This window comes from Macrosteles quadrilineatus, unplaced genomic scaffold (assembly GCF_028750875.1).
Source record: "Macrosteles quadrilineatus isolate MER2022 unplaced genomic scaffold, UCM_ALF_1.0 Scaffold_1__1_contigs__length_201487025, whole genome shotgun sequence".
In the NCBI taxonomy this organism is placed as follows: Eukaryota; Metazoa; Arthropoda; class Insecta; order Hemiptera; family Cicadellidae; genus Macrosteles; species Macrosteles quadrilineatus.
In genome coordinates this window covers 64,009,155-64,081,243 of record NW_026542594.1, presented here as the reverse complement: position 1 = coordinate 64,081,243, position 72,089 = coordinate 64,009,155, and the positions used below count along the sequence as shown (strand labels likewise).

At 32.3% G+C, this 72,089-nt stretch overlaps 1 protein-coding gene across 1 annotated transcript; it reads right to left on the bottom strand.

Moving 5' to 3' along the window:
- Positions 1-17,115: 17,115 nt before the first annotated feature.
- Positions 17,116-56,158, bottom strand: LOC128983379 (tachykinin-like peptides receptor 99D). The gene is made up of 9 exons (XM_054402638.1): positions 56,102-56,158; positions 35,729-35,931; positions 33,722-33,811; positions 25,229-25,342; positions 22,708-22,854; positions 20,756-20,960; positions 18,704-18,925; positions 18,434-18,551; positions 17,116-17,861 (listed from the first exon to the last, which is right to left on the bottom strand). Exons 2-9 carry the CDS (start codon positions 35,920-35,922, stop codon positions 17,752-17,754), a joined length of 1,200 nt encoding a protein of 399 aa, XP_054258613.1. The 5' UTR covers positions 35,923-35,931; positions 56,102-56,158; the 3' UTR covers positions 17,116-17,751.
- Between the last annotated feature and the right edge of the window lie 15,931 nt (positions 56,159-72,089).

Below are 72,089 nucleotides of genomic sequence, written 5' to 3'. Positions count from 1 at the left end.
AACCTGTTTTTGTTTGCTGATGACACTTTACTTTTAATAAAGGGCCGTTCATGCAAGGATGTCAGGTGCAAGGCACTTGGTGACCTCTCACTTATAAACATTATTGTTGGATCAAAATGTTCTCTTACTTAATGTGAGCAAGACTAAATTTCTTCCCATATAATTCGTTATCGATAATCGCCTAGACAATTTGAAGATTCATTGTTGCGGCGACCATAACAGTTTATCTTGTAATTGTGAATACAAAAAACATTATATTTATATATATATTTATTTGGGTGTATGATTACTAATATACTTATCAAACATTAGTCTACCGAATGAAGTGAACAGTGCATGTGGTGATTTCCTAATGAAAAATATTTGTAAAAGTGACATTTTAGACTAAGATGAAGTAAAACTAGCTTATTTCGCTTATGTGCAACCATTTGTTTCATTTTGAATGATTCGCTGGGAAGCATAATATCGCAATACTGTAACTTGGAACCCTTGAATGTAATCCAAAGATCTAACCATCGTGCGTCAACAAACACCAGGGTTATGTCGGCGTCGACGCTTTACTTTTAGTTGTGTACAATTCTATTAATCTTGTCAATGTGCAGATCAATATGCACATACATTTTAAGACCTTGGTGCCTGGTATTTTTTAAATCATGGTACGTTTTTAACCCCCTTAAAATTTGGTACCTTACACATCAAACTACATATCTATATATTAATAGGCAAGAATGTTTCTTTAAAACCTTTTTTTCTCAGCTCGTGTGCATCGCAGGAAAAATTTACGCATACTGATAGGAAGATATTTGCCTGTAGATGTGCAAAATCCCTTTATAAAATAAAATAGGCTCAAAAATAAGCACAAAAATAAATTTGAAAACTTACAAAAATTAACATGAGCCTTAACATGATGGTGACGAGATAACAACGAAATATAATCAGAAAATCAAAACGAATTCCAATCATATGTTTTATTTACAGCGTGGGGTGTAAATAGATAAATCTGTATATTAGTTAATTTTGGTCGAGTTTTTGTCTACTGTAAAGCCTATAGTTTTATAAAATACGTCTTTTGTAACTCAAGTGGTTTCGTAAGAGCAAAGGTAATGAACTGTTTTATTGTTGGCATTAAGGGCAGACAGTAAGAAGGACATAAAACCGAGATAAAAATGTGGATAGAAGATCTTATGGTGTAAAACATTTGTTGGCTTTTACTAAATTTGAGGTTAACCAATATTATTTTTGAACAAATATATTTCATTAAAAAGAATTAATTGTTATCATAAGTTTTAAAAACCCAATGTTGTACTTTGTTAGCGTACTTGCAAATTGTTCTAAGTCACTGGTTTGATAGCGTATTCGTTGAAAGGACTAAACCTTGTAATCACTCTAAATCAAAATGTAAAGCTAGTACAAATTGTCTTTACTGTACCTACTGGACTTGAGTAGAAATATTTGGCTTTTATAACGCTCTTGGCCCAAAGTAGACTACACTTCACAGAGGAACCACTATAATACTTATTCAATTAATTTTCAATTATTCTAAAGACTTTCTTAAATTTTCTTAAAAACACATCCACACGCTTGGGTTGGCATTAACAAGCTTAGTTGTGATTAAATTTATGTCAAATAATTTAGTACAAATTTGTCAATAATTATATCGGATAAATATCATTGTCTATTAATGAAAATGGTCGTTATACATCTTTATTCATATTGGATGCTTAAAGAGATGTTTTACCCCTCTCAGCGTCAACTTTTTACTCTAACTCCTCGTACACATCGTTCTCTAGAATCAGCTTAGGTAAGTTTGAGTCATTCTGATTTAAGTTAACATTTTGATTAACATACCGTACATTTGATCTAATTAAATGAAAATTTTCATAAACCAATTTAGTATTTTGGTTTACTGAACATTTTTCTCTTTAATGAGCTTATAGTAAAGAGCCCATTACGAGATAAGTTCTTTATGCACCTTAGAAGCTAGGGTAGTAACTCCATTGAATTGCATAAATTAAGCTTAATCTTCATACCCCATACACTTCTGTCTTTATTGGAACTTTATAAAAATAAAAATAGACTATGCATTTAAGGAAAACTATTTCTAATCTATGACATCCACTGATTTGAATAATGAAATAATTTAAATTTTCCTCTTCTCCGTAGGAGAACTAAAGAAAACTAAGAAGAAGAAAGAAGTATTTTTATGATAAAGTGAAGTGATGCAAGAAATTAAACGTAAGGCTTAGGACAGCTTCATTATTAATTCGCAGATATGACAGACTTAAACTCTTGATTCTCGCTAAGAAACATTTAAGAGAAGGTTTAACGTATATTTTATTTTAAAAGGCAAAAGTAATTTGCATTAGTTAAAAATGTTCTTAAAGCATGTTTTAATGGTTCTGTTACAATCTGGTATACCATCAATTGATGCTCTTTATGAATACTCATGTTAGGAAAACATTTATTTTCATTATTTTACGGAACATTAAATTACTGAAGTAATTGAGGATTTGTGATATGCATCCTATTATATCCTTATGAATGATATTTTAAATGTAGTCTAAAATTTGAGAATTTGGTTCAAACCATCATTCATGGAACTCATATGTTGTAGACAAGTCGGGAGGAAACGTAACCATTTACAAAGAACTAACTCATCTTCATCACAATGGCTAGCGAATCCTGTTCGGTGACGTGGTAAGGGGACACCAACATTCCATGAGAAAACATCTTCTTTTTTACTATACATACTATACTATGCATTTCAAGTGTTTTAAATAATTTCAATGGTTTTAATTACTGTTTTGAGATCATAGAAATTAACCTGACTATATAATACATTTTGAAACTGACATTTTCAAACAGGCATATTTTTTAACTATATTTCAAGGTAGATGTAACAAATGCTCAAAATTCGTCTACTTCAAAGTTTTAATGTTACATGAAAAATTATGATAAAAAGTGCCGGACACATAAAAAATATATATAAAAAAATAATATTCTTATTCAAACTATAAAAAATAATGTTTATATAAATGAAGTCTTGACAAAAGTAATTTAATTATTCCTCTAGTGAATATTGATAAAAAAATATAAGAAGGTGTTTTTGTATATACAAGTATAAAAATATATATATCCAAATCTATATATTTAATACACAGTTGTAACACTGTTTTCTCAGTAATTACTGGACTTATCTACAAGATTTATGTCTCAAATTAAAGGGGATAGTGTGTAGATTTGCCGAACTTCCTTAGAATTTACGTTTTTTCTAAGGGCTACGACCTACAGCCCTTTAAAGGTCGAGTCAATACAATTCTTATTGAAGAATATAATTACACAGTTTACAAATTATTCGTCAGCTGTTTAATGTTTGACAGACATTTGTTATTATTTTTATAACCTCACTTTCAGTATGCAATTATTAAACTTGGAGTTTCTGTTTATAAACACACGATTTTGATCAAGGAAAGTGTATTTGTTAACTTATTTTTGAAATGTTTTAGTTTTCCTGCAAAGTGATCTGAAGGAAAGTGGTAATTGAGTTTAAGTTTGAGTATGGAATGTTAAATGATACCCATAGTAGGGAACGGAAACTTATTGTTTTGATCAATATAATTTATTCCCTACGGCCACCAGAATAATCATGGGGAAATCCGCTTGCAAGTTGTACATATAATTGCTAATGAGTGGGAAACTAACAAACATTTTATAGTAGGTGACGAATCTTACTCAAGATCAGTGTTAGACGTTGAGTGGTACCAAATTTTACCTTCTCGAGATGGCGAGTACGCTGGGATACGTGGAACTACAATATATCAGTGAATTTTTTTTCAAGTACACAGGGAAGTTGCTTGAGAAACTGTGACTTACCATTTGGTTCTAGCGAAGAGGTATGTGACTTGATGTTTAATGGCAATATTGACTCCAGGGTCATTATAGCGTTATAAAACTTTATCATTAACCCCAGGGTGTGAAAAGTACAAAAAGAAAAAGAAAAGGTAATCATTAACCGGGCGTAAAGAGACATACCGAACGAAAGAAAATGTAGAGAACCATCGAACTAAAAAGGTAAAGAGCAATGTTGATGTTAAATGTGCTCTGGAAGTCCCTACAAAAAAATACTAACTCTTTTGAATGGGGGTCGTTAGATTGGATTTGTCACTACTTCAAATCTTTGAATTTCGGGTCAGAACAGACTAACTGGGACACAAAAATGTTTTAGTTTTCCTGCAAAGTGATCTGAAGGAAAGTGGTAATTGAGTTTAAGTTTGAGTATGGAATGTGAAATAATACCCATAGTAGGGGACGGAAACTTATTGTTTTGATCAATATAATTTATTCTCTATAGCCACCAGAACAATCATAGGGAAATCCGCTTGCAAGTTGTACAGATAATTGCTAATGATTGGTAAACATACAAACATTTGATCGTAAGTGATTAATCTTACTCAAGATCAGTGTTCGACGTCCAAATTTTACCTTCTCGAGATGGCGAGTACGCTGGGATATTTGGAACTACAATTTATCAGTGAACTATACCCTAACAAATTTGTTCGAGTAGGCCTACACAGGGAAGTTGCTTGAGAAACTGTGACTTACGATTTCGGTTCTGGCGAGAAGTATCTCACTTGATGTTTAATGGCAATGTTGACTCGGGTCATTATAGCGTTATAAAACTTTACCCCATGATGTGAAAAGTACAAAAAGAAAAAGAAAAGGTAATCACTAACCGGGCGTAAAGAGACATACAGAACGAAAAAAAACATGTAGAGAACCATCGAACTAAAAGGTAAAGAGCAGTGTTGGTGTTAAATGTGCTCTGGAAGTCCCTACTAAAAAATACCAATTTTTTTTTAATTGGGGTCGTTAGATTGGATTTGTCAGTACTGCAAATCTATGAATTTTGAGTCAGAACAGACTAACTGGGACACAAATAGTTTTTCCTTATGTTGTCACAAGGGGAAGGTAAAATGAACTCCTTATCAATATTTTGAGTTTATGGAAAATCTTATCAACAGCGACTATAAAAAAAGTATTAAGGGTCAAAAGAGACAAAAAACTATTTGAGTAAAATATAATACAAATCTGCATTTGAAATGGCCAGTTCTAAGTCTCCCTTGAATCAATATCTTTATGGTAGTGGTAGTCTACATAGTTTTAAAATCCACGACTCCCTTTTCCATCAAATTGGACCGTTAATACCCTCTAACATTGAACAAAGTATGCCCAACTTTATATATACGACGTAAACACAGCTTTTACTCACAGTATGGGTCAAAGATTCGTGAAATACCATCAACTGCTGATGCGTGATTTACATGTAGGCTAAGTGACTATCTTTATTCCATACAACAAATATAATAAAAAAAAAAACGACGAATATAGTAATATACTTGAGCAAATTATCTAAATATCATAAATAGCTGCTTATTAGGTTATCAGCATTGCCCAGGTCGTATACTATTTATTTTTCAAATGAAACTCGAATTAATATAAAACATTCATTTGGTTAAAATAATATATCGGTTTGATTAACATAAAATAGTTTATACAGGCAAACTACCAGTTCTATTTCAAGTAAAATAAACGGTATCAGCATTCTGACACATACTTTCTCCCATAAGTTTGTCAACAACCTAATATACAATATACGGAAATGGGATTTGTAAGATTTTCTTCAGAATTTAAAGGACTATAACATGCTAAATTTTTATCAAAATCGTTCGAGCCAATATTGGGAAAATATGATTTTCCGTTATTTTATGGGGTTTTTATGGGGAAATAACATAATTTACAATAACTTTTGAACCGTAATTTTTACAGAGATGGGATTTGTACCATTTTGTTCAGAATATAAAGGACTATAACATACTAAGTTTTTATCGAAATCGTTCAGGCCATTTTTGGGAAAATCTTTTTTTTCCGTCATTTTATGGGGTTTTATGGGAAAATACCCATTAAAAATAAAAATTTCTAAGAAATGAGAAAAACTATCAAAATTGTAAGGATCATAACATACTATGTTAAATAAAAACGGATTTTTTTGTCTAAAATCCTATTTTTCGTTATTTTATGGGATTTTTATGGGAAAATAACATAGTTTACCATAACTTTTGATCCGTAATTTTTACAGAAATGGGATTTGTACCATTTTGTTCAGAATTTAAAGGGCTACAACATACTAAATCTTTATCAAAATCGTTCGGGCCATTTTTGAGATTATCCGATTTTTCCGGTTTTTTATGGGTTTTTATGGGAAAATCCCCATTAAAAATCAAAATTTCAAAAAAATGAAAAAAACGCCTGGAGATACCATGGATTAGAACCTACATACCAAATTTCATCGAAATCGGACCACAGGTGTAGTCTCTAGCTCTGTACACATCCAGACACACAGACACACAGACACACAGACACACACACACACACACACACACACAGACATCACTTCGAAAACCACTTTTTTGGGTCCAGGGGGACCCAAAACGAATATATCCACTCAAAACTCAAACTCGAAAATTTTGACGAAAACAATACTTTCTCCATATACTATGGGTATAGGGGGAGAAAGTAAAATTAAACAACTCCTAAATAAAATACAAAGATAAACAGTATTTGTTAATTATTATTTCTTTTATTGCTGACAATATTCCCGTGGCGGAGCACGGGCGGTTAACTAGTATATATAAAAGGCAAAGCCCTCACTGACTGACTGACTGACTCACTCACTCACTCACTCATCACTAATTCTCCCACTTCCCATTTACCTAGGAGGCTGAAATTTGGTACACTGATTCTTTAGGCATTAAATAGGAAAACTAAGTTGTTTTTATTCTGATCTGACTCTCGGTATCCGCCCCAGTGGCTCTGGAGTTTCCCATGTTAATCTTATGAGTACTCATATTTAAATGGAATTAATAAATCTTAACAGCTGTTTCAATTAAACAAGTTGGTCCTGTTTTATGATGAGCAATAGCATTAAAGTTACAAGGATTACCAACAGGGTGCAGCACTATTATTTTTTTTTATTTATGACAACAGCTAATTTGCAACCAAAAGGTGAGTGAGCGTAGCGAACGAACTTCAACCTGAAGGCGAGTTAGCGTAGCGAACGAGCTAACCTGAAGGCAAGTGAGCGCAGCGAACGAGCTCCAACCTAAAAGTGAGTGAGCGTAGCCAACGAACTTCAACCAGGACGTGATTGAGCCATGCGAACGAGCTCATCTTGAAAATTAAGAAGTTAAACGGGGCAAAGCCCGCGGGTACAGCTAGTCCAATATAAATGTAACAAGAGATTATATTAAGTTCACCCAAAGTAAATATCAATACAATAAAAAAATTCAAAAGTATTTTCTAATGAATATCAGTTATATTTAACTGTTGAACTCAAAAATAGGTATCTACCAATCAATGTATTACAAGTCTATTGGTGTTTAGACGAGGGGTTTACAATGGCTTCAGAAAACTTTTGTTCTCAAATACCAGACATCGAAGACTACTCTTAGCCATCTTTTGTACAAACTGACGAGCAGACTTCCCTGAGGATTGTTTTGTGCTACTCTGAGTTACTTGTAACTGATTTTCCCTCTCGGGAAATCGGTAAATTGATTTTATGATATTAGTGGAAACAGGATAACTTTCTGATATAATTTAACCCATGTTTCATTTTATACTATAAATTCATTCAAATTAAGGCTTTGATCAATGTTACATTTAGCATAGGATAACTTACATCGTTGAATATTTGATATTTTAGTATAATAGTACCCAAGCTTTTTATTTAACTAAGGTAAATGCTAATATTCAATGTAATATCGCCATTAATTTTAAACGTATAAGTACAAAATTAATAAAACGGCATATCGGAAAACTCTTTGTTTTTAAGTTAAAAAAGGGTTGTTGGAAGATAAGCTGTAAGCATTTGTAGTGATTGTAGTTGTTCACAAAGTTAAATTCCCTAAGTAATAATCTTATAAACTAACAGATTGTTTCGAAGCTGAAACCGCAGCAAACTACAGTTCAGATTCTGAATCTTTGTACTTATGATTGTGTTGAAATCACTATCTTCCAATTAATTATAAAATAATAATTGCAAGTAGTATTGCGTGAGGTAGGGGTTTCTCCAAATCGATTGTAATAAACGGTACCTATCAGCAATTTGACACATACTCTCTCCCATTAACTTGTCAACAACCTTAATCATGGGTAGGCGTTACCTAGTCACTAACAAAACTACAAGATCACGCCACTCATCCTACACTCGTCTCCATTCATACTTGGCTTAAAATACCTACTTTGTATGGTTACCATTTAATAATAAAGTATTGAAAGCATTAAACGGTTATAGTTTAAAGGAACAATCACAAAAGTCGCAATAACTTTTAAACCGTAAATTTTACAGCAATGGTGGGTTGCACTATACTGTTTAGAACTAAAATGACCATAACATACTAATTTTAATCAAAACAGGCCCTTTAAAAAAATTGATTTTCCATAGCTTATGAGGTTTTAATTGGAAAATAACATATGTTACAATAAATAGATAGTTAGAGATATAGATGGACTTTGAGCTAATAGTGGGGAAACCCCAAGAGACTCCAAAACAATGTCCATCTCAGTGTACAGTGATCAAGTTAAGGTAATCAAGTTTACTTCACAACTTATTATTTATAGGTTTTATTAACAAATTTATTAGACAATTGTGCAATAAAAAAACATACAAGATTGCAATGTTTTTGTTTAAATATCTTGTTAAGCTTTGAAAATGATTGCATGCTGAAAAATCATGGATTGTATAAATACGCTGTCTCCAGCAGAGAAATTTATTTTTAAAGAAGGATTTGAGGGGTATGAAAATGTTATCTTCAAAGGGTATCTCTACCAAGAATGGCCTCCAAGATATAATATCCTACTTCCAAGATTCGGCTAATCATAATTTATTCATTACCTTATTCAGGTATTTTTAAAAGTATGAAATGCTTTAAACGTGCATAAAGTATAACAATTAGTCTTCTAGAAATGTTTTCTAAATTACTATGTTAATGTTTTGGGGATTGCTCGGTTGACTAGCTTCTTCAAAAACAGTCGAAGAAAATAGTAAAGCGTTTAAATATTTTTGTTTATATTTTTAATGTTTTTTTATTACACTGTTAAATAATTAATTTTAAATATTTCAAATCGTATGTTCTTTTTTTAAACCGGACGAGTTTTCATTTATTATTTATTTTGTAAGGTTATCGTTTACGAGAAGTAAATCTTTTTCAATTAATATCCTGTCAATTTTCAAGTATATAAAAATGCTGAGGAATTACCGGCACATCTGTCAGTAATTTATAACTAATAATAGAACAAACACTAACAATTAGTATATAATCCTTACGGCCAGTTAAGCTATCAACTGTCAGTTTCAAGTGATCAACATCAGTGTAACGAGACAACTCTATTTCTTCAGCAGTCGTTTTGAACGTAAGCCCCGCAGTGACGACCGACGACAGCTAAATCTCTTTCATCCCTTGTTAAGGCAGGTAACACTGAACATGGATAGTTCTTTGTGGCTTAGGAGACAGATGATCAAAAACATAAGGTTGAAAAGTGTAGGTCAGTTGAAGCCTAACGTAATATTCTCCATAATCACGTTAATATTAACCAAAAGACAAAAGCACATTCAATATTGTTTCATCCTTTGAAGCACATTATTGAATGTAATTTTCATGGGCTATTAAATCATTAGTACATCTTAATATTTGCAATTTTAATAGGTTATTTTACCCCTCATATAAAAGGAATAACAGCGAATCAAACAAAAAAATAATTTGATTTAATTTATAACTTTTTAATAGCTTTTTAAGTTTTATGATTACAGCAAAATATATTTTCCTTTCTTCATTTTATTTAATAGAATAGAATCATTCGATAACAATTTCCTTTTTTCCAAAAAATTAGGGTTGAAACGAAAATCGTGCATGCTATTTGTTAAATTGCATGGCTTTTTTATTCCAGTAAATATATTTTCTCTGATTCATCTTTTTTTAAATATCTTATAATGATTAGCCCATTTAAATATTGCTCTATTCTTCAAAGTTTCGTTCGATATTGTTTTTTTTTACTAACAATCCCTTACTTTTTCCTGTTTCTTGGACGGGGTTCCGAATACTTCAAATTAAGAAGTTACAACTATTTTTGAACCAATCTCAACAAATATTACTAAACTACTGGGAATATCTAACGTAAAAGCACCACACTGCATTCCCTTTGATGTTCTTCCTTTACATAATCAAAGACAAGTTGAGAATTCTGCATCGTGGTCTACAGGAACTGCTTCAAACTTAATATCTTAACAGTAAGTGCACAGGAAATATTGCTGGAACCAATATTACATTAATACGTCTAAATCTGATGTGTAGGCCTACACTTATTGTTTAATCATTCTAATCATAAAGAACGAAAACACACAATTTTTTACTAATTGAAATTTTTACCACGCCAAAAGTCCTTTTGTGAATGTTTCGTGAATTAATCCAAATTCTCATACAACAGGAGCCTTTAAACATATATGAATAAGTAATTTATATTCTACATTTATAAAATAATAGTGCTGCACCCTGTTGGTAAGCCTATTAACTTTTTAATGCTATTGAACATCACAGAATCAAATTGTTTATTGATGGTATAGTATAACTCATTGATTGTTAGGACAGTGACAAATGGCATTTGGGTTTGGTAATAATCTCGCTTTTTACAGAACCTTACGATTTCAATTCAAGCACGATAACCACTTAGCTACCTAGACCCGCTCAAGATCAGATCGTTTGTGAGCTACAGACAATCTTGGCCTACTAGGTGGCCAACTATTGGTCTACCTTGTTGTACTGATTTTAATACAGTTTTTACGATTGAAGTAGCTTCTCTTCTTGGCACTCTGCTTGCCCATATTACCCTAACTTTTGAAAATTGCAGCTATACAGAACCTTGATGTTTGTAAATCCTTTCTTAGCTCTCTGTTCTGTCTTATCCTCCTTACATCACATCTTGAACTAGTTCATACATTTTCCTCTGTACTCTATAAAAAAAAAATAGTTTTCGGATTCACTGGTTTCTGAACCATATGGGAGTAGTGGGATGGTAGTTGTATGGTATGGATTTTATTTTAGTTTCTCTTGACAAATATACGTTATTTAAGAGATTAATATTGCACACTAGACAGGTTTAATATTAAATTTTTAACAATCGTTTTGGTATACTGCCAGAGATATTTAAACATAAAAGATAATCTAGTCAACGTGTAATCCACTTATAACATGCAAAATCTAACGATGGTTTGCCAAAAAACAATTCCTTAACCTGAAGCTCAAATCATCATAGCGTCTATATAAATAATACCCCCAGCCGATGTTTGTGTACAGAACTACCCTTTAGTTATTTTAGACCTATTTTGATTATTTAAATGGAACAAAAAGGTCCTGGTACGTAATTTTTTTCTAGCAGGTATTGTTTTGTTTAAAAAAGTTGCTAGTTTAGGAGGCAGTCAATTTTCCAATACCAATTTATTGTTTTATAATTTCAACCATAGATAAAAGTAGATCTTAGGCAAGGAGATTGATCTCTATCCGTAGATATTTCCACAAAACAAGGCGATCGACGCGTTAAATATTTTACCTTCAGCATGTCCATAATTTCCATAATATTTAAACACTTAATAACAAGACAAACACAACAGTCATAATCGGTAAAAACAACGTTTGCAAACACATTTATGAAATTAGCTTGTAAATGTATTGACTAAGAGAATATAGCTCTTACCAACTTTCCTTATCCAATTGGGATTTAAGTACAAACACTACCCCATCCGTTACAGTCAGTCTCAAACAAACAGTGATTACTTACGTAAATTCAAAAGTTAGGAATTATTTACCTTGTGTATTCCTATACTTACATTGGTGTTCAGTAATTTATGATCGTTTACATATTAACGTCATAAAAGCTCATAACTTGAATTTATAAGTTTAAATAGCAATGGGTTTGTGATATTTGGCCTTCTCACTTCTAAGAGGTAGTTGATCCTTGATCACGGATCCATCTAATTGGAAGCCTGCAAATAGTATGTAATGCGTCTGAACGGAGGCGAGGATGGTGTTTACGTCCCTTTCCTTAGGCGTTACAATACAGTGCTTTTCTCCTTGTTTTCAGCTTATTCGTTTTGTAAATTTTACTGGCTTTAGGTGTAAAGCTGATATTTATCAAAATGGGCCGTTTTTTACTTTCTCCCCCTATACCATAGTATATGGAGAAAGTATTGTTTTCGTCAAAATTTTCGAGTTTGAGTTTTGAGTGGATATATTTGTTTTGGGTCCCCCTTGACCCAAAAAAGTGGTTTTCAAAGTGATGTCTGTGTGTGTGTGTGTGTGTGTGTGTGTCTGTGTGTCTGGATGTGTACAGAGCTAGAGACTACACCTGTGGTCCGATTTCGATGAAATTTGGTATGTAGGTTCTAATCCATGGTATCTCCAGGCGTTTTTTTCATTTTTTTGAAATTTTGATTTTTAATGGGGATTTTCCCATAAAAACCCATAAAAAACCGGAAAAATCTAATTTTCTCAAAAATGGCCCGAACGATTTTGATAAAAATTTTGTATGTTGTAGCCCTTTAAATCCTGAACAAACTGGTGAAAATCCCATTTCTCTAAAAATTACGGTTCAAAAGTTATGGCAAATTATGTTATTTTTCCATAAAAAAACCCCATTAAATAACAAAAAATAGGATTTTAGAAAAAAATCCGGTTTTTATTCAACATAGTATGTTATGGTCCTTACAATTTTATAGTTTTTTCAATTTTTTAGAAATTATGATTTTTAATGGGTATTTTCCCATAAATCCCCATAAAATAACGGAAAAATTCGATTTTCCCAAAAACGGCCCGAACGATTTTCATAAAAATTTAGTATGTTATGGTCCTTTATATGCTGAACAAAATGGTGCAAATCCCATTTGTGTAAAAATTACGGTTTAAAAGTTATTTTAAATTATGTTATTTTCCCATAAAACCCCATAAAATAACGGAAAAATCTGATTTTTCCAAAAATGGTTTGAACGATTTTGATAAAAATTTAGTATGTTATAGACCTTTAAATTCTGAACAAAATTGTACAAATCCCATTTCCGTATATTTACTTTCACTGCTTACACATGATAAAGGTTGTTGACAAACTTATGGGAGAAAGTATGTGTCAGAATGCTGATACCGTTTATTTCTATTTGACGAATTTTCCGGGGATAGACTATTTAAAAACTGTTCCCATGAAATGTAATTATATTCAACAGAAAAACTTGTCTAACATTTTCAATTGTATTTTATTTCATTTCAAATAGTAAAACATTGAACATCTTTAAACTAAAATAGGCTTTACCTTCGTCACTGCAGCTCAAATTCTTGTGGTGTAATTACGATACGGCCGTTTCGGCATTACGATGCCATCGTCAGACTACAAAAACACAAACTCGGCATACATTTTAAACATTTTAAATGTATGTTATTGTTCGTATGTGTTACGTGTTTAAACTTCAACGACGCTACTTCAGCCGAGTTTGTGTTTTTGTAGTCTGACGATGGTATCGTAATGCAGAAACGGCCGTAACGTAGTTACACCACAAGAATTTGAGCTGCAGTGACGAAGGTAAAGATTATTTTAGTTATTATACAGCTCAGGGGCTAAAACATGGATTTTAATAGAACATCTTTAACCCAGAAATAGCATTTTTCATATCACGCAATTTAAGTCAGAATAGCTTGTATTGTGTGAGAATTGCATAGTATCAATTTGCTACGTAACAGTCCCGTCGCTGTTGAGATACGAGTAGGGTTGGACAAGAAGTATCTTCTGAAGACACGAGAAGGCAGGAACGTGAGGGTTTTATCTTCAACTGAGAAGTTCGCGTGACGGAACCACGGGTTATCGTCAATGGTGGATTACAGATTTCTCCTAAGAAAGCAAAGTGGTTCTTAATTTTGAAACTAACAATTTTACTTATAAACTGTGTCGGTAACAGTTGAGATAAAACTTAAGATATGAAATTAGCAGCAAACAGTACTTAATGTTCTTTAATTTATCCAAAACTAATCATGGACAGAATGAGGAATAACCAATTACATTTTGTTACTCTAAATAAAGATACTTTTGACGAGATCAAAATATTTTGAATTAACATTTTTATGTAATTCTTATGGAAAATAAATAAACTATAAATATTATAGATTGCATGTTTTTATGTAACTATATATATATATATATATATTAGTCTAATTTGACCACTCTATTTGTTTCATTCTAAGCTATTAACATTTCATTGCAAACCCCACTTCCCAGTAGCAGCAAACCTAAGTAATCAAAACAATTCAATGTTAAAAGGGAATGCATCTGAGTCTTTTTGTTGTATTTGAGTAAAAACCTAACTAGGCAACTGGAAATTTGCTTAGTCTGCAGGTTTACTGCGGGAATTATTAAAATACTACAGTATTTCTACTACTAAGCAGTGTCATAATCTTTATATATCTATAAAATATTATGGAAAGTTGAAGCTACTGTATGATGCGTAATTTGTTTAGTCGACCGTGGTATGTCAAGGGCTAATAACCAGCGTCATTACAGCGAAGATGAGGCAGGCGTGTTCGCTGTTCTCAATATTAATCTGAGCTGTCAGTGTTATACATCAGCAGTGTCTTTAGAAGACGTTAGAGATGAGCCTAGTTTAGATAATGAAACAAACTCAATGGTGTGAAGAGACTTTCATTCAAACCCGCAGCGGAAAAATCAGTGATTTAAATACATTTAACGACGGATACGATATTCTTCATTTAGATATACTTCAACAATAAAAGGATAAAACGTGATATCAAAAAGCATAAAATATTACTCCTTAAAATAAAATTTTTTTCAACTTATTATGCTTTATCTATTAAAATGTTTTTTTCAGTAAGAGATAAGATCTTTACAAGTGGTGATGGACTCAAATATATTAGTATGAATATAATTTTGGTGTATCGGATTATCTTAAGACCGTGTTGATAATAAATCATTTAAACGGCTTACTAATACTGAAGTAATCCGTTTAGGATTGGTATAAGGTGCCTAATCACTTGTGACGCAGGCTAGCCATGTCAACAATTATCATTACTATGTACCTGTAAACTGGCTAAAATGTATTGTTTAGATCATTCAATGAATAGGAAAGCGTTATTACATGTTCGTAATTTTATGCATATAAAAAAACCAAAGACCTTAAGCATGAAAGTTTACGTTAAACCAAACTTTGCATATCTCCCAAACTTTCTTACATATTTCATTTTTATTATTCTTGGTTAGATTGGTGGATAACATAATTTTATTCCTGTTTTGAAAGACACTTCTTTTCCCTTCATAGTGTGATACAATATTTTATTTATATTCACGTTCCACCAGTTGGATTTATATCAAAATCACATTTAAAGTGAGTAAGTAATGTGTAACCAAATAGAATTTCTGAAATATAATAGACATATTTGTAATTTTTGTACTACCTACTATAAAGTTGTAATGGTGAAACATATGTTTGCACCATTGGCTCCCCACAAGAGAGGAAATAAAGAAATTCCATGACAATATTTTTTTCTTATACCATATTGGTCGCCTTTTTTTAGCCTTTTTTATTTTTAACCTCACATTTGCATTCAAACTAGTGTCGGACCTCTCTGTGGAAATTATAGAGTAAAACAACGGGTGAACTGGTAAAGTATGCCTACAAAAGTAGGCCTAGTTGTAATTATAACATTTTGCGGTAAGCACAAGGTTTCGAACCCATGACCTGCTGACATAGATTCCAGTCAACGACTTGCCAGTTATCATATTTACCCTGAATACAAATAGCTAAAGTCCAATATTTATACATCAATATCCATACTCCATACAATTTAACATTGTTTATCAATAGCCACACATTCGTAAGAAAGTCAATGAATTTAGTTAAACATTTGTATTATTTACATATTTTAGTTTTAATTTTAGCATTTTTACAGGATGTGTATAATATGTACAAGTGGCCTTTATCCTTTATTGACGGATTACATTTTTTATGTCAATTCAAATACATTAATTTTACTCAATCCCAGCTTCGTCATTGTTCATAATATCTACTTTGTAAGTACAAAAGTTCAAAATAAATTTCTTAACAGCACCCATTAACTTATAATGGATCTATTATAATAAAAACAATGACGTGAAACGGACCTCCAATGGACTATGGAGTAAAAAATGGCAGCCGTTCAAAGATTTCATGAATCTACTATTTTGAATCTTTAAACGGATCCCAAGTTTTACTCAATTGTTTTTTTTTTTTAGCTTATGTTTGCTGTATTGTATTCTACCAATAAAAACCCTTGTTTAATAAGTATATTGACCTATTCTTAAGTTTATTTTGTTCTTCCATCTTCTAGCTTGCTCCCCCTGAGGTATCGTACAACTAGATAGCAAGTTTATTGAATATTTGAACAGCAGTCATTTTTGCCTCGATTGTCCATTTGAGGTCTGGGTTGCGGCATTGTTTTAAGTTGTAGTATTTTATATGGAAAATCTACTAAAAAGGAAACAAGGCACTGACTGATTACTACCTCAATGATCAATTATTAATTGTTGATCAATTATCAATCATTGAGATGGGGACGCCACCATGTGTTAAATTTGTGTGAGTTTTTCAATTCAAATATGATTTAAGGTTGAGTGTAGAATGGTTTGAGGTGATCTGCGTAGCTTTGTTACTGACTAAGACCAGCTGATTCAATAGCCAGGATCATTTATTAAAAGCCCAATGATCAGGAACAGCTGGGTTTAGTGTTGAACCAACAAAAAGCTTCTGACGCACTACATGCCAAACCCCAGCCATGAAACAATTATTGATACACAGGAATTGAGGAACTGCAACATGACTTTTAATCTTGCTTGGTTAATTAGTAACTGCATGATTGCTTGGTTATAAAATATCATTTTTTAAGACTTACTTGCTGTTTCAACTTTATTTTATTAACATCAAACAGTACAAAAATACATCAATCTAATTAGGACCAAATATTCACATTTCCATCACAGCAATATATTTTGTTTTGTAAGATCAAACCAACACTGGAATATGAAGCTAATGACAAAACCAAATGTATACACTGTTATTTAAATTAGAATCATGACATTTACAATATGTTTGAGTTGTACATTGGTTTTAGCTATACATTATTTATATTATTGTCCTACTTCTAGTTATTAAGAACAAAATACATTTTCATAAAGTGAAATCAGGACACTTCAAATAAACTCAAAGGGTAAACTGAATATTGACGCTAATTTTAAAATGTAGCCTTCTCAAACTTCTGTTCATAAGTAATGTGTATGACTTACATATTTGCCTGTTTTATAAGAGATAAATCATCAGGTCGAGAAGCTTTTAGTGCATTACACTCCATGCAATGTATTTTAGCTTCAAAGTTGAAACAAAATCAAATGTAATACTTTGGTAATATCTTTATAAATTTGAGGAAAGAAAATCACTATTTAAACTCATAGTATGAAATTAATTACTTATTAAATTCAAGTGTGACAATGACCACTTGTAGTAAGATAATCATATCAATTTTGTCCGGATTATAAATTCACACCAATATTATAAAAGTTTCATATAGCTTGAACATGACCAAATCCCTGTAGTTTCTTACACATTATTCTTAATTCATTTTACAAATATGAATGAACATTACTATATCTTCGGTAATCAGCATTTTTCTCAAATGTTGTACTTTTGAATGACATGTCACGTTGAGATCTTCTAAAAGACCTTGAGTAATCTGAAAAAAAAAACAGCACAGTTAATATAGAAAATAATTATTCATGTGAAACAAACATTTTAGATTTTTAATTTAGCCTAATTTAATTGAAAAAATAAATTTGATAATATCGGCAGCAAATACAGTTATGCACTTATATAATCACTTTATCTTTGTATTTTTATTCGTAATATATTGCTACATCGATATCGTATACTGATGTTGTATACAAAGTATTCAGCAATTTTGTAGAAGTAACATTTGCCCACAACGATACGTGACTGAAATACGATCCTTCATGTGCTTGACCTGAAATCCAACAATAAAAATAATAACTAATGAAGTTGCCATGCAAAATAACCCTAATATTTTATCCATTTACAATGAGGATTATGATGATGTTTGTCTGAGTGTTAATGTGTTGTTATCTCCAATGACATAGTTATTGTGATGCTGAGTGATTTTTTCATAGTCACATTATCATGTCTTGTATTTATCTAATGATGGTACTTTATGATGATAAAAGTTGTGGTGTGTCTTACATTTGCTATGTTCATCTTTTATCTAATGATGATGATTTTGATGATGTCTACCTGAGTTGTGGTGTGTCATACATATGGTAGTCCTAGTTGAGCTTCTAATGGATCCTCCATGTAGGTTGTGTGAGTTGTTTCTCCTCCACACTCTCCAAACCATGTCTCGTAGATCAGCCTAAGAAAACAAGGTCATGCGATGAAGTGAATCGAAAAATTAATCATTTTCTAGCAATTTAAGAAAACCAAAACGCTGAAATATTATTTTTTTCAATTAGCTGAAACAATTTTGATAAGATATAATAGCAAATAATTTCAGTTTTTACTCACTCTGAAATTTTCACTCATAAAACAATATATGAGTGGGTTGACGAAGCTGTTTGCATTTGCTAGCCACAAACAACCAAAGTAGGACAAGACGTAGACTAGTCGAGATGCGTCAGTCTGAGAGTTAGCAAAGTCAGGGAAGAAGGCGTAGATAGCGTAGAACGTCTGTAGAGGTAGCCAGCACAGAGAGAACAGGACAACTATAGTCACCAGCATCTTTATAACCTGTAACAAAAGTATAATAATCTATTTGTCCCTGAGGTACTAGCAATTACCTGGCGCATGTTGCTGTGCTAACAACTATTATATTAAATGGTTCATATTATGGTTATATTATATTAATTTGTTCATTACAATAAATAATACAAAATTATACCAAAAACAAAAATATAATATTTTTTTACTTAATTGCCAGAGTATAAACAATGTTTTTTTGTTTTATCATTAGGTGTATATAAGTTTCTAGGCTTACCTACCACCACGTGAGCACGCAAGCTGTCCGTGTGAAAAGCGTGCATTTTTTCTAAATTAAAACCGGCGATAGCCAGGGATTGTCCTTGTGCCTTATAATTGTGATTGCGAAAGGGACACGCAAATGAAATTGTAGTCGCTTGAATTCAAAAGGTAATTTAGATTAATTTATCAGTATTCTTGGGATTAAGACTATTTCTCCTTCAAACTTATCACTAATGATTGTTGATTCGATCAAGATTGGTGTCATTTTTTTTAATCGTCAGTCTGGTTCCGTTGCACAGATTGGGTGGATTTAAGCTTCACATTAGTGTTATTGGAGTTCCTTCTTTTAATGACAGTAATGTGGTGAGTTAATGACAAATTGGGAGGCATTTGAGTACCTAAGATAGCACGCACGATTATTATTCACTTAATAATTTATGTTGGATTGTGTGGGTATACAACGAAAGACAGAAATATAAAGGCATTGCCATCCCTGTTATTATTTATAATACTTTGATAAAGGTTTTTACTTTTTATGCTTATATATTATGTAAAAGTGGGGAATTTGAACGTGGCTGAGTGCACAGGTGTGCTGCGATTGGTGTTTGATATAGTTGGACCTATCCAAAAGTAAAATAGTTTTCCGTGCTGAATTCTGTGGAAACAGTGTGTTACTATGCTAAATCATGACTAATACAGAATGTTGTGATTATTTAAACCAACAAAACATTTTGTGAAAGTAAACATCTGCTTTTAAATTATTTTTATTTTTAAGCCTGACATTGGACCCCTTAAAACCGTGTGGGGCGGAGCCCTTTTCACGGAGCAGCACCAAACTTCACACAAACCATCATTGAATAATGCGTAATAATGCCTGAAAGTTTCATTAAAATCTGTCGAGCAGTTTCGGAGTCTATAGGGTATATACGCACATACATACTTCCTTACTTCCTCTTTTATAGATATTGAAATTAATTCATACAGATTTGTCAAAATAAAAATACGATAAATACTGTAGATTAAACTCAACTGAGAATTGTAATTTTAATAACATGCTAATTGATGTCAGGTTCCAACATTCAAGATAAAATGTTGTTTCATGTAAGTATTCAAACAGATGCCTTTCTGTGATTTATTCATACTTAATAGTAAGCCCTGGAGAATCAATACCTAGAAATTACTCCTAGACATCATTTAAAAATTGAATTCTTTTTTATTTAAATTTGGAATGGTTGAATACACTTAGCTTTTTAATAAACACATTTGTATATTTGTTTTATCTTGTAAACCACTTCTGTCAGATTATGTATTTTAAATACAGTAACGATTAAAAATACGGAAAGTAAATACAAGAAACGTCTTAAAACACTTAAAGTATATATTTACGCTTATACTAGACGTAAATATATTTATTATATTCGGTAAATACACAAAAAGATAGTAAGTGGCTATTGATTGTGGCTATTGATTAAAAATACCCATGATATGGTAATATTGGTTTGGGGCATAATGTATACCTGTTACAATATTCAAACACAAGGTTTGAATTACTTTGCATTTTAAGCTTCTAATCCAAGCTAATATAATTTAATTGAAAACCTTGCGTTTGGCTCGCAGCTGGACGAGGTCTCTGTCTGGGTCGGCGTTGCCGGGGGAAGATCTGCGCCACATCTTCCACGCGATGGACGAGTAGGTGAGGGCGAGGCCAAACAGTGGGATAAAGAAAGTGAACAGAAAGATGAACACAGTGTAGTACCTGCTGTGATGAGGCTCGCTCCATCGCTCTGAACAGTCCTGATTCATCCTAGGTAAACAGATGGTAGGATTAAAAGCAATTATAGGCAAAATTTGGCCACACCGGATTAGTGCACCAAAATCAGGAAGGCTACGTCATTTCAGATTCTTCCTGCGTTTTCCAATGATGGATTTTGTTATTAGTAAAGGATAAGGCTGGAAAAACAAGCGATGGGATCAAAGAGATCAAAACCTGGTAAATGTAAAATTTGATTTCCTGCGAGTATTTTCTCCTGTTCTGAACATTTCTGGTTAATACATCAATGCTCACATTTTACTCATCAATGCTCACTTCACCCCTTAAACCAACAGTCTCTGTTCAGACCAGGTAAACAATGATGGGATAGGAGTGAATGTTCATTAAACATCTGCTAGTGTAGATTAATATGTAATAACACTACTTCAAAAGCGTAAAATATAGATCAAACTAAATAAATCAATTAAGTGATATGTCAAAATAATTAACATGCATTAATAGTGTTACATACCACAAACATAAACCGACCACATACGTTGGTGTTACTCATAAGGTAATACCGACAAAACATAAAAACCAGAATAAACATTGTATAACTATTGTATAACCATTGTATGATTATTTAATTTTTTATAAATTATTATTAATTATTTGTATTTGTTTATTTTATTGGGAAAAGCGTTTTAATGTCATGTGTATTTTATGTTGGTTTATCCTTTTAGCTCAACCCAGCAATACCTACAGCAGTTAAACTACAAATCGAAATAATCGAATACAGTTTTTGATACAAATTGTTTGTTTTTATGTTGTTGAAACAATCTCCTCTCTTTTGGCTTGGTATAGTGGCTTGTGTGCCTGTAAAAAAATTAGGTTCAAGAGACATGATTAAATTTATAAATAACCCCGCCGCAGCAAACCTGCAGACTTAGCGAATTTCCATTTGCCTGATTAGATTTACTCTAAAATGTCTCCTTAAAAATATCACATTTATTCTCTATTCAAACAGAATTAATTTAATGAGTACTTAGGTTTGCTGCATCAGGGAGGGCAAAAGTTTTTTTAATGTAAAATGATAAAAGGTACTGTAGTTTAGTAAGAAATTAATGTATTTTCCAAATTTGATCAAAATATGTTCATAAACAAGCAAACTACAACAGTTGACTTATTCTCCATAAGAATAACATGGGAATTTAAAATTAACATTTTTTTGAATTTTCTCCGTAACAATTAGGCGCATAATAACGCTCCAAAATACCAAATTATTTGTTTTTTTAAGCTCTACAAAAAGGTTTAGAAAGACATTGTGAAATGTTGCGTTTTTAGGGTCAAAAATGGGAAAAGCCATTTCCCCCCCATAAAACCCAACATAAACCCCCGTTAACATAGTCCGATCATGCTGGTTCGTGAACTCATTCAAGTTTATCCCGCCTTACACCTTCAAACCAAATTTTATCAAAATCGGACAAAAATTACTCAAGTTATCGTGCGGATGGACACACACACACACACACACACACACACACATATATATATATATATATATAAATTTGAACCGAATGATGTTTTTGGCCTCTGGGGACATCAAAATGAAAAAAAGTTAATCGGTCCCGGGCCTAGGTCTTACTATGAGACCTACGGTAATAGCTACTTCCCTATAGGGAAATTCTCTAAAACCTGAAGCCACCTCATAAATGTAATGACATCCCCAATCTCTTGAACAAAATACCATCACAAACCATAAAGCCTGACTAGATAAGCTTCCCTGTTTTGTAAGACTTACCTTCCGTCATATTTGAACTGGCGAGACTCGACCACCTTGAGTTGTATGGCAGACACAAGACCCGCCATCACCCAGATACAGAAGATGATCACTTTGTTGCGTAGATTGCGGCTGTGGCGGTCGAAGGGATACCAGATAGCTCTGTATCTGCGTAACATAACAGTTCTATTTACTTTTATTTGATTTTTACTTACCAAAAATATTGCTGTGATCTAAAACATCAACTGGATACATGATCATATTTACTTTTGTATGTGCACAATATTTGTAGCACTTAACGTTTTCACTTGGCTCGAAGCTTACGAAGTCAGCTTTTATACTTCTTAATACCTAAAAAAGTTGGCCGAAACTAATTGTGTTCAGGCAAAAATATAACAAGAATAGATGATGAAATTAATGATTTCCTAAGAGCATTGATATTTTAAGAACAGAGAAAGTCAAATACCAAATTAAATACTAAACTAATGTACTTTAGGCTTAGGTTGAGGTTTTTGACCATATTAGATCCAGCCATCTTTTAAATATCTTTTGATCCTGATTGTATATCTGCAGTCCATTACAACAAATCTGTCCGCAAAATGTAATATCAGATTTTTAATTGTGTACAAATCTCATAATTGTTTACAAAAACTATCAAGTAGTTTAAATCTATTTGCTCTCAGTGCAGTAAGAATGTTATACCGAAGTTTTCTTAAGCTGCATTTTTACCTACCACAAATATTTGGGTTTATATACCTAACAAGGAAGCACTTATGTCCTAAGTTATACTTTTGATAGGATAAGGTCCGTTTAAATACCACCCCTACTCTCTAATCCAGCTATAAGTTAAAACGGATTTCCTAAATGTCTCTGACATGGGGCTTTAGGGTGTTACTTGTGACTTGAATGTTTAAGTCACCAGTTTTAATGATCGTGGAACAGTATATTTAATACCACTTGTTTAGCTTGGTGATCATTTAATTAGGAAAGAATTGTGTTTCTAATACAATAAACGCGTTAAATTATTTTAGTAGATTATGTTTACTATTTCACTTGTGGATTATTTAAATTATGGATAATTAAGGATACTAAAGAATCTATAAATCGTCCCCATAAGTTTACATACCAGGCAATCTGTTGTACAGTATGTCATTTCACTAAAGGTAAATATCTACCGTAAAACCCAAACCTCATGCTCTACGAGTAGTTGATTAACTGTATCGAGGGATATAGAATTTTCTTTCGGACAGCGTGTACCATTTTACATTGTGCTTTGCTTTTCACGATTTACTTCACAAACAATGGGTTGAACTTAGATTCTTCTTTACTACTAAGTTGCCTAATAGGCATACAACTCCTTATTAATAATTTAAAAGGGTGAAAATTGATACTTATAAGTAAAATGTATCTAAGCTTTGGCAAATAGTCAATCTTTTATTTGAAAATAATACGTGTTTGTCTGGAAATCGGGTTTTACTATGGCGGAAGACGTCAAGAGAAAATTTAATTGAACATATCTTTTTGTAATCTAGTTACTGCTCAATACAGTAATACAAATTTGATTAACAAAGCTGTTCTAATCTATATTATGATTTTTTGTTTATTTTGTTACAATATATTAGTTTTATCAAAGCGTTAGAAACAATGATCTACTAAATAAAGGAGACGACAAATTTGTATTTTATCACATTAATATGTCTTCTTTGTAACTTCATTTTAAGATAAGTTTTAAAAAAATATTCGAAACACTTTGTTTGGATTAATTTTTTTTATAATAGTCAATATGCGTATATATGCTGTTTTTTTAAGATAAATAAAATATTATGAACAAATTCAGCACGTGAGTTGAAGCACTGGTGAAAACGTTGGCAAAACGGCAGCAATAAAACAACGAGGGTAGCTTAGCTGAGTTAGTGTCAAATTATAACACGAGAGATTTGACATCTCCTGCGACGTTATACTGAGGATTTCATCATGTTATTTGTAATATGAAATGTATTTTTAGTATGTAAAAATTACTAACCCAACGATTATGACAACAAAATATCTTCTAGCTGGAAATACTAAAATGAATAGAAGTAACAAATCAATAGCACACTTTATTTAATAATCGTTGCGAACCACAGTATGAAGATAATACTCCCTAGTGTTGGTTTAGTGCATGTTGAATCAGTTGAAAAGCTTTTATTCTACAGATAATGGTTTCTAATTTAAATTGTTGATGCTTGAGCTTAACCACGTGTACGAAAATCAATATCTATGCATCTACTCGTTTATTGCAGCTATTTATTCCTTCACAATCCACGTGTCAAAATTGTCAAGTTAAATAAAAAATATTGTTTGTTTTATTTATAAAACATTATTACTAACACAATGTTGACCCTAAAAATCAAATAAAATATTGCCATGCAATTCATCTGAACTAATTGGGTAAATGTGTATAAATTAAATATTTTCCAACGTACATCTTGTTAAAATAATTGTTTTGCATTGCCTGTATTGATAATCTCTGTTCACAATATCGAAGGTTGAGCCAAGGTACCTGTCGAATCCTATAGCCATGAGTGTGTAGACTGACACGATGACTGAGGTGTGCTGCATAGCCATCACGATGGGACAGAACCACGGCGGGAACACCCAACGTCCCAGCATGAACCTACCCAAACATACTTCATCGTTAAATAGGTTCTCAGCAAAGCCCAGTCAATAAAGACAAACTCTCTAGGCGCAACTGGATTTTCCCTGATGATAGACCGTGATAAGATTTTCTCAAAAGTCCCCACTTCTCAACCTTGTGTTTTACCCACCCCCTCCAAACCTAGAAATTGCATGCTTCCCTTAACTGACCATAAGTCAAATACTAATCGTGATGCAATTCGGTTGTTTAGTTTCTGAATAGTTTTCCTACAACTTTTGTACTTAACATTTCTTTCTAAACCAGTATTTGGGGAGATATAAAATTTAAACTTTGTTAAAAGCTTTGTTTCAGAGCACACAATTTAGTCTTTCTCTAGATACACTTTTAAATAGAAATAATACGCAAATATGGTTAAAAAAGTTTTAGTACGTTTCTTAGGGCTTATAAATATATATTTGGTTATTCGTTTGAGTAAACTGTTGTAGTGTGGGGCGTCGGCGTTCAGGCTTCATTAAAGCATCCGCGCAGCGTCGCCCCAGTCGTAAGCACCGGCACCGCTCTGATCTCAACTATTTGATACAAATCCCAAGACTTCGTACTTTGTACTTTTTACCTTCCCCCTAACAAGGATTAGCTTTCGGCTCTGACATAAGTTGTAAGCTAAATTAAGTTAAATTATGTCACAAAATACGAAGGAAACTGTCGTTAATATATACAAGCCATTTAAATCATGTTAAGAAATAAAAATTAAAACTAGCTGTTTTTTTAAAGTGATTCTATATGGAGCGGACATTTGAAATCACTTAATGAGCGCCTTCTTCTTTAGTAGCGATGTTTAAAGTTTGCATAATGTGAACTATGGACTATTTGCATAATCTAACTACAGTATGGATTATTGATCTTGAATAATAACAATTCTGCTAGCATATGAATAGTGGAATTATTAGATGTGAACTTTTGATTAAAAATACCCTAACATACTACTTTAGAATGACATCCACGATGTCACGTTGTCTATTAGCATGTCACAGCTTATCTTATTATTAACCAAATTTGGCTTTTCTATTCCGAGTTCGTTTGGCTATGCTACCCGACCGATTTTTATGATTAAAGTCTCAAATTGAGGGTATGAACGCACAGATTTACCATCAAGCATCGACATATATTTATCTAAAATCCCACTCGGCTTATACGTGAACGAAATTTCCTCCCCATGTATTTATTATGCAAGTTAAATATGGGTTTTCTTTTCCGAATTTGTTTGGCTCTTCTACCCGACCGATTTTCATGATTGAGGTATCAAATTTATTTATTTATTTATTTTACCCTCGAATGGTCAAGAACCAATTATTTACAATATGGTATACAAGATGACTTAATAACTTAAACATTACCGTACATACCAAATTGATTTTTTTATGACATGCAGTCAAGTGAATTCAATTTGAGCAGTACAAAACCAAATTATTTAAATTAAAAACTTAATCAAATTAAATCAATTAATTTAATCAAATTAAAGGAATCCACGCACAGAATTGCTATCAAGCATCGGTATATATTTATCTATAATCTCACTCTTCTTATACGTAAATTTACTCCCATGTATTTCTTATGCAAGTTAAATTTGGTTTCTGTTTTCCGAGTTTGTTTGGCTCTTCTACCAGACCGATTTTCATGATTGAGGTCCTAAATTGAAGGCATGCACGCAAACATTTCACCTCCTATATATTTTGGTCTATGAACCTTCAGTGAAATACTGGCTTTCATTTAAGTTATAAGTTATTCAAATCAGACGAGATTCAAGCAAACGCAAGGTGAACAATCAACATAAAAACTGTTTCTATAAACGAGCTTTGTTATAGTTTTGCCAAAGTTGTGCTGAGTTTTAGACGTTTGTTCCGATTGCTGTATGGAGGTGCAAAAGTTTCTGTGAAACCACATAAAATTACTAGGTCAATCACGTAAGCACGATTTGCCGCAGTGGCTGTATATTAACAGGTACGATAAAGGTAAATTTTTGAATACCTTTGCCAAAACATTCCTACACATACGAAACCTACCAATACATAAGTAGTCCAGGATCTGAAGGGGGTTGAGCATGCATGAAAAGGGTGACGCAATTTTATTTCTGATTGTTGTTATAGGCACTATAGTGATCATGAAAACGCATGTCGTCGCCCCCCAGCGTGGTCGACAACCCGGGGGGGAGGGGGGCAATATGGCGGGGGGCGCCGTTTACTAAAACGCCTATAACTCGAGAACTATTCTAGGTAGAACATTGCAATAAACGTCAATTTACTCAAAAAATTATGATCTTTAAAAATGTTAATGTAGTGAAATTCGTATCTTTGATGGTTTTTTAGTTATTTTATATTGAAGCTAAAAATCAATATGGGGTTATGGGGTTAAAATAGGTTTTTCCCATTTTTGACCCTAATAACCAAACAAATTGCAATTTATTTCTTAACCCATTTTGTAGAGCTTAAAAAAAAAAAATAATTTAGTATAGCAAAGGGCTGTTGTATGCCTAACGGTTATGGATATAGTTAAAAAAACTTAAATTCAAAATGCCCATGTTATTCTTACGGAGAATCAAAAAAACTGTTGTAGTTTGCTTATATATGGATATATTATAAACAAATTTGGCAATTTTGTTTATTTCATACAAAGCTATCAACATTTCAATATAAAACTCACCTCAATACCTTCCCTGTAGCAGCAAACCTAGGTACTCATTATAATTCATTTTATTTAAATAGGAAATAAAGCTGACAGTTTTCAGGGAATGTTTGAGTATAATATAATATTGAGTCTGCAGGTTTACTGCGGCAGGGGTACTTTTTAAAGCAACCGAAAATACAAGTACCAAGAGACACCTTTTAAGGATAAACATAGTTTTCATGTTTGTAGATCTATGAATAAAAAATTTTATAAAAAAATCAGGAAAAAATTATAGGAAAAACTGTTCTTTACTTAAGGTCCGTGAAGTTGGCGTACCCATATTAGCGTATCCACTTTTGATCATATCAATCGTTAGTTCATCGTTAGTTCTCGATAGTTCCCAAATGTTTTCGTTAGTTCTCAAAAAATAAAAAAGTTATAGCCGATAATAAGTGGGTACGCTAACTTCACACTTCCGGGATCTAGCGCGCGCCGTTTTCTGATGAGAAATGTTTACATCTATATATCAATCGTTAGTTCTTCGTTAGTCCTCGATAGTTCTCAAATTTTTTCGTTAGTTCTCAAAAAATAAAAAAGTTACACGGCATTCAAAGTGGGTACGCTAACTTCACAATTTCCAGCGGGCACAGTTTTTTTTACTATAAATGCCTATATCTATATACCAATCGTTAGTTCTTCGTTAGTTCTCGATAGTTTTCTAATATTGATGTTAGATCTCTAAAAACAAAAAGGTTATAAGGAATACAAAGTGGGCACTCTAACTTCACAACTATAGAATTTCCAGTGGACACAGTTTTCTTACTACAAATGCCTATATCTATATACCAATATTTAGTTCTTCGTTAGCTCTGGATAGTTCTCAAAAATGTACACTCAACTATTCTTTCAAACATTCATAGCATCGTTCTTAAACAGTTTAGAAATACGTTTAAAATTAAATGTGTTAGCTAGATTATTAATATATACCGAGAATAAATATTTTTATCTTATGATAATTTTTTTATAATAAAATAATTAATTAAAATTTAGTTTAATGATTTGCAAAAAGGGGGTTTTATTCAAGTTCCATGCCTATAGCCGGCTCCAGACTGTACCTACGCTCGCAAGTAGCAAATGGCAGCAAATGCTCGTCCTCGTGTTTTCCGTTCATTGCCGGTATTTTTGCACACATCAAAGTGATCGAATATCTTTGCAATTCCCGAAACGAACAGTTTTTGGGAAAACAACACATGTGTGTGGATGTTTTACTCGTTAGATCGTCGAACGGCAAATATGTCGTGTTTTGGGAGTGGCGCATGTCTGGAGACAGCTTATTTTGTTGACGGAAGAACTTGAAATGGCGCTTGACACGGCTTAACAGTTGAAAATGACTCTAATCTATTTATTTTGTATAGTAGTATACTGTAAGCATTTTTCGTCGAATGAAGGTGCGCGCTGGAAATCAGAAGTGTTAAATTAGTTTATCTATTCATAATGGGCTATACGTCTATTTATTTATTTATTAGTGACAAATAAATTTTATAAATTTTATATCGAGCAGAGATAACGACTGGTAAATAGATATAGGCGTTTTTCTTCATATGACAGGACGCGCTAGAAATCGGAAGTATCATTAATATAACCACTTTATCAGCCATAACTTTGTTTTATTTATTAGAACTAAAGAAAATCCTGGAGAACTATCTAGAAGTAATGATTAATATTTATTTTATTTTATTTTATTTTGCATTCCAACGGATAGCTCCATTTTTATATTTGGTACAATTATACATGAAATAACATAGAATACTTGCTTACTACACTAGCCTAGTTATGCAATAGTTTACTGAAAACAATGTAAATGAATTAGTTAATAAGGAAAACGAAAAGGAGAAACGGCAAAAAGATGGCAAAAATAACAGCGGCAAGCAACAAAACGAGTGGAAAACATAACAATAACAGCATAGATAATAAAAAATAATAATAAAAAGAATTTTTTCGTCAGATGCAGTTGCCCGCTAGAATTTCTGTAGGTGTGAAATTAGCGTCCTTATTCAGATTCAACTCATCAGGTGCAATTTTTAAATTTTTTTAGAACTAACAAAATAAATCGGTGAGCTATTAAGTACTTACGATTAATATTAAGATATAGGCTAGGCACTTTTAGTCAGACAAGAGTGCACGCTAGGAATGATTTGGGTGTGAGGTTGGCATAACCACGTTTAAGACCTTATTGGCTTTTTAATTTTTAAGAACAAGCAATAATATTGGGGAACTAACAAGAAATAACGAAGAACTAAAAATTGGTAGGCTATATAGATATAAGCGTTTTAGTCAGAAAACGGTGCCCGCTGGAAATTTTATAATTTTGAAGTCAGCTTACTCACTTTGTATGCTTCGTAACATTTTTATTTTTTGAGAACTAACGTAAATATTGGAGAACTATCGAGAACTAACGATTGGTATATAGATATAGGCATTTATAGTCAAAAAACTGTGCCCGCTGGAAATTGTACAATTGTGAAGTTAGCGTACCCACTTTGTATGCCTCGTAACTTTTTTATTTTTTGAGAACTAACGAAAACATTTGGGAACTATCGAGAACTAACGATGAACTAACGATTGGTATGATCAAAAGTGGATACGCTAATATGGGTACGCCAACTTCACGGACCTTAAGTAAAGAACAGTTTTTCCTATAATTTTTTCCTGATTTTTCATCAATTTTTTTATTCATAGATCTACAAACATGAAAACTATGTTTATCCTTAAAAGGTGTCTCTTGGTACTTGTAATTTCGGTTGCTTTAAAAAGTACCCCTGCCGCAGTAAACCTGCAGACTCGATATTATATTATACTCAAACATTCCCTGAAAACTGTCAGCTTTATTTCCTATTTAAATAAAATGAATTATAATGAGTACCTAGGTTTGCTGCTACAGGGAAGGTATTGAGGTGAGTTTTATATTGAAATGTTGATAGCTTTGTATGAAATAAACAAAATTGCCAAATTTGATTATAATATATCCATATATAAGCAAACTACAACAGTTTTTTTGATTCTCCGTAAGAATAACATGGGCATTTTGAATTTAAGTTTTTTTTAACTATATCCATAACCGTTAGGCATACAACAGCCCTTTGCTATACTAAATTATTTCTTTTTTTAAGCTCTACAAAATGGGTTAAGAAATAAATTGCAATTTGTTTGGTTATTAGGGTCAAAAATGGGAAAAACCTATTTTAACCCCATAACCCCATATTGATTTTTAGCTTCAATATAAAATAACTAAAAAACCATCAAAGATACGAATTTCACTACATTAACATTTTTAAAGATCATATTTTTTTGAGTAAATTGACGTTTATTGCAATGTTCTACCTAGAATTGTTCTCGAGTTATAGGCGTTTTAGTAAACGGCGCCCCCCGCCATATTGCCCCCCTCCCCCCCGGGTTGTCGACCACGCTGGGGGGCGACGACATGCGTTTTCATGATCACTATAGTGCCTATAACAACAATCAGAAATAAAATTGCGTCACCCTTTTCATGCATGCTCAACCCCCTTCAGATCCTGGACTAAAGGGTTTTTTATAAATAGTGGAAGAATATTAGGAAAATCGACCTAACAAATTCGGACTAAGTGGAAACGTTGCACAGTTGTTTTGTAAGCCTAAATAATTAAAATATCAAAAGTCCCCATAATCCCGGTTGTGCTTCAGCCGCCATCTTGGAAAATGGCGGCCAATTTTTCCTTTTTTGACAATATTTCACAAACTATTGGTATTAGAGAATTTTCGTAAAAACAAAAGTTAAAGAACGTCTAAAAATACATCTTTTTTATATTGCAAAGTTTGCTCTATCTCTAACGGTTATTGCGATAAATAATAAAAAGTTAGTATTAAACTTTAAATTCCCATGTTATTCTTATGGAGAAAAATAGAATTGTTGCAGTTTGCTTATTTATGGATATATTTTGATCAAACTTGGTTAATTTTTTTATTTTATACTAAGCAATTAATATTTAACATAAATACACACTTTAGTACCATCCCTATTGCAGTAAACCTAGTACTCGTTAAATTTTAAGTTACCGTATTTAAATAGGGAATATATCTTACATTTTTATGATATATTTTTAGTAAAAATCCAGTCAGGCAAATGGATATTAATTTTTTAATCATATTAACAATCATTTTTCCATATTAGTATTATGATTTAAAAGCCTGCTTACTATCTTGTCACTACTATGCAACTACTCAAAACTTAAATGGTACGTTATTACTCCCGGTATGATTTTTTGTCGGTAAATATTAGGAAATTGAACCTAAAATCCGGACTAAATTGAAATTTTGCACAGTTAAGCAAAGTAAGCCTAGTTGATGAAAATGGAAAAGACCCTACAAAGTCCGGCTGTGCCTCATCCACATTTAGGCCGGATTTTAAGGTTGAATTTCCTAATATTCACTGACAAAATAATTATACCGGGAGCAATAAGTAGGCCTACCATGTAGGTAGTTACATAGTAGTGAAAAAATAGCGAGTGGGCTTCAACTTTACTACTAGTAAGGGAAAACTATTGTTAAATTGTCAAAAATAAATGTCCATTTGCCTGACTGGATCATTACTAAAATACTTCCTAAAAATGTAAGATAGATTCCCTATTTAAATACGGTAACTTCAAATTTAACGAGTTTGTAGGTTTACTGCTATGAAGAGGGTAATAAAGCGTGTATTTATGTTAAATATCATTAGCTGAGTATGAAATAAATAAATTTGCCAAGTTTGATCAAAGTATATTTATAAATAAGCAAACTGCAACAATTTTATTTTCCTCCATAAGAATAACATGGTAATTTTAAATTGAATACTAACTTTTATTATTTATCTCAATAGCCGTTAGAGATAGAGGAAACCTTGTAATATACAAAAGATGTATTTTTAGACGTTCTTTAACTTTTGCATTTACAAAAAGTTTCTAATACCAATAGTTTGTGAAATATTGTCAAAAAAGGGAAAATTGGCAGCCATTTTCCAAGATGGTGGCTGAAGCACAGCCGGGATTTATGGGGACTTTTGATATTTTATTTATTTAGGCTTACTAAACAACTGTGCAAAGTTTCCACTTAGTCCGAATTTGTTAGGTCGAATGGCTTTTTTATCCCTAAAATTCTTGGACTATAAACAAAACATGCAATTTAAATAGTTTCAGTAATTGTTTTGCTGTATACTATTTTTAATTTTCTATTTTTTATTTTATTTTTTATTTCTTTTTATTTTTTACCACAAAAGCAAGAAACAAGTGTCGAAAAAAAACATTTTATAAGGCTACTTCAAATTGTATTGGAATATAATGAGGATATTTTGTGGGGGATAAACATGTTAAACATTTTCCACAATTAATATAAAAAATCCATTTGGAGGACACTTAAGAAATATGTAAAATGAAAGTATTATTTTCTTGTGTGCATTTCATTAATTGGGAATAAAATTTGTCTTATTTTACATGTACCACAAAAGAACAAACTCACATAACTTCTTACTGTCATGGTTAAGAATTGGTGCAAACAGAAATAAATGTATCCCTGTCCTCTAAGTCCTGGCCAACGAATATTCCAGAGTCATTCAACTGCGTGACTTTACATTGAACATTTTTCTGGTCTGCGTTGGCATATAACGGGTAATATTACGTAACGTGGTTCAATCAGCAAACAGCGCAGTGTAAACTGACTACTTACAGCGTATACGTGAAGGGTATTGAGAAGATGGCCATAGTGACATCAGACACGGCCAAGTTGATGAGGAAAGCCCTCAAATCTCCTGACGACCTGTAAAATACAGTTGCAACTTTATACTTTGGTGATGTATATAAATTAGTATGAAAAATAACGCATGAATGTCAGATAGTGTCAGGTTGACGATGAGTACCTCAAGCGTCCTTAATGATCTTCAACGTAGGCCTCTACTGTACGACAAGGCCCTCTGACAAACACAACATGAAATGATTATTAACATAGTGATGTTGAATATTGTCAGGTTGATGGTGAATTCCTTCAAGTGTCTTTGTACTTAACACTTTAAACGTCGAATGAATAAACTGGCGTAGTTTCAAATTTACTCCCCACGTTTACCTGGTAATTGTTATTGTTTCATTGCCTTAAAATATTCGTGAATAACATAAGTAATTTCAACCGAATAAGACCGTGGAGGACGATTACGAGTAAACGTGTCTTAATGCAGGAATTTAAACCAGAGTTCTGAGTGTGGAATTTATGCTAGGGGTAGTAGCAAAATGATTCAAGGAAATCATTACCTATGTAATGTCAGAATTTTCTTATAGATATACCTATTTAGGAAACTTTGCAATGCTGCAAAATACCTTTATTCCTAAAATAAAGTGTAAAATCTTACTAATATATAATCATTGAATCATAAATTACACATTTCTCATCAAAGGAATAATAGTGATTTTATAACAAAAATGGGTCACAAAAAACGTTGTGTTTTACTTCCGTAGGCTAGAAATATGGCTTTAAAACATGTGTGCTTTTTCCTGAATCCAACTGAGTGCCCCAGTTGTTTTACAAATAAAAACCCGCTACCATGATAGTTCTGGCTGAATATTTAAACGTCACATTACATTTTACCATCTGTTAAGTGGATTGCCTCTCCAACTGACTTTACTTAAATGTTTCAAATATTAATGTCGATTGGAAAAACCTAAGTACCTAATAGTATATTTCGTACCTAGGGCCGAAAATGAGGTTTTGCCGGCTCGAGATAGTTTGTAAGTTCGAGACGAAGTCGAGAACTTAAATCGATCGAGAGCTGCAAAACCATTTCGGTCCGTGGTACGAACGCTATTTTCCACCACACTATACTCCATTACCACTATTCACCACCATAATAATGCACACTGATAGTAAACACAACTACAACTTTAAGGTTATGTGAAGAAATAATTTGAGGAATCAGCAAAAATAATAATAAATAGTTGCTAGGCAACGGTGAGAATAACACAATTCTATTGCAATGCTATGGATTTTGATTGTGTATTTAAAATGCATTCATGTTTTAAGTAAGCGGACAGCTGATTTTGCGGCCCCGGCCTGTAAAAACCTGCTCGGTCCCCAAATTACGATGACAGCTGGCATAGCCAGCAAAACATAACTTTCAGCCACCAATTAACGTATGTAATACAGCCAAAAACATCATAGTGTGGTGAAAACGTTTAAACAGTAAAACAATCCAACACTTATGTTATATAACAACTTTAAAATAATGTATAATTTAATATAAACAAAAGTAAAATATTCCATATGGTGACATTCGTTGTTGATATATATATATATATATAAACTAATTGTATTCCCGGCTATGAGGTGCTAAAGTTTTATGATTTGCCAATGTTGAAATACTGAAAATGTTGGTAGTTATTTTAAGACCAAAATTAAAACCAGAATGTAAGGCAAGCAGTAAACAACCCAATTAATTGGAAATGTCGTACTACTATTGAAGAAAAAAACTTAATTTACAATCAAAATTATAGCCATAATAATGTTTTCAAATAAATAAAATGCTCATTGTTTTTACTACTTTTGGACATAAAGATTGTTTTTTGGATTCACATTTTTCCAAGGCCGTCGGGTTAGGTTTTTTGCTTTGCAAATAGTGGTTTGATCCAATCAACATATTTATTTGTTATCGATTAGGAACAATTAGAGTATTTTAAGGACCTTGCTTACCTCTTCCCGAACGTTAGGATGGCTATGACTGTGAGGTTGCCACCCAGACTCAAACAAGCGGTCAGCGAGAACAACACGACCAGACAGACCTGGAAGGGAGTGTCTACAGCCTCCAGACTCGGATAGTCGATGTCCAGGATTTCCAAAGTTCCATTGGTCGTGTTCTCCCATACTTCCGGGTCTATTTCCTCCATCGCTCTACTCTATAACACACAGACACACGTTTCCTTTACCGTATAGAATACACAATCCTAAAATAACATAGGTATAGTTGTTGTCCTAAAATCACATCCGAGCCCAGCAAAATTTTATGGGTGATGCTCTTGAGAAAGTAAACTATTAGCAATTCACAAATAAAAAAGTATTGTCTGTAACTAGGTACATAAAACGAAAATTTGATCACCCTGCATATATTCCTGTATATGAATATTGTCTCTTTCAACAACCAATTGATCCATAAAGTATTGTTTTGATTTTCTCCTAAATGGGTGGACAAAAGTTACTAAGAAAATATTATCACCATCTACAAGATAAAAGTTTACAATAATTGACAGTTAGTCGATTCAAAAAGGTTATGTCGGGTGTTTGTAGCAACGGATCAGTCTTGGGATAGGCTGAAGATTTAGTCACTTGTACCTAGACTCCTCATCCCATTGTAAATTTTGAAGCTTGTTTTTCGTGTCTAGTTCATGTACGTCCACACTGATCGCTGGGGTAGACAACATTTTGTTTCTGTTATTTTTGGGTTATTTTCATGATTTGTGCTTTACTATTTGGTTATATAACTAGGAGACTAGTTATTGCTTATGATTACATCGTTTTATTTGGTTAAATGAGGTTTTAAATGAATGAAATAACAAGAAACAAATTGTAAACAAAACATAACCTCTACAGTTGGACGTACAGAACTAACAATAAAATTGGCTTCAGCTATGCTTGTACTTTGAATAAAGGATTTACTACTATAAGTATAATTCGATGATAATTATTTTAAGTTAAAAGACTTTGCTCTGTTAATCAGTTTTCTCACTTAAATAGTCAGCCTCTGGATGTTTTACGTCCATAATACATACACATTTTACTTTCATGGGTCGAAAAAATGAGTGAATCCAAGGACTTGAAGCAATAACAAAATATAACGAATTATTCATGAAAACAATACAAATATTTAAAGTACAACTAATTGTTGTGCAAGTAACAAAACCCTCTGCCTTATTTAGCTGTTGATTTCTTTGTCTATCTCCTGTAACGAGAGTAACATGTTAAATGAAAAGCCACTACTCATATTCCTAACTAGTTACTCGCTTCCTTAGCTTCCATATTTAAATAATAGCCATGTAATTGGATAACAAAGCCTTTTATTTCTATCACACAATTTAAGACTTTCTTAAAAATGTCATTCGTAAATTTAGGTAGTACTTATATTATTTAACATTGTTTTTATTTTAATTTAGCGTTTACAAATTAATGTTAACTGTTGTTTTAGCTATAGTGGTTGTGATCACCCATATCAGTCCTACCTACTTTTAATCAATTGACATATTCGGGGTTTTCATTGTTTTATAGATTCAAGTTTACCAAGTGTCACTAAATTTGAACATTATTGAGTGGTATAAAAAATACAGGAATAATCTTGAAGAGATAATATAATAATAATATATCATACACAAATTAGATCTAGGTAATCAATACATATGACGTGAAGATTTGCCCTTTATCCTATTCACGTATAGGCCTACACTTAAAATGTGGGAACAAATAAGAAATCTTTAAACGTTATTTAAGTTTAACGATAATATTTAATTAGTTTTACAAAAAATCTTAACGACCCAACTATTAGATCAAGAAACGTCAACTCCAACTGTTTACAAAGTAATAATTCAACAGAATACATCAACTGCCACTTTTTACCAACACTCCGATTGTTTAATTTAAAAGCTCTCAGAATCGACGTAGAAAACCATTTGGTGAAAAACGACGTTTAAATGTCCAGTTTGTGCTGAGAAATAATGATTTTGGATTCAGTTTTAAATTAGTTATGATCAAAAAATCATTATTATTAACACTGTCTGCCATAATAGTCCAAGGAAATGTAACATACCAATTCACGAGTGTCATGTACGATAAGTGTTTGATCCTATGGACGGCGATGGTGACGACTTAACAGATACAAATTATAATACACTGACTCATTTTATTGTGCAAACAGTGTTTCTTCTAGTTAGTACGAATATATTTTAGAATATCACTCTTATTATGTGGTATTATTCTTTTTACCTCGTGTTTGGGTTTATATTAAACGTATTTATAAATTCCATATCTATTAACCAAAAAATGTTTTTAAGCATGGTCGCATCCTGATTATTTTGATAGTTCCTGTAGGCAAAGCCTGTCGGTTTGGAATCGGCACGTGGCATTGCCGCTCGGCACAAGCTGGGCTACGTGTCCACACTGGCCGCTCGGTACAAGCTGGGCTACGTGTCCACACTGGCCGCTCGGCACAAGCTGGGCTACGTGTCCACACTGGCCGCTCGGTACAAGCTGGGCTACGTGTCCACACTGGCCGCTCGGCACAAGCTGGGCTACGTGTCCACACTGGCCGCTCGGTACAAGCTGGGCTACGTGTCCACACTGGCCGCTCGGCACAAGCTGGGCTACGTGTCCACACTGGCCGCTCGGTACAAGCTGGGCTACGTGTCCACACTGGCCGCTCGGTACAAGCTGGGCTACGTGTCCACACTGACCGCTCGGTACAAGCTGGGCTACGTGTCCAAACTGGCCGCTCGGCACAAGCTGGGCTACGTGTCCACACTGGCCGCTCGGCACAAGCTGGGCTACGTGTCCACACTGGCCGCTCGGTACAAGCTGGGCTACGTGTCCACACTGGCCGCTCGGCACAAGCTGGGCTACGTGTCCAAACTGGCCGCTCGGCACAAGCTGGGCTACGTGTCCAAACTGGCCGCTCGGCACAAGCTGGGCTACGTGTCCACACTGGCCGCTCGGCACAAGCTGGGCTACGTGTCCACACTGACCGCACGGCACAAGCTGGACTACGTGTCCACACTGACCACTCGGCACAAGCTGGGTTACGTGTCCACACTGGCCGCTCGGCACAAGCTGGGCTACGTGTCCACACTGGCCGCTCGGCAATGCAAATACGAATACTCTTCAAAACAAAATACTCTTCATCTTCTACAGTCAACTTGAAATCATTAAGACACAGCGCGTAAGTACAGTTTATATTCACGACTCACCGTTTTTAGAAACTCTCTAAATAAAAATATCTGTAAGGCGTAGTACAATACTGTAGTACAATAAAAATATGTTTTGACCCCAACAAAATTAGCACAAGCGGGGAATTCGGTACAGATGTTGGGTGTACATTCCTTTTGAACATATAAAGTCCCCTAAAATTTAAGCTGTGCTACGGCCCCCATATTGGAAAATGGCGGCATATTTCTGTATTTTTGGCTATAGTGACTTTATTATTAGAGATACATGAAAAATCTTAAAAATACAAAATGTGGTCCATCTAAAAAAAACACATTTTTTAAGTTTATCATTTTTCTCTAAGCCCAACGGTTTTTGAGTTATTTTTGATTAAGTATATATAGTTTTTATATTTATCAAAATAGGCGAAACCCATGGAAATCGACAGTTACTTTTAAGGTTTACGACGATTCATCCCATTTAGTTAAATAGTGTGATACTATAAAATCTTAAAATTTAACATTATTCAAAGAGAAAAACAACTCCGCCACAGCTAACCTGCGGACTCAGCCAATTTCCATTTGAGTGATTGGATGTTTTATTAAATGTATATAAATAAAAGCTAGTTTTAACGGGTACCTAGGTTTGCTGCTACAGGGAGGGTAATATAGTGTGTTTTTTTTTTGTAAAACATCAATAACGTCATAAACGTCATAAACATCAATAAAATAAACTAATGTTCCAGGTATTATCATAATAAATTTATAAACAAGCAAACTACAATAGTTTACTTATTCTTCATAAGAATAGCTGAGAGTTTTAAATTTAAAATTTACAAATTTTGGTTGTGCTGAATCAGTCAGGAATATATCAACTTTTGAAGACTTTCCCAGCAATATTCATCATACAGAGAGGTCTGTACCATCAAGAGGAAGGTACCCTTTCAATGTATGCATATGTGAGCAATAAAGCAACGACGATTTTACACTTGCATATTACTCGTAATGAAAATTCAACTATTTGAAACTAAATATAATTTAGAGTTGTTTAAATATTCGCTTTAATTAAAATGAGATTCACCAGCTCTTCTAAGTTTAATGTTCCTTGTGTTCACAGGGCAAGCCTTAATTATGTTCTTTTCAAACGCTCCAATCGTTTATGTAAGTAATTACTTTTGTATACAGGGTGGCTGAAAAGTAACTTGCACCCCCCCCCCCCCCCCTTATTTTTTTAATTATTTAAGATAGTCTACTTGAAATCGTTTTGATCAAACAATGTACGTTTATCTAAAAGAGGGATATTGCAAAAAGTCACAGGGGATAAAGAAGTTGGTTTTCGATTTTTGGATATTGATCATGTGATACCGTTGTATAAAATGATTTAAGTAAAGGATGCTCTTGCAAGTTTAATCCCTGGTCCAGATCTTCCGCAACTTAGTCGTGTGATTGACGGATCGTGTTTAACTGTTTGGTCATGAGATTAGAGTTCGGTTCTGGAATTAATGTCAATCACAATGCAAACTTTACCACCTTTCCCTCATTGCAGGTAATGTCTAGCGTTCTCATTATCATATACTGCATGTATCTCATATACTGTAAATTAATATTGAGATATGAAGTATCTATAGAAACAATTTAGATTGACATATTTCAAATTGTTTAGTGTGTTGTTCACATTCGTTTATATTCATTCATGTTATATTGATTATAGACCGAAAGGTGTGTTTAATACTAAGGGGTAAATAGTAGTTTACGCAACGATTGCGTTAAGTGAGTCTTTACGACACGAGTAGAAAATTTAAGGCACGAGCCTTGGCGAGTGCCTTAAAAAAACTTTTACGAGTGTCGTAAAGACTATTAACGCGAGTTGCGTACACTACTTTACCTACGACCGTTTTTTAATCACTATCAATCTGGATTTAATTACTAACAATCACTACTGATAACTTTTTAGAGAGGTTATGTTTTCGTGTATTGTCATTGCCACTGAAAGTGATGCAACGACTTGTATAATCAGCTGATTTCCTGTAATTACGTGTTTGTTAAACTTTGTTTAATATTACATTGCTAGCAGCATTCTTACCATAAATAATATTGTATCAGGTACAATTCGGCAAATATTTCATTTATTTTTGGACTTCCACCAACTTAATTAAGAATTAAGAATACGCGAGTATCAACATGAACAAGTCGGATCAACAATTTAAATTGGTCAACTGATCAGCTGATCAGCTGATTAGTTGACGTTCGAAGCATTACAATTTTAATTATTTTCTCTCAATACTTGAACCTCATTGGTCCGTTACCTGTGTGGATATGAGAAAACTACGCGGATATGAAATAAAACTATGCGGATATGAAAGTAAACAGCTGTAAAGTGAAACTTTTCAATTCTAAGAACTGGACTGAAATGGCTACTTTAAAAAACGGTCGTAGGTAAAATCTATATCATAATGTAAAAAGGGACTATCGGTATCACTTACATAAATTGTAATCATGTTAGATACTGTAAACTGTGATTTAAATTACTTTCAAATTAAGGAGTGACCTTTTTACGCTCTTAGCATTGGTATGTTATAAAATATGTAATAGAGTTGTATCTTGGACATTGTATTATAGTTTTAGACAAAAACCTAACATGGAACGATATAAACTTAATTACACTAAAGTGTTAATTATGAACACTTAATTCTATTACTAGCGAAAGAGGAGGAACAATTAAACTTTGTTATTAATAAATATTTTTTTTTTAATAATAGTGTGTTAATACTTAAACACTTGTCTGTTTAATTTTTAATGTTACAATGAACTGGATAAAGTTGGAGTTTGTTAAATAATACTCTTTCTACTCTATTAACCAACTTGTTTGCTTTCAACAGGAAAAGAATAATATGTTACTGTTATTAAGTAAAATATATTTGAGTACTACCGCAGTATTAATAGAATAAATATGTTTAAGGGGGTGTGAGGATATAATTTGGAAATAAAAGTGGTAAAGGTTGAGTCAATACCAATCATCATTGTTGAAATAATCACAGAGAGTAATAAACCGTGTTTGTAGTCACTAGACTTTCGTCCATTGTGTACAAACAATACCCAACAAATAAATCTGCTCGTGGCTACTTAATACGAACGTGAGTGTACTTGTACTATTCTGGGCCTCAGTTGCTGGTCTACACTCTACAGGCTCAGTCTGTACAGTATTGTTGTACTGTATGTAAGGAAAACACACAACCAATTTAACAGACTACGAGAGAACAACATCACATGGTTTTGCTGGTCTTGACCGGGAAACTGTTAAGCACATTAATCAGAAAAATTAAGTGTTCTATAAATACCAACAATTAAAAACAAATATAAATTATTAATTTATTCCTCTTACACCATTTTGCAACGATACATAGACATATGAAGTGTAGGTAAACAATTAAATCCATCGCTAAAGGAAAATTAAACAATTAAAAAAGAATTTAAGTGTAACAATCACAGTGTGTAAATTGAGTCTTGAAACAAATCTGTAACTTTTAAACCGAAATAGATAGAAATATTCTGTTCGTGGGGTTGATTGTTAACAAAGGTTCCGTAATTTTTTACATCAAAAATATTTTTTTACCCCCCTAACAGGGTAGGGGGAAGGGGGTGACTTATTTTTTTTAAATAGTAACACCTATTGAACCCCTCATTTTGAAGAATTTGTCAAAAGAAACACAATGACGCAAACCCGAGGTGGATATCTCACCCCTAGTCAAAATGGCAGGCATTCAAAAATTTGATTTACCGTGTGTAAAAAAGCACCGATTTCACAAATATGAAAACAAATCTGTATTTGAAAACCGAAATAAATAGAATATTCTGTTTGTGGAATTTATTGTAAACATAGGTTCCGCAATTTTTTATATCAACCTTATTTTAAAGGGGGGTTAACCCTGTAACAGGGTAGGGGCTGGGGGTGATTTTTTTTTTTTATAACAACGCCTTTTGAGGGACCCCTCATTTTGAAGGGTTTGTCAAAATAAATACAATGGCTTGAATCCGAGTTAGGTATTTCATCCTAGCCTAAATGGCGGGTATTCCAAAATTTAATTTATGTGAAAAGCACCCATTTTGGAATACCTGTCATTTTGACTAGGGGGGAGATATTCACCTCGGGTTTGCGTCATTGTATTTCTTTTGACAAGCCCTTTAAAATGAGGGGTCACACATTCGGGGTGGCTATTTGAAAAAAAATAAGTCACCCCCTTCCCCCTACCATGTTTGGATGGTTAAAATTTTTTTGGTGTAATAATTTGTTGAACCTTCGTTGAGAATCAATGCTACAATCAGAATATTTCTATCTATTTCGGTTTTTAAATACAGATTTTTTTCGAGACTTAATTTACACACTGTATGATGAAAAGAGTTTAAAAGTTCTAACAGTAATAAATAACAACCATTTTAACCAACCATAAATAATATTTAGAAATTCAATAACAATTAGGCCTACAATACAATATCAAATAATACTAATAATGAGAAAAGAAAATAATAGTTGTATGCTATAAATAATATGAACGCCTAACTATATTGACAAAAAATACACCTAATAATACATGGGTAACGCAATACATTAACAACACACATTTAGTGTAACAAATAACCTGGGATGAACACTAAGGAAAGACAAAAGACCTATTTGTCAATCAAGGAGCAGGGTGATCTTTGACCTGAAGACGTGGTAAGAAACACCAAAAAGTCTAGATCAGAAGCAACCGGTGGATCTCTTTAACCGGTGTAGACGATACTAGGCCTACTATTCTTAAAGTATAATAGGTTGAAAAAACTGCCGTTGGAATAATGATCTGGATTGTGTTACTCTTAAGTACACTGAACTTGACGCAACTAAGAAGTCAGAAGTTTAGAAGACTATTGAGAAATTTGTATAAAAAGAGAAGATATAAAAACTTGTGTGTAATGTGAATAGTTTGAAGGTTCAGTTGTATTCAAAAGTCACGGACTGGTGTTTGTAAGTATATGAAACCAAGTACCAGCATCCCCCTAGAGAGTTTTTTTTTCAACAATCATTTCCAAGTGGCCCGCTTGATAAGGTCCCCAAATTATAAAGACATACTCAATAATAGGTCAAAGGAGTGATTCGTTAAGGACAATAAGATAGTGCGTTTTTAGTTCTTTGTTGACCTATGAACAAATCTCAGGTGTGAGTTGGCCCAAAGACGATGTTTGCCATATGCTCCTCTGAACTTAGGGTTGGTGTAAACTGATCCCAAGATCCTTCTCCTTATTCACCTTTCTTTAGTTTTGAGTCCTAAACATGGTAGTTGAATCATAGTTTTTGGTCCTATGACAAAAGTCATGATGATGCTTAATGATTTGACCATTTAGAAAATAAAGGAACTTGGTATTATTTCTACACTGGATTACAATCTATGCCATCAATGGAGATTTGGCGTTTCCATATTGTAATCTAAAGATCTTATTCTTGAAAAGACTCTGACATTGTCCACATTCATGAGGAACTTCGTGAATATAGTGATTTTGATGTCATTAATAAATAAATGAATTATATAAATATAAAACACATCCTAACAAACCTTAATCCTAATGACATTCAATGCCAAAGGTTATAAATTAGTAGTTAGTATATAAGGCTACCTAGACCTTATTACATAATTCGTTTAAGTAATAATAATAAACCGTAGCGTTTCTTATGTAAACCTGTTTTGTACGGTTAATGTTAAATTCATTAGCTCAACGTCGTCGCCCCAAGCGAGGCAGATTCCGCACACTAAGGTGTAATCCAATAAGTGCTTCTCGATCTATGTAATAGACTTTGGACTCGATCTTAGATCTTAAGCGTAATCGAAGGGTGTAATTGTGTTTAATCTTACGTGTAATGTACGTTTCTTTTTCTACGTAGATTGTAAGTTTTATACATTGTAAAGCTCTCTGACCTCTACTCCTCTGTAGAGGTAAAAGGAAACTTACGAAAACTTTTACAAAACAAAAAATTACTCCAAAGGGGGAAAATGTAGGTAGGGTAGAGTACTCACTAGATGGAGGACCTCTAGGATCGTGGAATAAGTGAACACCAGTGCCAGTATAATATTATGATTTAATAAATCTAACTAAATGTGCATACCATTGTACATAACACATAAGTACACATAAGTACATAATACCCCCGCCGCAGCAAACCTGCCGACTAAGCGAATTCCCATTTGTCTGAATTGATTTTCAGTTAAATATATTTTAATAACATTAGGTTTAACAAGTACCTAGGTTTGCTGCTACAAGGAAACTAATAAAGTGTGTTTTTGAGTAAAATATTGATAGCTTATTACAAAATAAATAAATTTGCCAAGTTTGATAAATATATCCATAAACAAGCAAACTACAACATATGACAATATTCTCCATAAGAATAACATGGGAATTTTAAATTTACAATTTTTTTAATTTTCTCCGTTACTAATAATCGAACAAAAATACTTTTATATACTAAATTATTTGTTTTTTTAAGCTCTTTAAAAAGGTCTAAAGAGAAATCGGAAAATTTTGTGTTTTGAGGGTCAAAAGTGAGAAAAACCAATTTTTACCCCATAAAACCCCCCGTAAAGCCCCGTTCCCATGGTCCGATCGTGCTGGTTCGCGAACTCATTCAATTTTATCCCGCTTTACACCTTTAAACCAAATTTCATCAAAATCGGACAAAAATTACTCAAGTTATCGCGTTCACGGACGTATATATATATAAGTCTATAAATACATATATATGTATATATATACATATATAAAAATTTGAACGAATGGTGTTTTTGGCCTCTGGGGACATCAAAATGAAAAAGTAAATTGGTCCCGGGTCTAGGTCTTACCGTGCCACCTATGGTAATAGCTACTTCCCTATAGGGAAATTCGCTAAAATGAAGAGAATTGTTACACAGTGATATTATAATAATTGAGAACAGCCAAATGACAAATAGATTGAAATAATATGATTGAATATTTACACCCCATGTTTTGGTTCTATAATCTGTTTCTTTATACAAATGATATGAAATTAAATATTTCCTTTAACACTTAAACTTTATAAGTATGTAATATAAATAGTAAACACTTGAAATATTCTAACCTTAATCAAAACAAATATTTATATACAATTGAGGCCATCCTTCTGATGGTATGTTCTAATCAAACAAATATTTAAGATTCGTGTTTACGTATTTTACGAGTTTATACCCCTAAATTTTAAATTATTTACAAACATTATAAATGAAACGTATTATAATATATATATACAATTACACTAGAGTAATTGGCCTATCAATTAGTACATCTATGTTCATGTACTAATTGATAGGCTTAGTTACTTGGATTGGTCTCAAATTCTGTTCTATTTACACCTTGTGTCTCGAGCGAACAACCCCCGGAGTCAACGCCCGCACCAAATGAACGCCCCGGGGAACCATTCAACCGTTGCCCTACGGCCTCGCCTTGTGGTATGACGAAATATCTTCAATATCTTCACTTATTTGGTCATAGCGTGCACAACTTAAATGTGAGGGAGAAACCCCGTAAAATTTAACAAAATCTACATATAAATGAAATAAATAAACTATAGGAAAGATAAAGTAAAAAGTAAGTAAATATACATAAATAAAGTAAATTAAAATAGAGTCACTTTAAAACTTCAAATAAATACTTAAACTAACCCCTACTAAACAAAAAGAGGTTAAACTAATATAACAATCTAGGGCCATTTAAAGTTGTAAATAGAACAGAATTTGAGACTAATCCAAGTAACTAAGCCTATCAATTAGGACATTAATACGGATCATTTATAATGTTTGTAAATAATTGAAAATTTAGGGGTATAAACTCGTAAAATACGTTAACACGAATCTTAAATATTTGTTTGATTAGAATATATCATCAGAAGGATGACCTCAATTGTATATAAATATTGGTTTTGATTAAGGTTAGAATATTACAAGTGTTTACCATTTATATTACATACTTATAAAGTTTAAATGTCGAGGGAAATATTTCATTTTATATCATTTGTATAAAGAAACAGATTATAAAACCAAAACATAGGGTGTAAATATTCAATCATATTATTGCAATCTATTTGTCATTTGGCTGTTCTCAATTATTATAATATCACTGTTTAACAATTCTCATTGTTTTATGTACTTATCAATGGTGTGCACATTTAGTTAGATTTATTATATCATATTATTATACTGGCACTGGTGTTCACTTATTCCTTGATAATTAAATCAAAACGGTGCAAACCACCATAAAGCTCTATGACCTCTTCTCATCTGTATAGGTAAAAGAAAACTTACGAAAACCTTTACCAAACAAAAAATTACTCCAAAGGGGGAAAATGTAGGTAGGGTAGAGTACTCACTAGATGGAGGACCTCTAGGATCGTGGAATAAGTGAACACCAGTGCCAGTATAATATTATGATTTAATAAATCTAACTAAATGTGCATACCATTGTACATAACACATAAGTACACATAAGTACATAATACCCCCGCCGCAGCAAACCTGCCGACTAAGCGAATTCCCATTTGTCTGAATTGATTTTCAGTTAAATATATTTTAATAACATTAGGTTTAACAAGTACCTAGGTTTGCTGCTACAAGGAAACTAATAAAGTGTGTTTTTGAGTAAAATATTGATAGCTTATTACAAAATAAATAAATTTGCCAAGTTTGATAAATATATCCATAAACAAGCAAACTACAACATATGACAATATTCTCCATAAGAATAACATGGGAATTTTAAATTTACAATTTTTTTAATTTTCTCCGTTACTAATAATCGAACAAAAATACTTTTATATACTAAATTATTTGTTTTTTTAAGCTCTTTAAAAAGGTCTAAAGAGAAATCGGAAAATTTTGTGTTTTGAGGGTCAAAAGTGAGAAAAACCAATTTTTACCCCATAAAACCCCCCGTAAAGCCCCGTTCCCATGGTCCGATCGTGCTGGTTCGCGAACTCATTCAATTTTATCCCGCTTTACACCTTTAAACCAAATTTCATCAAAATCGGACAAAAATTACTCAAGTTATCGCGTTCACGGACGTATATATATATATATATATATATATATATAAGTCTATATATATATATTTATATATATATATATATAAGTCTATAAATACATATATATGTATATATATACATATATAAAAATTTGAACGAATGGTGTTTTTGGCCTCTGGGGACATCAAAATGAAAAAGTAAATTGGTCCCGGGTCTAGGTCTTACCGTGCCACCTATGGTAATAGCTACTTCCCTATAGGGAAATTCGCTAAAATGAAGAGAATTGTTACACAGTGATATTATAATAATTGAGAACAGCCAAATGACAAATAGATTGAAATAATATGATTGAATATTTACACCCCATGTTTTGGTTCTATAATCTGTTTCTTTATACAAATGATATGAAATTAAATATTTCCTTTAACACTTAAACTTTATAAGTATGTAATATAAATAGTAAACACTTGAAATATTCTAACCTTAATCAAAACCAATATTTATATACAATTGAGGTCATCCTTCTGATGGTATGTTCTAATCAAACAAATATTTAAGATTCGTGTTTACGTATTTTACGAGTTTATACCCCTAAATTTTAAATTATTTACAAACATTATAAATGAAACGTATTATAATATATATACAATTACACTAGAGTAATTGGCCTATCAATTAGTACATCTATGTTCATGTACTAATTGATAGGCTTAGTTACTTGGATTGGTCTCAAATTCTGTTCTATTTACACCTTGTGTCTCGAGCGAACAACCCCCGGAGTCAACGCCCGCACCAAATGAACGCCCCGGGGAACCATTCAACCGTTGCCCTACGGCCTCGCCTTGTGGTATGACGAAATATCTTCAATATCTTCACTTATTTGGTCATAGCGTGCACAACTTAAATGTGAGGGAGAAACCCCGTAAAATTTAACAAAATCTACATATAAATGAAATAAATAAACTATAGGAAAGATAAAGTAAAAAGTAAGTAAATATACATAAATAAAGTAAATTAAAATAGAGTCACTTTAAAACTTCAAATAAATACTTAAACTAACCCCTACTAAACAAAAAGAGGTTAAACTAATATAACAATCTAGGGCCATTTAAAGTTGTAAATAGAACAGAATTTGAGACTAATCCAAGTAACTAAGCCTATCAATTAGGACATTAATACGGATCATTTATAATGTTTGTAAATAATTGAAAATTTAGGGGTATAAACTCGTAAAATACGTTAACACGAATCATAAATATTTGTTTGATTAGAATATATCATCAGAAGGATGACCTCAATTGTATATAAATATTGGTTTTGATTAAGGTTAGAATATTACAAGTGTTTACCATTTATATTACATACTTATAAAGTTTAAATGTCGAGGGAAATATTTCATTTTATATCATTTGTATAAAGAAACAGATTATAAAACCAAAACATAGGGTGTAAATATTCAATCATATTATTGCAATCTATTTGTCATTTGGCTGTTCTCAATTATTATAATATCACTGTTTAACAATTCTCATTGTTTTATGTACTTATCAATGGTGTGCACATTTAGTTAGATTTATTATATCATATTATTATACTGGCACTGGTGTTCACTTATTCCTTGATAATCAAATCAAAACGGTGCAAACCACCATAAAGCTCTATGACCTCTTCTCCTCTGTATAGGTAAAAGAAAACTTACGAAAACCTTTACCAAACAAAATACCCCCGCCGCAGCAAACCTGCCGTCTAAGCGAATTTCCATTTGGCTGAATTGATTTTCAATCGATCTATTTAAATAACATTAGGTTTAACGAGTACCTAGGTTTGCTGCTACAAGGAAACTAATAAAGTGTGTGTTTTAAGTAAAATAATTATTGCTTAGTATAAAATGAATATAGGCTATTTTCCAAGTTTGATCAAAAGAGATCCATAAACAAGCAAACTACAACATTTTAAAATATTCTCCATAAGAATAACATGAGAATTTTAAATTTACAATTTTTTTAGTTTTCTCCGTAACCAATAACCGTACAAAAACACTTTGATATACTGAACTGTTTGTTTTTTTAAGCTCTTTAAGAAGGTTTAGAGAAAAATTGGGAAATTTTGTGTTTTGAGGGTCAAAAGTGAGAAAACCCAATTTTTACCCCATAAAACCCCCCATAAAACCCTGTTCCCATGGTCCGATCATGATGGATCGCGAACTCATTCAAGTTTATCCCGACCTACACCTTCAAACCAAATTTCATCAAAATCGGATAAAAATTACTCAAGTTATCGTGTTCACGGACACATATATATATAAATCTATATATATATATATATATATATACATATATAAAAATTTGAACGAATGGTGTTTTTGGCCTCTGGGGACATCAAAATGAAAAAGTAAATCGGTCCCGGGCCTAAGTCTTACCATGAGACCTACGGTAATAGCTACTTCCCTATAGGGAAATTCGCTGAAATTACTCCAAAGGGGGAAAATGTAGCTAGGGTAGAGTACTCACTAGATGGAGGACCTCTAGGATCGTGGAGTAAGTGAACACCAGTGCCAGTATAATATTATGATTTAATAAATCTAACTAAATGTGCATACCATTGATAAGTATATAAAATAAAGAGAATTGTTACAGGGGTTGTTCGCTCGAGACACAAGGGTTGGTCCAGGCGTAGTCCTTCCTCTCGTCGTCGGTCGCTCGTCCTTGGCTGTCCTCTTCGGGTCGCTTTGGTCCTTGGTAACGTGGTAGTGTGGTGGTGGCCTTTGGTCTTGAATATAGCCGTGGGGTTGTTGTGTCCTCGTGATCTTGAGTCTGGTCGGGATCTTAACAGGTGCTTCAGACTATCCTGTCAAGCCACTGTCCCTACTCGATCCGGGACTCCCGACGGTTCCTTCTTTGAAGTGCTACTTCTTGAGACCTCTCCAAGACTGATGAACACTTTTCTTGACCAAGACCTCCTTTCACCTCTTCGATTATCGGTTCTTCCCCCGATGTCTTCGGGAAACACCTACCCTCCAATCATCGGTGGAATATCTTCGATCATCGTCCTCATTGGCCTCTCCCCTCATGACCAGCCTCTAGAGGGCGTGGTGCTGACCGTAAGCTTTGTAGCATTAAACTTTAAAACTATTTTTGGAGCATTGGCGATATTTTTATTTTTGATGCTTAACCTTGTAGATGCATACGCTAGTTTACAGGTATTTCTCTAAGACTATTAACTAAATTAACTAAGACAATTAGTCTCAAAAAGTGTGGCATACTGTCCCACTTGAAGCTAACCCTCTTCAAAGCGTCAACGTCATTCAACTACAGAATTTAGATAATCCACTAGTGTTAATTGCTGTGATACAGATTTTGTTTGATGCAAGTGCTAAATAAATATTTTTTTAATATTCCCGTCGCAGCAAACCTGTAGACTAAGCGAATTCCCGTTTCCTTGATTGGATTTACACTAAAATATCTCCCTTAAAATATCACAAATAAACTATTTCCATCAAATTTAATGATTATGGAATTGGTAAGCTCAGGTCTCCTGACGCGGTTTTAATTTATAATAGAACTGTCAAAGCTCTATCACATGTTTTAAAAACTGTTGTTTATAGATTTAAACGATGCCAATATTAGCAGTTGAAAGGACCTATTTTTATAATGAATGTTTTTGTTTAAAAAAAAATGGAAAATATTTCGTGTTCAATTTTGTTCTTGGTACAGAGTAAATTTTCAAATAGAGGAATATTCAAGTTTTTATCCATACACAAACTTTTAAAATAGAGTAAGTAGCTTGGGGTTTTTTGTTATAAAGCCTATAAGAACTTCGGGTAATGGCATAATAATTTCAATATTTAAAAAATTATTCAATTTGTTGGACTATGTTAATTTTATATGGATAAATTATTAATGCTTAAGCAGTAGGGCTTAAATATTTGAGGAGTAAGTAGACAATTAATAATTCTCTATATTTTGTGCACAAAGATATTACACTAAATATTGAGATTATGGCACCAAATATTGTTCTCACCAATAACATTTAAAAACAAAAAACCTGTATAAATTTCCAAAAATGTAAACGTGAGTGTAAACGTATTGGCATTTCAAATATACTCAGCCCTGTCAATACAATACATATACGAGTACGGCGTTTCATGATAAGGGGAATCACAGAAGGAAAGGAGATTGAGCTCTATCACTGGAAGGGGGAGGAGAACGTTGTTTCTCGAATATAGGATAGTACCATTTTATTGCCTGTGTAGTATGAATATACATTTTTTAATGATAAAAGTAGGATTAATAGTGAGCATTTGAATCTTTAAAATTAGAATTTTATAACTTTCATTAACAATGTCCAGTTTAATTAGCACTGTAAATATATTAATATATTAAAATACTATAAATATATTAAGTTTTAGATCCTAAACCGCCCTGTAATAGCGTAGCATGGGTTATATTGCTAATAAGCTCCAATGACGTTAGCAAGGTTGCGCGAACATGTCACGTGACTAGGTAAACGCTGTTATAACCTGAACGCCATTATATCTACCGTATACTCTGTTGCTGAAAAATATTGCCTTTATTTAGTTTGAAAATTAAATAGTAATAATCATTCAACCGTCATATCCTTTAAACATAAGCCTATATAACTTTTGAATAGATCTGTAACTGCTTGAGCACGATTACTTACATTGGGGTAGGCCTAAGTAGATTTTAAAAATAATAATTAGCTTTTATAAATAAATATACTAAATGTACAAATTTTATTTACAATTTGCATCACCTTGGTACTATTTTACTGTTAAAAAGCTAAAAATCCTATTCTTTGATAAAATGAGACAAAGTGTATCAATATTCACGCAGAAAATAAAACAGTGTTAAGAATATATTATCCCAACAATCTGTAAAATGTCTTAAGTGACTTAAGTTAATTAAATGTAGGACAAAACGCTTGTTGCAAAATTCATTTGGTTGTAGAATAAGTTTTAAAGAGATACTGTTAATTGTGAAATACATATACCAACATTGTAATAACATCTTTTATAGAGATGAAAATGTTTCATTAAATTTCAAAACTCATGGTATGAAGATAAAACTATCAAGACCTTTCAACTAGCCTGTCAGAGCGAAAAGGTAACACTATTACGTTCTCCAACTGTAAATTGAATCCATTAATAATCCCTGCTTTGTCACTACCTTTTAACGGACATAATATGGAAGCCTCTGTAATACTCCCACCGAATCATGATCATTTAACACTTATATGTCCAGTTCATGTCAGAGTTGATGATAAAACAATGGTGAAAATATTTGTTTAGTATCTTATTTCATTATTGCGTTTCTCCCCCACATACAATGAATGACATAAAAGTAAAAACATTTGTTACAAACAAATTGGAAAACTGATTTGATCTCTGATTCCACAATCCAATAACTGCGCTAACAATATCTTTGTGAGAGAACTCGCAGAATAACAATCATAACTCGTTCCTCATACTTGAGCGTATCAACACGTAAATACACAACTTGGATGAATAATATTTTTTTGGGGTTTCTTTTGGGTTTTAGCATAAACTACGTGACAATTTTGTATGAATATTTTTATGAAATGACATGACTATTTAAACATTTTTTATACAAAATTCATGCAAAGGCCGTTTCCTATATCTCATGAAACTTCTTCGATCTTCATAGTAAAGTTAAATTATTTTCAAATATAGATTTTTAAGAAACGTCTTCACAAACAATGACAGCCAACGAGTAGCCTTTCTTTTTTCATAACACGTATAAAATGAAAGCATAGGCCAGTTTTCGTTACATAAACTTATAAAGCTATATTTTATAACAAATATGGCTATATACATTATATGTACGTTACATAAAATTATATTACATGAATCTCCCTATAAAATAGAATAATTGATGTACTTATCCTGTATTACTTAACTTTATTACTTACTGTCATTAATGTAACATCATGTATGGTCGGGCTCAACATTCATGGTTTTTAATTAGAGGTAGACTAAATGGTGATAACAGTACATTTCATCACTTGAGCTTCAAGTGACTATTCGACCCGAGCTCAAGTTTAACGATCGAGATGATGCGAAGGTCGGGACCGAGTAAGGCTTAAATGAATTGTTTCAATGATGTGGCCTAAACATTACGTCATCCTGCACCATTGACTGGGCATACTAAGCTATCCTAAATTACTTACATCTTGTCAAAATGTTTTTATTATTACCAAACACCTGTTCAATGAGGTATTCAATAATTCGGTCTGTTGAGTTTGCAACTAACGATGTTTGTATGTTTGTCTTCAAACAATTATATAAACAGGTTTTTATTATGGATTAAAACTGATAACAACTATTATTAATCCTATCTACCACGAATACTAGTTGACGCACTAACAACTATGAAACAAATTTTCACGAGGGACACCCAAAGTAAGTTGATATACTTTGTAACCATACGTTTTCATTTCATTTCAAATGAAAGGCACGAATTTTGTATATAAATTCTAGACTTCCTAAAGATGATGCCCTGTGTAGCTGACATATCATTTTTAGCTGAAAACCCTAAACGATGTATACTAAAATTATGTTAGAATGCTTTGTATTTTTTCCCTTGAAAATACGAGTAAATTTTATGAAATAACTTTTGTTTTATTGTACGAAATAAGTTTAAGTTCTTTTTGTGTTTTTGAACGACAATATTTAGCTTAGATACAGTACAAAATGATGTTTTATTTTTTCATCCCTGTTGAAGTTCAATCAATGTCAATCAGCCTAAAAACTAAATAATAGCCTTTAAATACCAATCAAACAAATGTCAATAAAACATGGGATATAACGCTTATTGTCATTAGGTTGGTACAATCAAAGGTGGGGATATTGTCAAGCAATCGGACGCAAAATAAGTTTTGTAGAGTTTAAAAAAATATTTATATAGGCACTTCTAAAATATTGCCGTATAAATGTTCATATACTTTGCTGTATTCATTATGATTGATTTGTAGCAAACGGATTGATGTTTAAATTAATAATTACAACTTACGTCAATCAATCCAGTTATGTTTATGGAGGACGCACGTTTCGACCTTTAGGTCATCTTCTGCTCCGCTGTTGCACTAGGTTATTCCATACTTAGTTGCATTGTTGGTGTAGCAACCGCGTCAAATATTTACATTGAAAAACATAGTCTGACCACGTAAACATAAAATCACGACAGTGACGAAGACTAAAATATATTTAGTATTTTATTTATATATAGTCAGTTTCGTGTTTTTTGTGACATCTCTAGTGCAACAGCGGAGCAGAGGATGACCTAAAGGTCGAAACGTGCGTCCTCCATAAACATAACTGGATTGATTGACGTAAGTTGTAATTATTACTTTGCTGTAAGTGAGCAGGCGTGTGATGGTAGTACCTGTTATTATTGATTTATTGTTTGAGTAATTAAAAAGCGTAACCTATTTACAAAGTGTTACCACAGTTAACTAATTCTCCTACAAATTCAAACGTATATTCTGATGGAAGTTTTTCTATACAAAAATGGCTGCCACTGGACATATATAAATCTGTGTCTGGTAGTAAAACACAGAAAAAATATGGATCAAAACGTAATTTTATTTTTTCAACAAGAAAAATCCACTCACGAAGATTGTTTTGTACAAAACTGGTATACAAACGAAGGCGTGACTTCAAAATATAAATTATAACATAAACACTGCAAGTTAAATTACCGATTTGACAAATCAATTTAGTTTCAAAGAGATACAAAAATGTAAAATAACAGCAACTAAGTCTTATTATTTTTAAATTCTGAATTATAATCTAAATTAATTACTAAAAATATAAGTTACCTGATTTATTACGAATGAAAAGAATTGTTATGTTTGCAAAGTTTTGTTTGATTGAGTGTTACTTTTTAATCCTCACTTTTGAATTTAAAACATTTTAATACTTTACTAAGTTAAAAAAAAAATTATTGCAAAGCAGATAAACTTTTAAATGTAATGCATATTTGTAGTTTCCACAAATATCCATTGAATATTTTATTAGCTATTATAAATAAAACTTACAAGAACACAATAATAGGTAAAACTCACCACTTAAATACATCTTTAAACAGTGTTTAACCACTTAAAAGACGTTGTGAGTTTACGTATTTTCCAAGTAGTGTTACAGAACGGGAACATGTCACAAGAGGGAGCGCTACGCGAAACTGATCCTGGACTGTACAGAGCGCTCTAGCGGACATGCGCTCTACCAACCCCTAGAGCAGCTTCGCCCGGCGCGGCGTCACATCCATGTACGATAGAGAGTGCAAATATAATAATATGCGTACAACAACCCTTGGCACGACCACAAGCCTTACAGTAATGCTGTCCATCATTTGGTTTGCCAGAACATTTATTCATCCGAATATGTTTTGTTAGTAATACTGGTAATCCTGGTCATGTTTTGTTGTTCCGTATTGATAGTTATAATGGATAACACAAATAATGATATTATTTAACGGACATAAAATTGGGTAATTTCAATTCATACGGTATTAGTTCAATAATACTGAATACTCTGTTTACCATCCATATGTATTTTAAATGCATAGCAATAAAATTAAATACAGCTTTTAATTATATTTTTACATTTTGTTCAGCGTTATAAAACACAGGGTATTAAAACATTGTACTTTATATGACTAAGCAGTATTTAACTTTCAATAGTAACTAATATTCAAAGGAAACGTTAACTTAACTTGTTTCTTGTACAGTATAAACAATTTTGGAAATTGTGAGGGAATAATAACTGTAGATGGAATAAGCCTTTAGATTAACGTCAGTACTAGTTACGTACGAAAGGTTAATTACTTGTATTAACAACAGTTAATAAAAAACCACAACAATAACGAAGCGTGGTTAAGTTTATCATTCATATTTTTATCAATAATAATGAACTGTAGATTAACTTAACCTTTTTTTTAGATTAAAATATTTAAAATCTTAATAAACAAAGACTGCAAATTCACTTTAGCAAAATGGTTTACCAAATTGATTGGACAGAGCTATAACAACACGACGTAAAATATATCTTTCTGTTATTCTTTATTGGTCTGGAGCTAACCTAGTTGGTAACCGATCTGTAAAGTGTAAGTTCATCTAGATAAATCTTGTAACATATTTGTTGTATATCACGTTTATAAAGTTCTAAACAATACTACATGTGTACTATAAAATGTATTTATTTATTGTTTTAAATTCTCCATAATGCAGAATGTAAAAATAAAGCATTCACGAATACTATGAAATAACATACTTTTGTTGTATTGGTCTACTAGCATTATTTTTATTAGTTCCCACAACTGGGTATGCCATCAGTTATAAGTAAATACTGCCTTGGAAACACTTTTATAGCATCACTACCAGCTATAAAACAAATAGTATCGTGATAACCAATGGTAGGTCAAATTGTTAACAAAATATCTAGATTCCTTGTTTTGTATGTAATGGATGTATGTATTTGAGATAAGTAAGCATAGCCCATTCAAACATAGCCAATGTAAAATTGTAGTTTATCTTAGAGGTAAACAAGCTTTACTTCCCAAAGTTCTACATTTGCTCGCTCAGCTAATTTGGTCCAAATATGAAAATACCCCCGCCTCAGCAAACCTGCAGACTAAGCGAATTTCAATTTGTCTCATTTGATATTTACAAAAATATTGTTATAAACAAGACATATTTGTTATAATTTATTTGACATTATATTCAACGAGTACTTAAATTTGCTGCTACGGGAGGTTTACAAGTGTTATTTTGACCGAATAGTAACACTACAGGATGAACTGAATAAATTTGCCAAATTTAATCAACATGTATCCATAAAGAAGCAAACTGGAACACCTTTCTTTTCTCCACAAAAAATTGGAATTATAAATGTTTTTTTTCTCTCCGTAACTTTTAATTGTTCAACTTCAATACAATGAGTTTCTTTTAAGCTCTCCAAGAAGATTTGTTGAAAATTTTACATTTCTATTTTTTATGGATAAAGATTAAAAATCCCATTTTTGGCCCGATCTTGCTAGTTCGCGAACTCACTCAACCTTATCCGGTCCTACACCTTTAAGCCAAATTCCATCAAAATCGTGCCAAAATTACTAGAGTTATCGCGTTTACGGACACATACTGTATAACAGTTTTAACAAATCGTGTGTTTGGCCTCTGGGGACAACAAAATGAGAAAGTAAATCGTCCCGGGTCTAGGTCTTACCGTGCCACCTTCGGTAATACAGTAGCTACTTCCCTATAGGGAAGTTCGCTAAAAGACTAACACCAAAGTTTTCATGACAGTACAGATGGGTAATTTAATTTAATTTTACTAGAATTAATTTACGTAAACAATTTACTGTATAATGCTTCTAGACTATATATATTTGTATTTAATATTTTGAAAAATTGTAAATTGTTTATATATTGTGGAAATAAAACTGATTTGATTTGATCTAATTTTAACAGCGTGAAAAAAAAAACATATTAATAATCCAACATTAAAGTGAAATTTAAGTGATTTTTTATTACGAATTTCATTACTTTACGAGATTTACATTCTATATACAAAAAGCTTATAGAACTACAGTACAGAATAAAAGTACAGTAGGGAAATCCATTTTGTCAACTTAACATCACATGCTATATTCCCTTTTGAAATTACAATTTTTATTTAAATCACATTTCTTGAAATTCAATCAATCAAAGAGCAGTCTAGAATATAAGAAGCTTGGAGAACATAGTCATATATAATTCAGGCGTGATGTGGTTGAGAATAAGTTGTGACATAAGAACCTAAAGTTATATCAACAAACTTTGTTCCCTCTAACAACTAACCATGGAATGTTGGATATGACTTTATTTTAGTTAAATCGTATAATGCCTTACTAACAAAAATTAGATTAAACCATATGAATCAGAGATCTATGCAATAAGAATAATTATTTGTGTAACTAGTGGGTAAAGGCAGTTTGCACTCGTGTTACTCATTATATTTTTCCTACAGTTACTATAAATAATATAAAATTGTCTTAGTCTTTCCAGCACTGTACAACACGTTTTTAGGTTAGGTTAAATCCAAACATTGAAAGAAATGGGAAAAGCTGCACCAGCTAAACCCCAGTAATATCGTAATCATAATATATTTAAGTGTTGCCAACTTATTTTCAAGCGTACACGGATTACGTGCATAATAATAGCATGCTGTTTTGTGTTGTTTGGTTGGAATACTGGTGTGCGCCAAAGTAAAAACTGTGTCAGGTGACTATAGGAAACAATATATAAATCCACAGAATCACAGTAATTTTAGCTTGACTGTTTTGTTGAAACTTAGCAAAAGAGACATTTCAATTATAGTTATCTTAAAATTCTTGCTAATAATACTTATTATTCTTCTTCCATGTTGATGTTAGGCCGGCCACACACTGCAGCAGTCGAGGCGGGGCAAGGCGACATGAGTGAGTTGCTCGACTTGGTTTGTCGTAAAGCAGACACACACACACACACACACACAGAGGTGGAGGCAAGTCAAGGCACGGTTGCAAGGTCAAGGCACGGTTGCAAGGTCAAGGCACGGTTGCAAGGTCAAGGCACGGTTGCAAGGTCAAGGCACGGTTGCAAGGTCAAGGCACGGTTGCAAGGTCAAGGCACGGTTGTAAGGTCAAGGCACGGTTGCAAGGTCAAGGCACGGTTGCAAGGTCAAGGCACGGTTGCACAGTCCAGGTTTTTATTTTTATGATTTTAGGTAGTTTAGTTTAGGTTTTTATGCCAATATCAATATAACTCGACTATGTGAAGCCACATACAAAGTTTTATTAACTTAATTTAAATAATTTAATTTAATTTATTCAAAAATTAACTTAAAATTTAAGATGATAAATGATATTTTTGTACTGGCTCGTCTTCACGAAATTGGACTTTGTTAACCTCAATAGGTTGCTGTTTTGAAATTTATAAAGTTTGATTAAAAATACGTGATGAGACTTTCAATAGAAACCGTATTAAAAAAGGTTCCCAGTTTCATAAAAATATAACTAAGAAGCTTTGAGTTATTAATAATGTTATCAAAATTACGAAATAGTGGAAGGTTACACTGACCCGAAATCTAAAAAAATGTTACTGAACTTACTTTGGTATCTATAACCTGGTTCTGCAGAGCCTACAAACCATTTATCCGACACTCAGGATAGAGCTGGATAATCTTGCACGAACCAGCAGCATTGGGTAATGGGATGGATAGAATAAATATCGATGAGATTTGCGGCAGAGAAAGAATCAATAATGTATCACCCAAACCAGTTTATAAGCTTTCTTTCTTTTAGTACATTTAAAAACTTGTATCATATTTGTATTATTTCTGCTTTTATTAAGTATTAGACGTTTTAAACACAAATCATATCAACGGACCTGTAATCAATGTTGTATATCAACTCTGTTTGTAAGCATGAGAAAAAAAAACATGATTTACCGTAGATGTAACCGTTAAAACGCATACGATTCTAACATTGAGGGTGGAAAAAGAAAACACTTGATCAAGAATAGCAAGGAATCTGATAGTTCCAGTTTGCGTCCAGGAGAGTTGGCAAACATTGCATCATGAAAACTGCTGCATAGTATGGAACTGACCAATGTTGTATGAACATGTGTATTAACCTGCTTATATCATAGGTTTGATCATAAAGTCATAAGCAAAAATATAACTTAGTAGTTACTGTAATTGATGTATATACTGCAACACAATTTTAAGCTGGGTTTGCTGTAAAAGGATGATTTATGTGTTTGTTTTTAACACAAATTTAACAACTAAGGTTCAAATCAATTTTGGAACTATACCGCTTTGGAACTATACATTAGCAATAGCACTACTGCTCTTCTCTGTTTTTCTTCTTTTACCACCACGAAGAGCTTTTTTTTATTAGTATTATTTGTTTAAAGTATTTTCTTAGTAAACATGAATAGAATTTAAAAATGTTTTAAGAAAATCTAAAATTAAATTCTTCTTTCTAGACCGAATCACACATTTATACGTTTAAATAGTCTACTATGCTCACCCGTACATATAATATAAAATAAACTTAAAACTGTGTCCATTGCGAAATTGGTGTTTCTTTGAATAATAACTCAAAAATGTTTAGATGATCAACATACAATTGCTTTATACTCTTATCATTTAGTTTATAGTGGGATTTTTCTGATATAAATAAGCGTGCAAAAAAATACAATTTTTGATGTTGCTTTGCCAGGACTGGGGTAATAAGATTTCGTATTCAACATATTCTTGACGATTGATTAATGTTTTACAATTCAAGACTTCAAACATTCAAAATCCAAGTAAATGCTTATGAGAGAGGGAATTTATTCCTATTCAAAGATTATTTCTTCCAAATTCTTCTTGGATTTGATATTCATAGGATGTAGGGACGCGGTCATTTTGTTACTTTTATACTACCTTTGCTATGAACCAGACCCTAAACCTTCAACACTTCAACACGTGCGTAAGTATACTTCTGGTCTGGATAATAAAATGAGTTTTCTGATAAAATCCATATAAATTGAGATTGTAATTTGCATATATTTTAATTTTAATTTTGCATATATTTTAATTTGCATGGAAATTATATTTGCATATAATTTCCATATAATTTTGAGATTGTAATGTATAATCTAATCAAATAAACACCACTTAGCAAACGACACAACTAGTCTCTTCTTACTGAGGAATTGTACAGCAGAGAATACAGAAAGGTACGATACAAGGTGCTCCGAAACATTGCAAAAAAGGTCCAGTTTCACGATAGTCTGCTAATCCCAAAGAAATGTAATCAATAAATTCAAGGGTTTAGATAAATCTTAGTATTACATTTTAGGTGCACTCAAGGAAAACGTTAAATTCAAATGAAAAGGGGATAGATTCTGATTTAAATGGCATATTTTAAATTCCTGTCGGAATTTATGTCAGAAAATGTGGGAACGACGGTGACTTTATTACCTTAATATTACCTCTGAGCTTTACAGTATCCTAAACCTAACCTCCCTTCCAGCATTTAAAACATTTTACACATTTAAACAGACGGAAAAATTTAACAAATTTCATAATTATATTTATGTATTAAATACTTCCTTTCGGCAATTGATCCAGTAAACTAATGTACCTAATAATAAATAACATAAACACTGAGCTCAAAATTAATGTGATGTTAGTAATCAAAATCAAATCAACCAAAATTAATTATTTAAATTTACAGCAAGCGCTAAATGAATTTACTGAAAATATATTGAAATATAAAAAAATAATACTGTTGCTACAGTAAACCTGCAAAAAACGAAAATTGTCATTTACCTATTTGAATTTTCTCTCAATAGTTCCCTTAAAATTGTATATTTTTAATATTCAAAAAACACTATTTTTATCGGTTACTCAATTTTCTCTAACATGGAAGGTAATAAAGTGTGTTTTTATTGATTTATAGATAGCTCAGAAAAAAATAAACCAATTTGCCATATGTACGTAAACAAGCTAATTAGGACAACTGTTTATCTATTCCCGATTAAAAACAATAACATAGACATTTTTAGTTATTTTTTTGAATTTTCTCGGTAACCATAAGTTGTACAACAACGCTTTATTAGGCTAAAATATTTGTACTTTTATACTTATTTGTTTTTAAGACATACTGCTAGTATAGAAATAAAGAAATTGCGAAATCTTATGTAAAAGGAATCAAAAATAGGGAAACTCCATGTTTACGCCATGCTGGTTTGCAAACTAGTTTAAATTTAGTTTTAAACGTTCGTAACATATTCCATGAAATATTTTAGAACCTTTACTTGAGTTAACGTGCTAACGGACACACATATTTTAGTTTTATCGGACGGGTTGTCGGCCCCTGGGGACATAAAAAAAAAATACCCTTGCCGGAGCAAAATTGCAGACTAATACAGTTAGCATTTGGCTGATTTGGATTTTCACTAAAATATGTCCTTAGAAATTTCAAACTTATTCCCTATTTAAAAACATTATTTTAACGAGTCCTTAGGCTTGCTGCTACAGGGAAGGTAATAGGATTTTTAAGTCCTACAAAATGGTTTGGAATTACTATGCAAAATTGTATTTTCTTGAGAGTGAAAATAGGAAAACCCAATTTCTACACCTAAAAACAACCCATAAACCCCCGTTCCCATAGCCCAATCATTCTGGGTTGCAAACCGCTTTGAATAAACGTAAGTTTACAAGTTTGTACCAAATTTCACCAAAATTTAATCATTTTTGCTAAAATTATCGCGCCAACGGACAAATACACATATTTATATGTATATCAATTTGAACAAATGGTGTTTTCAGCCTCTTGGAACCTCAAAACTAAAAATTAAATCGGTCCTAAGCCCAGTTCTTACCATGAGACATACGGTAATAGTTTTTTCCTATATGGGAAATTCGCCCACATTCATGTTTGCTTCACATGTTCCTGACAAAGTTTGGAAAACATAGCTGCGTTAAAGGTAAAATCAACTTGACTTTACTACTGTTGTTTAAATAATGATTTGCTAAACGGGATTGTGTATCACAGCTTTTTTTGCTGCTTTATTCAAATTAGATCTTAATATGTTCCAAACATATGCTACACTATTGAGGTTTAGATATTTTTTTGTTTGTTTTAGTGGTTTGAATACCAGAAAACAGGGAACTTCTTTACTGTTTTTACTGTTCAAGCTGAATCAAAAATACAACTTTTGCTTAATACATGCCGACTTTCTATGTTTTAAATGTTAAAGACACCATGCTTTGTAGTCTTCAAACCATTTCAGCGTACATAAGCAGACATAAACCTCAATAGTGTAGCATATCGTTGGAAAGCTTATAAAATGGCGCAGGTTTTAACATATTCCGACACTTTCTTGAATACAGGGTGTGAAAAATGCAATAGACCATTGTTTTTAAAATTTTTATCAAATATCTTAATTTTTATCTTTGAACCTATTTACAATGGAGTTTTTACAACTGATCCTCCGTCATTTTCTATTATTCTTGTTCAAAATTTAACTTAGAACACGAAAATGACATTATCTACTCAAATCCATATACAGGTAATTGATAAATCGCTGTATTAAGTTTAAAAGCATGGTTATTTTTTAAAAACATAAAATAATTTTTTGGGAAGCTAATTTTTAGACTTGGGACATTTGATATGCATCATCACACTTCATTTACTTTGTACTTACACCAAAAAAATTTTGTCACACTGAGTACAAATCACCCTGTATATATATGTGTGTGTGTGTGTGTGTGTGTGTGTGTGTGTGTGTGTTTGTATTCACCGAATAGTGGCATCCTTCACAGGCACACGGCCGTACTGTGGCACCTTCAAAAATTGTGGCACCTTTTTCAGGGTGCCACAGCTAATTCGATAATTTTTGAGGTTTTCCAGCATTATTACGTCGTTTAAACATCACATGCCACAATTGAGTATTTTTGAACTCGTTGATGTGAGTTTAAGTAGCGCAGGTACACACCGAATTGTGGAACACGAAACCATACAGGTAGCTAGCGCGCCTCGCGCCGTCCGCCGGAACTATAACTTTCCTAATGCTACGTTGCCAATTCTCGCGCCAGCCTACACTCGAAATAGTGGCACCATGCCACAATTCAGTATATATCAACAGTGTGTGGACAGGATGCCACTTAATGAGTTGTAGAGCTTGAGCAGTGTGTAGAACAGTGCAACAAGCAACTAATAAACTAATAATACTATACTGCCACGTACTATAAAACAATTTAAGTACCATAAATAATATAATTTTGCTCCGAGTGGTGAACAATGTTTTACATTACAAATAATTTGTGTAGTAAATAATAATTTAAATTGATTTTACCTAACCCGCCATGTTAAACTTCCCTATCCCAAGCGTGATGTATACAACTTCCTTACTTCTCGAGTGATGTAAAGTATCAAAAACTCACTCGGTGATGTAAAGAAACCCATTTAAATAACATTGAGTGCTTAACTTAAAAAATATAATTCTATGGAGCCAACGATGTTCAACGCTAGAAATCAGCTGTGCGCTTGAATGTTATTATTATGCTTTAAAGTATTTTCCTACCTAACCTAGCTTTTGTTAGTAAAAGAACGTTACTGATAGAAGATGAGTGAAATGGATAATGAAAAATATTGTACGTAAACCCATGTTTATTGTCGGGTCAGGTAAAATCTTGTACGTTACACGTTACGCAAGAGCGTGCTGTTTACATCACTTAGGTGAATTATGCAACTCGCTTACGCTCGTTGCACAACATTCACCTGCGTGAAGTAAAAACGCTCTTACTACACTTGTAATGTAAATAGCTATTACGCAACCATTAAAAATTGATTTTTGTTTACAAACATAAATTGGTAACGTAGTTATTTTGTATCAATTGAATTTGTACACTGAAACAATAACAATGTTTGAGGTTAGAACGCTATATAAGTTGTCCTAGACTGCTTTTTTTTTATCTTACAAACTATTTCGTGCTGACACATCTATTTTTTTAACATTTTAGTCATGTTGACAAAATATTTTGCAATTACATTTCTGAATCAGTCAGTAAAGGTAGATTTCGATGCATCATTGCTGAAAGTTATGTTTTGCTTCTCACTCTCAGAGTATTCCAAAGACATCTAATGTTTCAATCCATGTTCAAATGTTATATGAGGTAAACATATAACCGAATCAATTAAAGTACTTAAATTAAAATACATATTATTATCAACACGCATAATCTAGTTCAGATTATAATATCATCTCACAATCATATTTGTAAAACCTACTGTGGTGTTTTAACCAGTCCCCACTAACAAAAGCATAAAATGAAAGGTCCTAAAGAGGTTAACATTGAGTCATAACAAAAGTAGTTTAAAAGTTGTAACCGTGATACTGTAAATAATTTGATATTGTTAGATATTGTACGATCGTTTTACAATTTTGTCAATCTATCTGTTACTTTCATACAAATGTATTTTTATTATTCAATGTTTTGTTTTGTAGAACCTTTAGTGTTCTCAACTTTATTAATAACTAGTAGAATACCCGTCCTTCGTACGGGGTTGGCATATAAGTAGAACAAGATCATTGCAGTGATGGGAGAGGAAACGGTTTAAGAAAATATCGTATTTTAATTTATACGGTATCCTATAGTGTAGCACACATATACCTATAATAAAAGAATGTGTTTAATGGTTTGCACTGTAAACGAAAACCTATCACAATAGTTCCAAACATGTTAATAGGGCAATTTTCTTACAAATTTTAGTGAAATTATAATCAGGCAAACGGGAATTCGCTCAGTCTATAGGTTTGCTGGGGCAGGGGGATTATATTACTGTTTACAAACAAATAAACCAAAAGAATATACCTCATAACTCAGGATAAGGGCCTAGGTTGATAAGGCAATATAGAATGTTGATTATTTTCTATATCCATCGAATGATTTATTTTACAATGAATTATTAAAAAAATAAATAAATATTATTACAACATTTCACAAAATTAAGTATATTTAAGTATAATTAACAAACAGACTCAGTATAGTTAGATCATAAACAAATGAAGTACTGTTACTGAAACAATCCTATAATAATGAAATTACATTTACATTTACATTTAGCTGGTTTGGCAGCTCCTTTAGGTAATGTTAAATAATGTTTACATTCAGGCTAGTGACATCATTATTTTAAATTTATAATCCTTACCCTCTCTGTTCTAATATTCGTGCAGTATTTAATAAGGTTTGAACCAGCTGTGTTGAATTGTGAAATCAAAATCAATTTGACAGTTAGTTAGTTCTGCTTGTTTACATTTTTAAACTTACTAGGTTTGTTCTTTGTTACCATGGATACCATCAATCAATATTTACTTTTAAATCTCTCATCTCAGATTTTTGAAAGCCCACGGGGCAAAGCCCTAGGTGAATATCGAAGCGGCAATAGTTCTATATTATGTATCCTCGGAGCTGTAGCTTCATTTGTGTGCAATTTGAGCATAGTCGGATCAGTATTTTTTTGAGATTAGCTCATACAAACACACACACAGACACCACCTCTTCTTTATAATAGTATAGAATCTTACTAATATTATAAATGTGAAAGTTTGTGTGTTTGTTTGTTTGTGTGTTTGAAGTTCAATCACGCATAAACCACTGGACGGATTGAGCTGAAATTAGGCATGATGATAGCTTAAATTCCCGATTAACATATAGGCATATTCTTATCTCAAAAATCCTTTCGGGCTCCGCCCCAGTGCCTCTGTAATTCCCCATGTTAACATTATGAGTATTCATATTTAAATTAAAGGAATTAAAGAATTTGGTCAGCTGTTTCAACTAAAAAAGTTGGTTCTATGATGTGGAAAAGCATTAAAAAGTTATAAGATTTACCAACAGGGTGCAGCACTATATTTTTTTGCATTTATGAAAACAGCTTATTTGAACTGTCAAAGTAGGATTGTTTACAGTTATGTTAGTGTTTTTCATTTCATGAATAATTTGTGATATTTTGCGAATTGTTGATAATTTATTTTTCTCTATTGTTTAGGTGAAGTGGTAGAACATTATGGCTATGGTAGATGTGTAATACTATAGAATACTGAAAAACAAATTTTATCAAACTTTGTCCTCCCTTATTGCAAACGCAAAGCTTGAGTATAACTGCAATAAGCATTTTATACTTATATTCCAACCACGTACGAAGGACGGGTACTCTGCTAGTGTTTTCATAAATACAAACAAAATTGTCAGTGCTGAACTTTATTGGTAAACCTTATCACTTTTTAATGCTATAGAATATCATAGAACCAACTTGTGTAGTTGAAACAGCTGACAAAATGCTTAATTTCCTTTTAAATATGAATACTCATAAGGGAAACATGGGAAACCCCAGAACTACTGGGGCAGAGCCCGAAAGGATTTTTGAGATAAGAATATGTCTAGATGTTATATGAATATGATCTATCCTCATAGCAAATTTCAACCCAATCCAACTAGTATGCGTGATTGAACTTCAAACAAACAAATAAACAAACACATAAACTTTCACATTTATAATATTAGTGGCCTATGATATGATAATTTATAATGTTTTTACACCTTAAACTTCGCATGTTATGTGGAAAATGTAGAGTGCAACAAGTCAACGTATTTTCACTCAGGAAATTAACCAATAAACTGTTGTCAGAACTGAATCATCATGTCTGGGGTTCATGAGCAACCCTCTATAAATTATTTATATTCCATATTTATAGTTAAACCTTGTAATTTGTATTTATAAAATAATTTATATGAGAAATTAACTTTAAAATTCATTACCTCTGGTCTGATTTAGGGAATACCTTAGAGATTCCGTGATAGTAATTATCTTCTGTTCACCTGGTAACTTGGCATTTCATTAGCTTTTGTTGTAACAAATGAGAGATTTCCTACTAGTAATTAATTATCTTCTACTTCTCTGCTTATTTGACTGTTCATTAGTTGTTTTGTTTTGGAAAATACCCTACCTTATGAAAAGAAAGGTTTCGTTGTTCTCATAAAATGTGTTTATAAGTTAAAAACAAGAATAAGTGTAAATAAAAAATAGGAAGCAGGTGAATATACACTATATATATAATATATATATATATATATAATTTATATATAATATGTATTATATATATATATATATATTATACCCCGCCGCAGCAGAGGACAACTAAGCGAATTTTTATTTTTCTGATTTTATTTTTGCTAAACTGTCTCCTTACGCACAAATGGCCCTGTTTTTAAAATAGACCCCATTAAGTTGTGAGCAATTGACTTTTTACTCTAAAACCAATTAACTATCTGTTACTATATTTATAACTCTATGGTTAGCATGTAAATTTATGTAAATACAATGAACTATGGAACTGGAGTGAAGAACGGTTATGTACGAATATATGATTTTGTTGATGAATTATTTACATTGATTTTGAGCACTGATTAACGATAAAAGAGATTTACTTTAATAACCAAAGGTAATACAATATCTATCATTTCATTTTTGCCTTTTAGGATATTTACACAATATGCTGCAAGTAAAGAGAACAGCTGAGGGGGGGGGGGTAAAATGTACCAGTTTTATATGAAATCAATTTAAGTTAACTTTTTAACGAATTTCCCATATAGGGAATAAGCTATTACTGTAGTACTCATGGTAAGACCTAGACCCGGTTGAACGATTTAATTTTTCATTTTGAGGTCCCTAAAGGCCAAAAACACCATATGTTCAAATTCATATATATATATATATATATATATATATATATGTGTGTGTGTGTGTCCTTTAGCGTAATAACTCAAACAAAAATGATCCACAGGATCAATTATGATTTAAGCAAAAATGATATTTATGGGGTAAAAATGGGGGTTTCCCATTTTTGACCCTAAAAACAAAATAAATTTCAATTCCTTTTCAAACCATTTGGTAGAGCTTAAAAAAGAAATAATTTAGTATATTGTTGTATGCCTAACGGTCACGGAGAAAATTAAAAAATAGTGTAATTTAAAATTCCCATGTTATTCTTAAGGAGAAAATTGAAGTTGTTGTAGTTTACTCGTTTATAGATGTATATTAATAAAATTTAGGCAAATTTATTTATTTAATCTTATACTATTAACATAAGGTCAAAAAACACTTTCTACATTCCCCGTAGCAGCAAACCTAACCACTCGTTAAATCTATTGTTATTTAAATAGGGAATAAATATATCTTATTTATGGAAATATTTTAGTAAAAATGTAATCAGACAAATTGAAATTCGCTTAGTCTGCAGGTTTGCTGCGGCGGGGGTATTTGTTTAAATACGGTACCCTAAGTAGTACGATATTTCCTATTTTCATACATGCATCAACGCCTCTTACAATTCGTTCTATTTTGAGGTCCAATTAAATTTTTTTTTACCAAAGGTTGATGTGAAACTATTTCATACAACAGATTTAAAGATCATTTAACAAACTTAGATGGAAATTTTGGAGTAGAACTTGTTACTTATTGTTTCTTTAGCGTCCGCTCCTTTGGAAGCACGGATAGAGCAGCCAGTAACTTATACAATGTCTATAAAATATACCCCTACAAATTTAATATCCAATCCGATCTACATCAGAATTAGACCTATTGAATTACAACCTTGGAACTAAACCATAATCTCGAGTTTTTCGTAAACCAACTATTAGAATGGTTTAACTACTTAACATTCGTTCAGCAACGCATTGTTAAACTCAAATAACTGTATCATTAAACGTTTCGTTTATGATCTTGATATATTTTATTCATATTGTACTTTTACTATCGTTTATTTCTCAACATTTATTTTAGTACTAGCTATGTACCCGTTCTACGCACGGGGGTCTTATAGTATTCAGTTGAAACCTTCTTATAATAAGAACAGCATTTGGTTTGCATATTTTCAGATATGCTGGCTCAGAACATTTAGGGCAAATAACTATTTATTTGTCCACATAAAAGTCTCGTTTGGAGTATAAACAATAACTAAATTGTGAGAAAGTGTCTTATTGGAATGCAAAATAAAAGACAATATTGTGGGAAGGCTTGGGTTTGTTTGTCTAACGGTTTGTTTATAAAAGAGGTCAAATCCTCTTGGTTGGATAACATTGTGGAATCGACTAGTATATATTATATATAACTAAAAAAATAAGCCACTAAATAAAAGCATATAAATTGTTTCAATTTAAAAACAAATTCCACTGTAATTACAAGGAATTTAATGAGTGTGTCCCAATTTATAGTGTTAAAAATGTAATACGGTTTACCCTGTACAAATAATAAAACATCTAACCACAACTATCATATAACATTTTATTTTATGGGTTCATTCTTTGCATTTCATGAAAACGACGTCCTTTAAATGACATACTCGTTCTACTTGATATTCTATTAGTCGCATAAATATGTCATAGAATACTCGAACCAGCATATATTAAGGAACCGCTTTTTCTTCCTGTGCAGATTTTAGCATTAGTTTAACTTAATATCTCGAGACTATGGGGACGACTATGTTTTCTTGACCGCACTATTCAACTTTGATTATATATGATGTAAAAATAATTATGTTTGGTTTTTCCTGACCTCGTATACGTTAAAACAAATTACTTAGTTTGTCAAACAAGTGTTTTTATCAGAGTTATAATTCATAAATTACATATATATATATAAAGTCAAATATATTAATATATTGAAGCCTTTATTTTGATGTAAAAATTATGATGGTCTAATATAAGAAATTTAATTTGTTCAAGAATGAATTATTTGTGATATTTCACCACTTTATATTGTAAGGGACTTAAATAAACATAAATTCAAATTTTAAATCCTAAAAACGCTACCATATATCAAGCAATATTCTTTACCTATCGTGAACAAAATTAATGTCCTTTACAAATTATATAACATCCTTTTAATCAAAAAAGAATTAGGAGATTGTTTTATGCTATGAACGATTTTCCGATTTTGTGGTTATTATGTTTACAATTGAAGCAATCTGTAGACAACAGACTACAGTGAAGTACAGTACATTACAGAACCTCGAGGAGCACAGTCATGTATAATTCAAAAGCGGCAAGGTTCTGAATAAGTTGCAGCCCAAGATCATAAAGTAAATGTTTGTCAACAAACTTATAGTAGCTGTTACAATAGCTCCTTGGGAAAACTAACCATGGACTGGGTCAAATATTGGATGTAACTTAGTTTCATACAGATCTTTGTTAACAATTGCAATAATGAGATAATTAAAATAACTGTTTGTGTGTATAGCGATAGTATAGTGTATAGCTGATTCCTTGGTAACTTAACGTAGTTTTGCAGTGTATATAGCTATTTAAAAATAATGAAAATGTGTATATCTGTAGAGTGTTTTCAGGTATACGTCATATTATTAAGACATGGAACTAATATGTAAGTACAGAGTCTGCGTCAAAATCAATCATTAACATAAATATCATATAAATCTCTTAAGGTGTTTTAGTTGGATCGGATGTGATCAACATTGTCTA

What these genes read in the sequence shown, in the direction of transcription:
- LOC128983379 (XM_054402638.1), bottom strand. Translation starts at nt 35,922, where the DNA reads ATGGAGGAAATAGACCCGGAAGTATGGGAGAACACGACCAATGGAACT. An exon ending in TTATGAGTGAAAATTTCAGA is followed by an intron (nt 18,552 to 18,703) that starts GTGAGTAAAAAC and finishes TTGTTTTCTTAG; the next exon opens with GCTGATCTACGAGACATGGT. An exon ending in TATGACACACCACAACTCAG is followed by an intron (nt 17,862 to 18,433) that starts GTAGACATCATC and finishes TTTTTTTTTCAG; the next exon opens with ATTACTCAAGGTCTTTTAGA.